The sequence below is a fragment of the Ipomoea nil genome, unplaced genomic scaffold (assembly GCF_001879475.1).
Source record: "Ipomoea nil cultivar Tokyo-kokei standard unplaced genomic scaffold, Asagao_1.1 scaffold0519, whole genome shotgun sequence".
Lineage (NCBI taxonomy): Eukaryota > Viridiplantae > Streptophyta > Magnoliopsida > Solanales > Convolvulaceae > Ipomoea > Ipomoea nil.
Genome location: NW_017616947.1, coordinates 141,088 through 213,176, shown reverse-complemented (window position 1 = coordinate 213,176; position 72,089 = coordinate 141,088). Strand labels below are relative to the sequence as shown.

Below are 72,089 nucleotides of genomic sequence, written 5' to 3'. Positions count from 1 at the left end.
CAACTAAATTATGGAACGGAGCGTGTCACTGTGGGGGTCTCGGATTCCCTACCACTCCTCGTTAGAAACAGTGGCTCCCGCGCAAGGTTAGCATGTTGATGCTTTAATGATTCGAATGTCGGTTGACATGTGTGAGTATGCGGGATACTCGGAAAAGAATCACCTATGTGAGAGAGAAGTGAGGGTCGCTTCAAAGGAGAATTGATGGGCACAATTCTTCACAAACTCTTGCAGAACCAGGACGGTGACCCACGACCAAAATGGGCACACTCATGAGAACAGAGCATGGTTGGGAGGTTCCTGTGTGAGATATGTCATCGTCTACACAAACGGCAGTCGGTTCAAAGACATCGCGTTCTACCGTACAGCCAGTAGAGTAAACATATCTTTACAAGGGAAGGTTCAAAGGGTATAGTGATCCCTACCTATCCTATGCAGGGATCGACCGTTGAACACAGTTTGTTTCCGATTTCAAAATACCCTGAAAATCAATTTTTCATTCATGTGGGGGATTGTTGGAAAAAAATAGCTTAAAATGGCATATTAAGTGGCTATTTTGTGGTACAATTATCAGTGGGGTCCACTTCCGATTTGGGTCGGGTCAAAGTGGATTCGGGTTCTTCGTAGTGAGACGAAGAGATTGATATATTGTACGCTCAAAACGGATAATGGGTGAATGAGATATTGATTCTCAAAGTAGACCCATTTGAGTTGGAAAATGAAGGGAAAAAGTGAGCTTTTGTCCCACATTGGTTGGGGAAGAAGATTTGCCCCACTATTTATACAAGAGCTCTTTTAAAGCTTATTGAATTGTATAGCATAGAGACTCTCTCTTACGCGCAGGGGGGTGCAAATCAAATCCTAGAATGAGATTGAAAAGGCTTGGATCAAGCCTGATCTCGTGTGCGTCGGCACCTGCGGGTATGACATCATTTTCCGACACAGCCACGGAGGAACATGAAACTTTATGATGATTTCGTGGGGTCTGGATAGTGCAAGTTTCGGCCAAGTGGCCGAAACTTTGAAGTGGTCACTTGGCCGAAACTTGGAGATGGCCTAAGTGGGCCGAAACTTTGATTTGTAAAGTAATCAAAGTTTCGGTCATGGCCAAACTTTGATTTACAAAGTTTCGGCTGGCCGAAACTGTGCATGCAGCACAGTTTCGCTGCATGCACAAACCAGGTAGTATATTCCCATTTTGTGACTGTTGGGATTTAATTTCAGCTGTTATGGAATTAATGGCATTGTTAATTTTTTGAATTAACACCCATATTAATGGTAGATGTTACAAGAAGTTTTAAGGTGCCCTTAAATGCCATATTAAAGGCTATTGACTCCTCATTCCCTATATAAGAAGGGGTAGAGTGCAGCAGAATTTTTCTAAGGAAAAAGTAACAAGAACACACAAGAAAATATCTTTTTTCAAGCCTCAAACTACTTCTGCTTCTACTCCATTCTTGAAGCTGCGTTTTGCCCGTGGTCTTGTTCGCCGGGTTCGTTCGTTTGGGTGCTCAAACGTCGAACCGTTGTACGTTTTATCCTGGGAGACCTAGGCCACAACGCTCCTAGAACTTTTGGGAGGTGGCAAATAAGGTTTTAAGGAAAGAAAGGCACTCGCCTAACTCGTAAATCTCTTTCTTCCTTCTCCTTCTTTTCTTGTTTGGATTATGCTTTTAAGCTAAAATCCGTTCTCTCTTTTTTATTGTTAATTTGGAATTATAATCTAAGGATTATATCTTCTTTTGGTTAATATATATTGGTATATCTTTTTCGTAGATATACATTTATATATAACCATTGGGTCCGTCTTATATATATTTGTGTGTATATATATATTTCGGATACATATATCCAATAATATTTTATATATATTTCGTGTGTATATATATAAATATTATTTTACGGATATTAAATCGATTGTGGTTCATTATCACCAACAAATCTTTATTCATCTTCTCGGTGGATACGAGAGATAAATAATCCAATTACACACACTGGGTAAAATGGATCTGTCTAGTAGTCAGAAACAAGGTTGACCCAAATAGGCAATTTGCTTTGAAACAAATTTGACCCAAATAGACAGCCTTCTCTGATACCAATTGTTGGTCCCAAAAGAGGTAAAGTGTCTAGAGAGAGGGGGGGGGGGGGGGGGGGGGGTTAATAGACTTTCAATCTTTTTAGCACAATACAACAATTGCTAAGGCAACAGAGAAACCAAGACTCTTAACTAGATTGTTAGAGTTCGGTGCACAGCGGAAATAATAAACGATACGGTGTCTGTGTATATTGTGTCAAGATTATTCTCGTGAAAAGCAAGCAAGAGCAGTAAGTAAAGAAAGCAGTAAAGAACACAAGGCAATTTATAGTGGTTCGGAGGTGGTGTAATCCTCCTACTCCACTTGCTCTTATCGTCCAAGAGCAATTCACTATATCCACCACTTCTTAGTTCCAAGATACAATGAATTCCGTGATCTAGTGCTTTGATCACCAAGCCCACTCTAATCACGCCCAGTGCCACCAACGCTACTGCTTCGGGTTTCACATTGCCGCGCTACTTTCCCATGATTTCACGACTCCGCGTTACATTCCCCCTGTCTTCTCCGCTCCGGTAGAAACGCTCCTTCCGTGATCTAGTGCTTTGATCACAAAGCCCGCACTAATCACGCCCAATGTCTTCCGACACTGCTGCTTCGGATCTCACAACTCCGTGTGACAATCTAGGATTTCACAACTCCGTGTTACTTTCCTCCTTCCCTTATTTTGCTCCAAAACAAGTTTTGCCTTGCTTCCAACTTTGAGACTCTGTAGTTGATCTTCAATGATGCGCATAGTCTCTTGTAGTTGATGAAGATTCTAACACTCTTGGATATTTCTTTTGTAAGCTCTGTATCACTCTGAGTGTTTATCTCACAAAGAATATATCAATTTAAGCTCTTGAGATAGAAAGCTCTTTTGAATTTCGTATGCTCTGTTTAGCTCTGTTCTTTTTGCTTCTTTCTTCTACTTTCCACTGCTTCAATCTTCATCCTTTTATAGCTGGTAATGAGAATCCGTCCGTTGGAAAGAAACGTTCTCATCTTTGAATTTCATCTAGCTGTATAGCCTTTTCAGAGGATAAGATAACGTTGCAGATATGTTAGAGATTCTCTGCAAGTTAAGCTTGAGGTTTTAGCAAAAATGGCGTCCCAAAAATCTTCATCTGGTGTAGATCACGCCTCTTGGGATTTCTATCTTCAAAATATAATCTCCAATTTAATCCCTCACTAGTTTAGACTAGTATTTTTGCTTCTGCAACTTCTTCTTGTATTTCCTCTGTACTTCACGTGTCTGGGTTTGTTTACTGCTTTCATTGATTTGGACTTGCAACTTCATCCCTTGCTATTTATATCTCAAATAGAATTGAAGCCCTTTGTAAATAGAATTGAAGCCCTTTGCAAATATCATCCCATCAAATACTTCATCCCTTGCTATTTATATCTCAAATAGAAATTGAAGCCCTTTGCAAATCTCATCCCATCAAATTGAAACTTCTGCCCCTGCCTCAAGGGTGAGATACGGGATGAACTTCGAATTGAAATCTTCATCCCTTCAATTGGGATGCAAATCTCATCCCCATTGACAATTTTGAGATACTTCATCCCTTTGGGATGCAAATATCATCCCCATTGACTTTGCAAATTACTTCCCTTCGGCCAAACCATCGCCCATACTTCATCTGATGGATTTAAACTTGGCTTCCTTAAAATATGTGAGATGTGAGATTCAAACCTGTGACCTTGTGTAAAATATTTCAAGCTTTTACCAACTCGTCCGTACAACCATTTAGTTATCATTTTGTTTCGCTTGGTGTACTCCTTTCTTTCTATAGATGCTTGATCTTCAAGATAGCTTCATGCAAACTTCAAGTCACGTTCTTCTTCGGGATTTCTTGAGGGATTTCTTCTTGAATTTCTTTGTGAGATTTCTTCTTGAATGTCTTTGAGATATTTCTTCTTCGGATGAAAGTCTTCATAACTTGTGTACACATCTTCATACGCATACATCTTCCTCTTCTGTTTGCCATTTTGACTAGGCAAATTCTTGATTTTAGGCTTTATATCTTCTTCATCCATTTCCTCAACTAATGAATTTATTTTTCCCTTTCTTGGTCTATGACTCGACTAGTTTAACCAAAACAAAATTGGGGTTCTACGATTTACAATATGGCATATCAAAATCTATTACAATTTATTCCTAACATAAAGTTATGTGGTATCTCTCAATTCTTCCAAGATTTAAGCTTATGTTTGCAAATCTAAGCGACACAAAAAACTTAACATGGCATGCGGATCAAAAAATTTCTGATGGCAAGCTTCGACACCCGACTGATTCAACTCAATGGAAAACCTTTGATAATGCTTTTCCTGAATTTGGCAATGAATCGAGAAATCTTAGACTTGGACTTTGTACTGATGGTATAAACCCTCACGGGAACCTAAGTAGTAAGCATAGCTCGTGACCAGTTATGTTTGTGATTTATAATCTACCTCCTTTGTTGTGTATGAAGCGCAAATATATATTATTGTCCTTGATGATTTCTGGCCCAAAATAGCCCGGTAATGATATAGATGTCTTTTTGGCACCTTTGATTGAGGACTTTTAAAAAAAAATGTGGGATGAAGGTGTGTAAGTGTTTGATGCATACCGGAAAGAGAATTTTAAGTTTCATGCTATGCTTTTTTGCACAATCAATGACTTTCCGGCTTATGGAAACCTGGCTGGGTATAGTGTCAAAGGACATAAGGCATGCCCTATAAGTGAAGATAATAGATGTTATTATCAACTTGTCCATGGGAGAAAGACAGTATACTTGGGTCACCGGAGGTTTCTTGATAGAGTTCACCCTTACAAGAGATTCAAAAAGGTTTTCAATGGGCAACAAGACTATACATATGCTCCACAACCGCTGACTGGGATTGAAGTTTATGAACGTGTAAAAGGTATAAATGTTACTTTTGGTAAAACTCAAAAGCTTAAATCTCAAAGAGGTAAGAGGTCAAGGTCTAATTTTGAGATACCTCCAAATGAAAAGAGTCAATGGAAAAAGAAATCTATATTTTTTTATCTTCCATATTGGAAGGCATTAGATGTGAGACATAGTATTGATGTGATGCATGTGGAGAAAAATGTATGTGATAGTCTTGTTGGAACTCTTTTAGATATAAAAGGTAAGACTAAAGATGGACACAATGCTAGATTAGACTTGATTGAAATGAACATACGAGCTACATTAGCTCCACGCCAAGGGGATAAAAAGTCATATTTGCCTCCTGCTGCTCATACTTTATCAAGAAATGAGAAAATAAGTTTTTGTGAGTGTTTACATGGAGTCAAGGTACCACAATGGTACTCATCAAATATCAGAACACTTGTGAATATGCAAGATTTAAAATTGGTGGGATTGAAATCTCATGATTATCATGCCTTAATGCAGCAACTATTGCCAGTGGCTGTTAGAGGTATATTGCCAAAAAAGTTGAGATATACTATTATAAGGTTTTGTTTCTTTTTCAATGCTATTTGTGGAAAAGTGATCGATCCAGACAAACAAGATGAAATGCAAAATGACATTATTGTTACATTGTGTCAGCTGGAGATGTATTTTCCACCTTCATTTTTTGATATCATGGTTTATTTGGTTGTACATCTGGTGAGAGAGATCAGACAGTGTGGTCCTGCTTATTTGAGGTGGATGTACCCATTTGAACGGTACGTGAAAGTCTAAAAATGTTATGTGAGGAACCTATATAGACCAGAAGCATCTATTGTTGAAAGCTATATTACTGAGGAGGTAACTGAATTTTGTACTCAATACTTGGCGGGGGTAGAAGCTATTGGTATTTCTAAGTATCGACATGAAGGAAGAATTGCTGGGAAAGGTACTCGAGGACTCAAAGCAAACACTATATGCCTTATGAAGATATTGAGCAAGCACATTTGTACATCTTGCATAATATAAGTGAAGTCGAGTCATATTTAGATGAGCACAAGGCATTGATTAAAGAGCAAAATCTAAGAAGGACAGCCATGTGGATTGTGAGCGAACATAATCGTACTTTTATCAGTTGGTTCAAGAATAAAGTTCTGAGTGTTGATAACTATTCTGAAATAGTACGACGGTTAGCTCATGCTCCTTGTATGCAAGTCAGATGTTATACTAGATATGATATAAATGGATTTTCTTTTTATACAAAAAAATAAGATGAAAAGAGCACTATGAAAAACAGTGGAGTTTCTTTAGTTGAAATTCAGTGCACTTCAATAGTTCGAAAGATAAAAATCCGGTGATTACAGAGTTGTCATATTATGGTGTGATTGAAGAAGTATGGGAGGTTGATTATGTTCAGTTTAGAGTGCCGATGTTTCGATGTAAATGGGTAGATAGTAATTAAACACAGGGTTAAAACTGATGAGTTAGGGTTTACACTTGTCGATTTGAACAGAGAAGGTCACAAAAATGAGCAATTAATAATGACATCTCAAGCAAAACAAGTATTTTATGTTACTGATCCTTGTGATAAAAAATGGTCAGTTGTTCTTCTTGGAAAGAGACAAATTACTGGTGATGGGAATGAAGATGTTAGTTATGAGATTGAGGAAATACTACATTTTTCTTCAAGTTTATTGCTAGTTATTATAGATAATGAGATAGATGAAGTGTATGCATCACGGGATGATCATCATGAAGGACTATGGGAGAATTGATTATTACTTGTAATGCTTTAACTTCTTATTGTGTTTACTATATCTAAATATTTACATTTATATTCATGTATATTATTCTTTTGTCATTCACTAATAATTTCTTTTCTAAACAGGCATATGGATTCATCAATTGATCCCACTATTGATAGTACCACCCAAGGTACTAATACCAAAGCTAAGAAGAGGGGTACGTGCCACCGTTATGACAAAATTAATTTCGGGGCGTGGTGGCACAAACAAGAAGATTGTGGTTCAATTTGATGGAATGGATCCTGTTGGAGAAGGGAGCGCCCAATTCAAAAGTTATGTTGCGCTAATAGCATGAAACAAAGTTCCTATCACATATCGAAGATGGCCTGATATCCCAGAACATAGTAAAGCGTTGATGTGGGATGATATCGTGGTATGCAACTTATTTATAAAACTTTTGAATTAATTGTATATGTTTCTAATAAATAATCTTGTCTTGTAGTGCGTTTATGATATTCCCAATGTACCGAAATTGAAGGAGTCTTTGATCAAATATGCGGGTGAACGGTGGAGAGACTTTAAAACTAGATTGAATAGAGACTTTATATTCCGTAATGATGACCCAAACAAGACTCCGTGTCAAGAATACACATACATTGATCCAAACACATGGAAAAAGTACGTAGAGCTTCGTAAAACTGCAGAATTTGAGGTATATATTATTATTTTTCTATCAATTATTTATTAACTCAAATATATTAAAGATATATTATTACTTAATGTTTTCTTTTTGTGTAGGCATCAAGAAAGAAACATCAAGAGATACAAAGTAAGAATGTCCATCCACATAATTTGGCCCGAGGAGGCTATAAGAGATTGAAGAAGATTATGATGGATGAAAAACTAAAAGAACAACAAGAACATGCAAGTTCAAATACATCGTCAATAGTTTCTCCTCGATCTCCTCCATCTCCTCCAGCTAGACATGAAAAGTAGAAGGGGCAAGAATGGACAAATAAGGAAATATTCACAATGAAGCGACTAGAACAATCGTGGAAAATATTGTAAGTAGTATGTTATAATTTTCTACATTATTAAGATAGTAATCATTATTAAATATTGTTTCTATATGTTAGGATTCTTTTGCATTGCAAGCTTCTCAAGGAGAATTTGTTAGTATGGTAGACAAGATATATTGTCTAATGCCATAGGTACAGATGAACATTGCAGACGTGTTAGAGCCATGGGTAGAGGACATGGCTTAAAAAGCTACTTTGGTCATGCAAAACGTCGTCAAAGCCAGATGCCTACACCAGAAGTTAAAGATATGATTAAGGCTACAGTTGCTGAGGTGTTTGTAACACCCCGTGTTACGACCCCTAAACAAAACTAATTAATTTATTACTTACCCTAAAAAGGGAATTAAAATCCATTAATTAGCTAAAAAGGGGTCAATCATAGTCCATGGACCCTTATCACTAAAACCAACCCCTTAGTCCTATAACGAATAGAATTGGCAAGCCCATACCATTTATACCCTAATTAGGACTCTTAGATGTATAAATAGGGGCATAGGAGGCACCTAGAACCCACACCACAATAACTTTCACCACACAAGCATTTCCAAGAATCCCATAGTAGAAATCAAGAAAGAAGAAATCTTAAAGAAAGACCCTTCATAGCCAAGGAATTTAAGTAAGGCTAAGAGGTAACCCATGTCTCAACAAAACCTATTTCCTTGCTATAATCTCCTTCTTTGGCTCCTTCTATATGCTTGTGTCTAGATGAAATCCTTTATGATAATTGTGATATAATCTTGATGATTGATGGGATGATTTTATGTGTGATCTTGATGATCTTGGTGATGATAAGAGGTTCTTGATGTTTGTGTGATGATCCTTGATAAATCTTGACGTTTCTTGATGTTAAAGATAAACTATGACTTTGATGATTTGAATGGGATTAGAGCCCTAGGTTGAATTGGGAGTTTGTATTGTGATGTTCTTGATATATATTTGCGGTGGAATTCGCATGTTCGGGTGTTGTTTATGTTTAGAAGTCATGATAGGATTTGTTCTATGTGATTCTTGCTTTTGATCAATTATTTGTCTACGTGGAGTCGCTATTTGCGTTTAAAAGTGTCTAAGCATGGTTTCGGGTTCCACGTAGGATCCCGAGACGTTTATTTTGATAAAGAGTCAGTGGGGGATAGGTGGGGGTAGGGGGACCCGCTGCCCAAAGAATACGCCGTCGACAGCGGGCAGGCGACTACCCGCCGGGCACCCTCTGCCCGGAGGAGCATCGCCGGCGGGTGGCCCTCCACCCACCGGCTGCGGTCAGTGATTCACTTCTTGGGCTGCGGTCCACATGGGCCTCGTGTGCTATGGTACACTGACTGGACGCGTCAGGCGATGTGTAGGGCCACTAGCCCGAGGAAGGCCATAGTCCACCGAATGAGTAATCAGGCGGTGTGTAGGGCTATGGTCGGCTGCGATCCACCGAGTGTATGTGCTAGCGGTGTGTAGGGTCGTAGTCCCCGAAGATCATCGCCCACCGAATGAGTCCCTCAGGCGGTGTGTAGGGCTTTGATCGGTTACGACCCACCGACTGAGCTCGTCAAGTGGTGTGTATGGTCGCAGTCCCCAAAAGATGATCACAGTCCACCGACTGAGCGCGTTAGCGGTGTGTGGGGCTGTGATCCGCCGTTGAAACTATCGACGGTCTATACGGTTGGTTGCGATCAACCCCTTCATACTGCGATATGAGGTAGGGTGCTGCGAGGCCATGTTAGTACTATATGTACTAACCCTCATGTTCGGGGCATGCGATTGGTCCCGTGGAGCCACCAAAGTGTGCTTGTGTGACTTGAATGATGATTGAATGATGATGTGAATGATTTGAAGGTAAACTGTGACCTTAGATACATGTTCTTTATGATATTGTCTCTATATAACTGTTTATCAGTGTTTAATGTGCTTATCCCTACCTGTCGAGTCTATTCCTGGTTTTAAAGCTAGAGTCATTTAAGTATATATCTTCCTGCTTCAAAATGGTTTTCATATATCTATATATATATCTACCTATATTGTATTTCATCGCGTTGGAGTGGGTTACCAGCATCATTCGCTGAACAGATATATTTGGCTTTCAGGCATAGATGATTAGCTTTCGGAGCGCGCTAGAAGAACTTGGATTAGATAGATAGGTTTTCATTTCGGCCTGCGTGCCATGATGATGTATTGAGGATATTTAGTTAGTTTAGCCTGTGCATCTGAGTTCTCCAGCTCAGATGTGGCATAGCACCCCGCACTCTTATGTTTAGCAATACTGTAACACCCTAGATTTTCAAGACATTTAAAACTTATAATAAAGGTAGAATCTTATTAAATCCCAAGTTATAAATACAAGCGTTCGGGGTGCTATGCCACACCTGGGCTAGAGAACCCAAGTGCACAGGCTAACTAACTAATATCCTCAAAGCGTAAATACGTAAACGTGGCACGCAGGCCAAAAGGGAAACTATCTACTTCTAAGTTCTAGCGCACTCCAGTGACTTAATCTTCTGTGCCTGAAAGCCAAATATATCTGTTCAGCGAGAGATGCTGGTAACCCACTCCAACGCGTTGAAATACAATACATATAGAGATATATATAGATATACGAAAAACCATTTTGAGCATGAAGATATATCCTACGAACTCTAGCTTTAAAACCGGGAATGACTCGACAGATAAGGCCAGACACAAGCAACAGTTATAACGAGCATATGCAGTTCACAACAGATAAGGCAGATAAGGCAAAGCATAAACAATGGTCATAACCCAACATGAACAATTCCCAATATAAATCCCATAGTCACATCCCCCAAGGCACTCATAGTCACAACTCGTCCATATCACACACATAACGCACATTGTTGGCGCCACGGGACCGATCGCATGCCCATACATGACGGTCAGCGCATATAGCTCTAACACAGCCCCGCAGCACCATGCCCCGTATCGCAACAAGGGGAGGTCGATCGCAACCGACCGATGAACCGCAGCTCATCATAATGTTTGATCGCAACCAAACAGTGGACCGTAGCCCAAGAGAGTGTCATCTGACCGCAGCCAGGATAAAGGACGAACCGCAGCTCGTATAGAAACGTTTGATCGCAACCAAACGGTGGACCGCAGCCCAAGAGAATGTCATCTGACCGCAGCCAGGAATACCAATCTGACCGCAGCCAGCTTCTGAACCGCAGCTCAGGATAACCAATCCGATCGCAACCGAATTGGGGTAGCACGCACACATAACACATAGCAAGCACATGCAACCCACGTTACACATTGGGAAGGGGGATAAAGCATATAACAAACCTATGCGTGATCCATCACATACTAAGAATAGTCCTAAGGGGGCGTTTGGTTCAGGTTATATAACATAACCAAGGGAATGTAACATTCCAAAGTTCACATAACAGTGTTTGGTTCATATTATCTTAGGGAATGTAACATTCCCAAGGAATGTCACATTCCTTCCACATAGGATTTTGAAGGGAATGTGATTCCCTTCAAAATCTTAGGTAATGTAAGATAACCTTAGTTATGTTAGTTTATTATATATATATATATATATATATATATATATATATATATATATATATATATATATATATATATATATATTTGTAATTATATATTTTTTAATTTTTATTATGTTATGTTAGCATATAAAATAATTTTGTTTCTCAAGTTCAAAATTTTAGAGTTAATATTTTAAAATCATGTAATTATATATGATACCGTTATCTTATTTATTTATTTTAATTTTTAAATTTATTAAAATATATGAAAATATGTTAAGGATATTATAGTGTGTATAAAAGATAACCCTAAACCAAACATGATTATATTACATACCCCAATTTTAACCAAACACAGGAATCTAACATTCCCAGTAATCTAACATTCCCAGTAATCTAACATTCCCAGCAATCTAACATTCCCTAAGGTAATCTGACATTCCGTGAACCAAACGGCCCCTAAGGGGTTCATACTTCCTTCACCTAGGTCAACGGGATACCAATTCATCTAGCATGCGATATAACAGACTCATAAACCTACGAACGGTACCCGAAACATCAAACTAGACACAGGCACGACAAACGGGGTCCGTTGGGACACCACGGGGATCGGGGAAACATCAAACGGGGAGGCCGAGGTCCCGGGTGGGGTAAGATTCCAGCGGGTAGCCGGTGGGTGGGGGTCCACCCGCCGGCTGCCCACCGGCTGTCACTGTTCCGGGCAGCGGGTGCCCGGCGGGCAGCTGCCCGCCCGCCGGCTGCCCGATGCCGGAGCTGCCCGAGAATGCCGCGGGTAGGTGGCGGGTCCCCTACCCCCCACTGACTCTTTTCATCACTTTTCGTCCCAGGAACCGTTGTGGAACCCGAAACCATGCTTAGACACTTTACAACGCAATTAACAACAACAAGTAGACAATTAACGGATCAAATACGGGAAACGAACGGCACATGGCCTATCATGCTTTTCTAAACATAATCAACACCCGAACATGCGATTTCCCACCCGATAATCCAAGAATAAGATCATACGATACAACCTAGGGTTCTAATCACTTTTATATCAACAAGAATACGGTTCGTCTTCTAATTGCAAGATTCGGTAGGAACAACACATAATCATCAAGGATACCAATTAATCATCAAGAACATCATAATCATCAAGAACATCATAATCATCAAGAACAACACATAATCATCAAAATCCCAATTAATCATCAAGAACATCATAATTATCAAGAACTTCCCAATATCAAGATTATCAAGATTCCTCATGGAATCATTATATCAATCATTAATAATAATCGTCACCAATCATTAATACACAATAATATGGGGAAACCCTAAGGGGGAATCATAACTATGAAAATAGGTTTTGTTGAGACATGGGTTACCTCTTAGCCTTAATTAATTCCTTGGCTATAAAGGGTCTTTCTTTAAGCTTTCTTGCTTTCTTGATCTCTTCTAAGGGGATTCTTGGAGCACTTTGGGGTGGTGGAACGTTTATTGTGGTGGGGGGTTCTAGGTGCCTCTTAAGTCCCCTATTTATATATTTAGGAGTCTTGGTTAGGAACTAATATTATAGGCTTGCTAATTCTATTCCTTTTGGAACTAAGGATTGGGTTTAGGGATAAGGGTCCATGGTCCATAGTGGACCATATTAATTAATTAAAGGGAATCCTAATCGTAGTCTGAATAGTAAAAGGCCTACTTCCTTTATTCCTAATAGATAACTAGGTCTAGGATTCCTAATTAGAATCTGAATAGTAAAGGGTTTACTTTCTTTATTCCTAATAGGCTTAGGACTCTAATTTAGGCAAGGGTCCACGGTTCATGGTGGACCTTTATTAATTAATTAAAGGAAACCTAACCGAATTAAATCATATTTAATTATTATTAATGGGATTAATTTAATAATTAATCCGGGATTGAAGGCCGTAACACGGGGTGTTACAAATACTCCGTTTTGGGATTTAATGAGAATCTACCTTTATTATATATGTTTTAAAAGTTTCGAAATTTTGGTAGAATCTAAAACTTATAATAAAGGTAGAATCTTATTAAATCCCAAGATATAAATACAAGCGTTCGGGGTGCTATGCCACACCTGGGCTAGAGAACCGAAGTGCACAGGCTAACTAACTAATATCCTCAAAGCGTAAATACGTAAACGTGGCACGCAGGCCAAAAGGGAAACTATCTACTTCTAAGTTGTAGCGCACTCCAGTGACTTAATCTTCTGTGCCTGAAAGCCAAATATATCTGTTCAGCGAGAGATGCTGGTAACCCACTCCAACGCGTTGAAATACAATACATATAGAGATATATATAGATATACGAAAACCATTTTGAGCATGAAGATATATCCTACGAACTCTAGCTTTAAAACCGGGAATGACTCGACAGATAAGGCCAGGCACAAGCAACAGTTATAACGAGCATATGCAGTTCACAACATATAAGGCAGATAAAGCAAAGCATAAACAATGATCATAACCCAACATGAACAATTCCCAATATAAATCCCATAGTCACATCTCCCAAGACACTCGTAATCACAACTCGTCCATGTCACAGCACATAACATACTTTGTTGGCGCCACAGGACCAATCGCATGCCCATACATGAGGGTCAGCGCATATAGCTCTGACACGGCCCCGCAGCACCCTGCCCCGTATCGCAACACGGAGGGGTCGATCGCAACCGACCGTGAACCGCAGCTCATCATAGTGTTTGATCGCAACCAAACAGTGGACCGCAGCCCAAGAGAATGTCATCTGACCGCAGCCAGGAAAAAGGACGAACCGCAGCTCGTATAGAAATGTTTGATCGCAACCAAACGGTGGACCGCAGCCCAAGAGTATCAATCTGACCGCAGCCAGCTTCTGAACCGCAGCTCAGGATAACCAATCCGATCGCAACCGAATTGGGGTAACACACACACATAACACGTAGCAAGCACATGCAGCCCACATTACACATTGGGAAGGGGGAGAAAGCGCATAACAAAACCTATGCGTGATCCATCACATACTAAGAATAGTCCTAAGGGGTTCATACTCCTTCCACCTAGGTCAACGGGATACCAATTCAACTAGCATGCAATATAATAGACTCATAAACCTACGAACGGTACCCGAAACATCAAACTAGACATAGGCACGATAAACGGAGTTCGTTGGGACACCACGGGGAACGGGGGAACATCAAACGGGGAAGCCGGGGTCCCAAAGTGGGATAATTTCCAGCGGGTAGCCGGTGGGTGGGGGGGCCACCCGCCGGCTGCCCGCCGGACTTTACTGTTCCGGGCAGCGGGTCGCCGGCGGGCAGCTGCCCGCCCGCCGGCTGCCCGCTGCCGGGAAGGTGTTCTCGGCCGTGGGTAGGTGGCGGGTCACCTACCCCCCACTGACTCTTATCACACAATACGCCCCGGGAACCGTTGTGGAACCCGAAACCATGCTTAGACACTTTACAACGTAATTAACGATAACACGTAGACAATTGACGGATCAAATACGAGAAACGAACGGCACATAACCTATCATGCTTTTCTAAACATAATCAACACCCAAACATGCGATTTCCCCACCCCACAATCCAAGAATCATAACATACGATACAACCTAGGGTTCTAATCACTTTTATGTCAACAAGAATACGATTCGCCTTCTAATTGCAAGATCCGGTAAGGATAACACATAAGCATCAAGAACATCACACAATTATCAAGAACAATACATAATCATCAAGAATTCCATATAATCATCCAGAACACCATAATTATCGAGAATCTCCCAATATCAAGATTATCAAGATCCCTCATGGGATCATCACGTCAAGCATCAATAATAATCAACAGATCTCGCCATTCACAATAATATGGGGGAAACCCTAAGGGGGAATCATAGCTATGAAAATAGGTTTTGTTGAGACATGGGTTACCTCTTAGCCTTAATTAATTCCTTGGCTATGAAGGATCTTTCTTTAAGCTTTCTTGATTTCTTGATTTCTCCTAAGGGGATTCTTGGAATTCTTTGGGTGGTGAGAGATTATTGTGGTGGGGATTCTAGGTGCCTCCTAAGTTCCCTATTTATATATTTAAGACTCCTAGTTAGGGCCTTAATGGTATGGGTTTACTAATTCTATTCCTTATAGGGCTAGGGCTTGTTTTAGGGATAAGGGTCCATCGTCCATAGTGGACCATATTAATTAAAGAGGATCCTAATCATAATCTGAATAGTAAAAGGCCTACTTCCTTTATTCCTAACAGGCTTAAGATTCTTATTCGGGCAAGGGTCCATGGTTCATGGTGGACCTTACTAATTAATTAAAGGTAAACCTAACATAATTAAATCATATTTAATTATTATTAACGGGATTAATTAAATAATTAATCCGGGATTGAAGGCCGTAACACGGGGTGTTACAGTTACAGTGTTAGCCAATCAAGAGATGAAAGTCGCCGAGGCATTAGCAATTCAAAGAGAGCAAATAGAAGTTCCATGCAAGCAACCATCCAAGAGATGAGGAATGAAAGTAGTAGTATGAAGACTCCAACGGCTCAACCTGTACAATCAAGGCCAGAGGAAGACATGTGTGTCACTGTCGAGCCAAAGAAGTTGGTTGAGTTATATACCCAAGCTGATGAGGTATGTATTTTCTAAATTTTTAGATTTTAAAATAGTATTTAATTTAATTTCTAAAAATAGTAATTGTTACTTATATTGAACAGTTAAAAAGAAAGTCCAAAATGACTTATGATTCCGGTGTGCAATAACCTTCTGTTGATTGGACTATAGCTGATCCGACTTCTTTGAGTCCTCTATGTCTAAAGGCATATAAAATTGTTTGCAAACTTGATCAGAATGTTGTGATAAAGATGTGTCGTGGTATTGTGGGAGATGTTGAATATACTTTACAACTTGAGCCGTTGGAGATTATGCGTGGAGACATTAGATATTTCCATATTGCAGTTCTGTATAAGGTAATAATTATAAGTTCTTTACTATTATTTGTTTATATAGTATTTTTCATTTCATCTATTATATTACTTATTGGTTGTATTTTTTAATAGGGGTCTTTATGCAATATGGACAGAAACAATCCTTACTGGCTCTATTACAAACACAAATTAAAGAACCAATAACGCCTCCACTGAAGCTCAAACTCACAATCTTCCAAATAGAAGTCCAACCAGAGTACCATTAGACCACATAGTCTTGATAATGTCATAAGGTATTTATGTATACTAATCTCTTATAATTTTAGGTGTATGAAATCAACAAAGATGTTGAGAAGCAATACATCAACTCGTTCACCAAAATGGATTAATATTTTGGTAAGTATTTTATACATTTGTAAAACTACATATATATTTTTTTATTATTAAATAAAATTTAAATGTAATTTAATTCGATCAAATGTAGTGTGCCCAACAAGTTGGAAGTACGGTATGTGGATATTATGTTATGAAATACATCCTTGAAATTCTTTCAAAAGAAGCATGCGCGGGAATGGATAAAGCATCTAGTTTAATATAATACCTTTCTCATTCTAATTTTAAAAATGCTAGGTTACTAATTATTTATTAATTATCAACTTTGTAGATTGTTGAGAGAGTTGGTGGATCGAGCTACACTCAACAAGAAATTGATCAAGTTAGAGACGTATGTGCCGACTTCTTAGTTGATGTATGGTTAAATATGTGAATTAAACTAATTGATCTTAGGTTGATAATTTTAACTTGTATTATTAATTAGTATCAAATTGTGAGATTTAATACTTTTATTACTTGTGCAATTATAAATATTATATTCTACATATTTTGTTGTGGTTGTGATGCAATAATTGAGCAGGTTTTGGATGTGGTTGTGAGTAATTTGAGCAGGTTTTGGGTATAAATGGATAAATAAAGTATATTAAAAAAAACGTACAACGTCGGCTATTTAGTAATTGTGTATATATATTAAAAATAAAAAATAAAAACATTACAACGTCGACTACTTGGTATTAGCCGATGTTGTATAATATTTAAGAAAAAACAAAACAAAACTTTACAACGTCGGCTATTTAGTAATAGCCGACGTTGTAATGTATATTTAAAAAATTAAAATTACCTACAACGTCGGCTATTTAATTTATAAATAGCCGACGTTGTAGGTATTTAATAATTAAATTAAAAATATATATAACGTCGGCTATTTAAATAGCCGATGTTATATATATTATATACAACGTCGCCCAGAACAACGTCGGTATTTAGCCAACGTTAATGGGTCGAAATAGTGGACGTTAAAAGCCTGTTGTGTAGTAGTGCGTTTCACAAACTACAAATCGTGCTAAGTCTGCTATGTGTTATTTTCGATGTGCATCAACTTTGAACTAAAGTGTATGTTGACTAATTTGTTATTAAGATTTGAACATAACTTGTCTCGATAGTTTTGAGAAATTAACTCTTGAAGTCAAAAACTGTCAAGTCCAAATATAGGAATATATGAACGAAATGAATGATGGCAAGAGAATGTAGAAAATTATGGGGTTGGAGAAACAAAAAATTATGAGAGAAATAGCCTGCAAGTTGATGGAGTGGTGAGATTATATAGTAAGACCAATTTTGAGCCACGCATTTTTTTTTGTCAACATGCAAACCCTAACTAACACTGGTTAGGTAAGGTTTTTATAGCTTCAAGAATCATTATTAACTAATCATATATGCATGCAAAAAATCCCAATAGCGCCATATGCTTCCAAAGGTAATAATTAAGAGCGCAAAATAGTAAACATATTACAAATCCAACTTTTAATTTTTTATTACATCATACATTTCGTATTGTCTGTATACTTTATAACAAACATAAGAATCAAACTCATACAATGATTGTTATTTCTAAAAGTAACATAGTGCAAACCACAAGATTATGTTACATGCTGATTAGGAGGTGGAATGGATACATGCAATTCCACATATGATATTTTTAATAGGATTTGAATTTAGTGACTTTTGGATGTCCACAGATGTTTACGATATTCAGTCAATGCCCACAATGGGAAGTAGCTTCTATATAGAGGATAGTGCAGCATGCAATTCCTCATACAGACTCCAGTAATGTCATGCTTATATTTTTATAATATTAGGGAAGCATTTGAAAATCATAAAAATATTTAAATAAAAATAGACAAAAAAAAAAATGAAGTAGCCTTTTTGAATTGTTGATGTAAAAATTATTGATCCTCCAGTGTATCACTTTCACAATTATTGATTTAAAAACTTTTTTTAGTGAGTATAGGAAATTTGCAATTATAAGTCATTAAAGTCATGTTAATAAGTCAAGAAATCAAAACGGTCACCTTGTAAAAATTTGAAGGGTCGTCATTAATACTTATATTAACAATTGCAGAATTGAAATTGCTATTTTCTTTAAATATTAGGACAAAAAAAATTATTTTTTTAACATTTGAATTACAAATAAGTAGGGAGGTAAATAGTTGAATTAAAATAGTTGACTTACTTGTTGAGGAAAATCTCCATCTTCCATTTGTGCATTGATTAATAACTTAGCTGCTTTGTGTAAAGGAGTTGGATCCCTCTCAGCCTAGTTAACAAGGAAATACATAGGACAAAAATCACCCCTAATTACATAAGTTGTTCTTTGTACATACATGCATCTAAGGGTACTATTAGCTAGATTTCACTAAACAGTACTGACCTGTCCAGTATGCATGAGTCCTAGCATTGCCCATGATGTTTGTACAAAATTTGTACGATTTCCTTCCAACGGTATGTATTTCTGCTCCATAATATTATCAACGGTAGAACAAAGAGAATTTGACAAAATTAAAATAAAGCATTGTATTTACTCTACGTTGGCTATATATATATATATATATATATATATATATATATATATATATATATATATGTTAATGTTCCAGTGAGACAACATCTTCCCGTGAGACTGTGAGACACAACATGAATGCACACCTTCTATTACAGGAATACACACACACTAGATTGTCATGTTGGCCAAATTGTATACACTTTAGTCTTTGTACATTCCTATAGTAAACTGTGTGCATCTTGTGTGGCACAGTCTCACGGGAAGATGTTGTCTCATTTGATTATTTATCTATATACACGTACCATGCTTGGACAAGATTCAAGGGATTCCCCCCAGCCACCTTCTTGGTTCTGTTTTGATAGGTAGAAGTGAACAGCTTTGCGAATGGCTTCACTATTCTCATAACTCCTTCCTGCAGCTGCCAGCCCTAATAGGGCAAAGCAAGTGCCATAGAGGAAGCAAATTCCCCAGTACCCATACCATGACCCATCTGCTTCTTGTTGATTTTCAAGGTATTCTGCTGCCTTTGCAATAGAAATTTCGATTTCTTTTGGTCTATAAGTTGGATATTCACATCTGAAGGCTGCAAGAGCGCTGATTATCATTCCAGTAGGTTCTACATGCCTAATCCACAATAATATCCAGTTGTTAGTATGAAGCTGATTAGTCAGTTTATTTATATGGTGTGTTAGAATAATTGTACGTGATCTTAGCTTACTCTCTCTCTACTACAATATCTGCAAAGAATTCACAGGGATTCAACAGTTCCATATATGGTTGCCGAACTGGAGGCTCCCAGACAGAAAAACCACCACTTTCGGGACTCTTGAATATAAGACCAGGAAATATAATGTTAATTAGTAATCGGTAATGTTGGCTATTATATGGCTCTTAGGGAAGCTAAGTGGGAAGTCTTACCTGAAGATAAAGTATAAAATCTACAGCTTCATACAGGCGCTGAGCATCAACCTTTTCTCCTACAATTTCTGGAGGCATTTTCCCAAGGAATAGCAGACACTACAACAAAGTTCACAAAGGTGATTTTTTTGTTTGTTTGTTTAACAGAATCATTTTTCCGGTGAGATCGTTTCACGAGTCCTTTTCCGTGACACTGGTTGGTCTAGATGAAAAATATAATTCTTATATTCAAAATTGTAATACTAATAAGTAATAAAGTATTTCTTATTTATAAAGGAAAGCATACTACTGTTGAAGAAAACTATAATACTTTTACATTATTTTTTGAAAGTATTACATTTTCCCTTATAAATAAGACAATTTATTATTGATTAATATTACATTTTCAATTATAAGTATTATATTTTCATCATGACTCAATCCGTCTCACGGACAAGTATTCGTGAGACGGTCTCACACAAATTTTTGTGTTGAATGAATAAAAGTATACTACCTTAAGAGCTTCTGCTGTGGCGTCGGAGAGACCCCAACTCTGGTCTTGATCAGAGAATGTCCATGATCCTTTTGCTAAACCACGATACATGCTTTTGAAGTCTCCTTTTGGATTTTCTTTTATCTGTATATTATTATTAATAGTGTTAAAGGCAGTTGAATTGTATAGCTAAAACTTACTATATTTTGATCAAATTTGTTACCATACCTGTGATTCTTTGATATAGAAATGAGCCTTTTTCAAACAGTCTCCATATTCTTCTACCATGCCACTGGCAATTATAGCTTGGGTGGCGAAAGTGGCATCCCAATTTTGACTTCCAAAACTATGCATCGTCATTCCATCTTCTGCAATCCATAGATAATCAGGAAGTCTAGCAAGATGGTATTTGAACTCATCGCAATTTGGATCTTCTGCCCACCAGCATATCATTTGCAAACTCTGTACCAAAAAAATAAAGTTTAATAATTTCAATTCATTCATATTTAATTTTATTGGTCATCTTGAGCAGATCTCAAAAACTATTTTCAAAATTTAATTTGTATCATAGCTAAAATTTTAAAATGTACAAAAGTATGGATCTTATCTCAAATTATTCACAGAAAGATTTTGAGGAATGGAGGACAAGACACAAATAAATCTCTTAGTAATACATTCACGAGTGTGGGGATGCCATTGAAAATATGATCTAGAGTGGGAATGTAGGATGACTTTGGCTCCTCATAATGGGTTTGGGTTGTCTTACAGACCCAAACTAGCTTACCTTTGAGGACCCAAACTTGTTTTAGTGCGTAAATCTCTTTTGCATTGATGTAGGAATGCAAAGAGACAACCAAATGTGAAGAAGTGTGGTATATTGATAGTGGTTGCTCCAGACACATGACCAGAAAGATAGCATTCCTAAATGATTACAAAAGAGTAGATGGACCAAGAGTCGTTTTTAGAGGAAATGAGAAGTTTGGCAAGACCAAAGGCTTTGGATCAATTAGAAGAAATGGTATGGAAATGAAAGATATATTATATGTCAAAGGGCTCAAGTTCAATGTCCTTAGCACAATTGAATTTTGCGATAAAGGTTACACAGTTGAGTTTAGCCAAAAGGAATGCAATATCAATAACGTAGAATTTGGAAAAGTTTATCTTATTAGAATGAGACAGAAGAACGTATATGTTGTTGATTGGGATTCAACAAAAGCTTATGTGTGCTTTTTAAGTAAAGAATCTGAGAAATTGAGTTTGCTCTAGCATAAAATGATGAACCATCATAATATCAAGATGATCAATAAGTTAGCCCGGAATGACCTAGTCATTGGACTTCCCAACCATGTCTTTGACAAAAAAGGTTTGTGTGATGTATGTCAAAGGAGGAAGTAGGTTACATCATCATTCAAAGAGCCACACCCCTCTTAGACAAGACCGTTGAACATATTGCATATTGACATATTTGGACCAATTATCCTCCAAGCATCAGTGGCAAGAAGTATACTTATGTGATAATAGATGACTATACAAGATATACTTGGGTAATCTTTGTAAGTAAGAAGAGCAAGACTCTTAAGAAATTACCAAATTACTCTCAAGTTGCTCCAGAATAAAAAGAGTCTATCAATTGTGAAGATTTGTTTAGATAGAGAAATTGAGTTTTTAAATCAATCGATCAGAACATATTGTGAAACCAATGGCATTCTTCACCAATGTAACTATCAATGGATGGGACTCCTAAGCAAAATGGCATGGTATAACAGAAAAACTATACCATCAAAGAAGCGATCTGCACTATGATAGCAGAAGTGAAATTGGCTAAAAGATTTTGGGCAAAAATAGCTAATACAACTTGTTATACTCATAACCGATGCATGATTCACAAGCTTTACCAAAAGACTCCTTATGAGTTGTGGACCAGAAGGAAATCAAACATTTCATATTTTCGTATATTTGGTTGTAAGTGTTATGTTCACCACAATGAGAGGTCTCAAGCTCGTGTATTTGATGAAAGAGTAGATGAAGCTATATTCCTTGGATATTCTAGATGAGCAAAGCTTTAAGAGTTCTTAATAAGAGAATTATGACCACTAGGAATCCATTCATGTTGTATTTGATGAGCTTGTGATCAATACTGGTGATGCAAGTGATCAAATCACTAAGGATGTTCAAATGCAAAGTATAAGTGATAGACCATATGTACTCTTACATTGAAATATCCTACCAGATGAAGACAATGACGTAGAAGAAGATCAATCTATCTAGAAGGAAGCAGATGTTCATCTATCGGAAGAACATATAGTTGCAAATCAACTAGTAGAGCATGTGATTGGTGATCAACCGGTAGAAGCACAATTGACACTTGTAGAAGCAAATCAATTGGATGACATTTCTAGGAACTTAAGTATTCCCCTAGAAATTGCACCAAATGTAAGATAGCTTAGAGATTATCGAACTAAGCAAGTTATTGGCAATGTACATGAAGAGATTCGCACTAGGTCATCATGGCAGAATGAATCCATGTTCTCTTGCTCCATTTTCTAGATTGAGCATCTATTGAAGAGGCACAAGCTGATGTTGATTGGATTTAGCCATGCAGGAGGAGCAAAATCAATTTGAAAGAAACTGAATTTTAGAATTGGTTTCAAGGCCAAAGCATCAAAACTCCATGGGAACAAAGTGGGTTTTCTACAACAACATGAATGAAGATGTAGTTATTGTTCAAAATAAAGTCCGTCTTGTTGCAAAAGGGTATTATCAACTAGAAGGCATATATTTTAATGGGACATTCACCCATGTAGCAAGACTCGAAGCTATAAGGATGTTCTTAGCTTATGCAGCTCACATGAACTCCATCGTATACCAGATGGATGTAAATAGTGCGTTCCTAAATAGATTGCTAGAGGAAGAAGTCTATGTGGAGTAACCACCCAGATTTATCATCAATGGAGCAGAAGATAAGGTGTATAGGCTCAACAAGGCTCTTTAAGGTTTAAAGTAGACACCAAGAGCATGGTATGACACTTTGTCAAATTTCTTGGTCAACAAATTGAAGGATAAGACTTTTCTTAGGATTGAGGATGATGGTCACATCTTATTAGTTCAGATTTATCTAGATGAGATCATCTTTGGATCATCTAATCCCGTTCTTTGTGGAAAGTTCTTAGCCCTCATGCAAAGTAAATTTAAGATGAGCATGATGGGTGAACTTAATTATTTCATTCGTCTACAAGTCAAGCAATTGAAGGAAGGAATATTCATAAATCAAGCCAAGTATCCCAGGGATCTTATCAAGAAGTTTGGAATGGAAGGTAAATCATCAGTCAAGTTTTCTATGAATACGTCAACAAAGATTGGGTTAGATCAAGATGACAAGAATGTAGATTAAACTATGTATAGAGGAATTATTAGATCTCTATTGTATTTTACGGCAAGTAGACATGACATCACCTCTGCAATTGGAGTATGTGCAAGATTCCAGACCAATCCAAAAGAGCACCATCTTCAAGTAGCTAAGAAAATATTAAGATAACTCAAAGGCACCTAAATTTTTGGATTACGGTACACTAAGGAGGTTTTGATATAATTGCTTATTTTGATGCAGATTTCGCAGGTTGCAAAATAGACCGGAAAATCACATCTAGAACATGCTATAAGGATAGGGTCAGTTGGTTTGTACACATCGTTCCCACTAGCGTGGCTCGGCTATAGGTCTTTGTAAGATGAGAGGTGAATGCACATTTTGGATTGCATGCTTGATGATTGGTGTGAGAGTGTACCCTCCTCATTTTAATTTTATCTTTTAGGACTTTTTGCTTCCTTAGTATATTCCTTGAGTTGCATTAGTAGGGGTACATGACTAGCATATTTATTGCATGATATGAGGGACTTCACTCCCTCCGTTAGATTATACACTTATCTTGATTGATCGTTGGATGAATTAAGTTATCTTTGATCTTAGCTTAAAGGTGTCTTTGACACTTATATGATCATGCATGGTGACTAGAGCTTGCTTGAGGACAAGCAAGAGTTGGAAACTTGTGATAAGTGTCAAAAACACCTAGTTTTAGGGTATCCTTAGGGTGTGTTTTGAGCCAATTATGATCCTTTGTGTACCACTTTTAGGCCATTTAAGCTAATATTATGCATTGTGCTATAAATTTCCACCACATTTTGTATTTTATGATTGTATAGGTTAATTTGGACGGAAACGAGGCAAAGTGGCATAGGATGAATCAAACCGAGACAACCCGAAGGTTAGCACAAGGGAGTAAGGCGACCAGAAGCCACCAACGAAGGACCAACGTGCGTTGCTGGGGAGTTGGGCAGCGTACGCACCCCGTACGTGCATACATGCCGCGTACATAAGCCAAAAGACAGAATTCAAATTCCCGAAAGATCAACACGAGGAGCAACGCTCGTTGGGAGGAAGTTGGGGAGCGTACGTGGTCAGGTACGTGCGTACGTGCCTCGTATGCAGGCCAGGTCTAATTGCGTTTAACAACCAGTTGCGGGAAATCAATTAGAAGGACCACTTTACATTTTCTAGAGCTTTCTCTCTGCCTTTGCAGAGCTTGTAGGTTAGGTTAACTTAGATCTTCTATTTTCTTCATTGTTTAAGCTCAATTGATGTAAGTATTGCTAAAGGAGAAGATCTAATTAGGTATACTTGCTATTTCCTTTTTCAATTCAGCTTTTCTATTTCAATTACTTGTTCTTATTTCAATTGCTTATTTGTGATCTAGATTGCATGATGTATAGCTAAATTATTGTAGGAGTTGGATGATTGCTTAGGTTTGATTGCATCTAGGTATTGGATTGATGAATGTGTTGTGTTTATTTGATTCAATTGCCTTAGTTGTGGATGATTCCTTAGATGATGGTTCTCTCATCATTTGTGGCCACAATGATGAGAGGAGTTAGGGAGTGGGGAAAATGGCAAGAGATTGCATTTCCTTTAGTCCTACTTGTCCCAATCTCCGCCCTATGATCTGAGAGGGCTAGGCTCGAGAGAAGAAGGTAGACCGCCCACCTTATGCTTGATTAAATGCCTCCACCGACGTAGGAAAGGACAATCTAGGTTCTACGCAACCTAGTGTAAGTGCCATTAATTCTTCCTAGGTAGAGTCTTGCATTCCTTCCTAGTTCATCTACCTTAGGCTACTAGATGCATGAACCCTAGGTATATCTATCCAATTCCCGTTCCTTATTTTGATTGTTTAATTTTATTTTCAGTTTACGTTCCTTCCATTCATTGTTCATTGTATATGCTTCCCTTCATATTTCTACGTTGCACCTAATCACCTTGTCAATGCCTTGTGACAACTAATTGTCTTGCATTCTAATCACTTTGATTTGTCATCCTTGAATTCGACATTCGGGGGTGTCACAACCTTCGTGTACACTTCACCATCTTCATATTCCATCCTACTATCGAAAAACAACCTTATCAGTTAACAATCTCAAAGAGTCCTTGGATTTCAAGATTCAGTACTAGCCTTCTTCTTATTACTAAAATTCAGAACTTTGTATTCCTCCTAGCAATTTTCGTCTAAAGCCACATTGCATCTATGGGAGGAATTTCTATATTAGTTTGTCCTTCACTACTTAAACCAATCCTTTTGGAATCAGTACGTCAGGGCAATTACATTGTTGCTTCATTCGAATTCACACCCACCCTTATTTCTTCTTCGGTTATTTCTGTTATCCCATAAAACTCTATCTCTACCTCCTAAGAATTTGATTCCAACAGCTTGTTCAGGCACTCGTATAGTCTAATATCCTCCAAGCACTGAACTATCTCTCTTATCACTTCCTTATTTTAGCATTAGTCACGAAGGCTATGAAGTCTATAAGTTTTCCATGGTTAACCTTATTTAGCATATCAGGGGTCACTACGAATGATGATGCTGATATTTCTATATTTGAAGGTTTTGAGAAGGTATAATGAGAGGTTGAGTTTGAGAGAATTGAAGAAGTAAGCTATCTGAGGCTGCTCAAATCACTCGAGTTACAAAAGTACAGTGTTAAGTTGAAAATGCTTGAGAGAGAGGTGTACATATGAGAAGATATCTTGGGAAAATAACATTATTTTAATTATTTAAAGATATATATTTTATGTTAGCTTAATATTATTATTATTATTATTATTATTATTATTGTTGTTGTTGTTGTTGTTGTTGTTGTTGTTACTGTTGCTGTAATTATATTATATATTTTTTATTACGTTATGTTAGCATATAAAATAATTTTGTTTTCAAGTTCAAGATTTTAGTTAATATTTCAAAATCATGTAATTATATATGATACCGTTATCTTATTTATTTAATTTAATTATTAAATTTATTAAAATATATGAAAATATGTTAAGGATACTATATATATATATATATATATATATATATATATATATATATATAAAAGATAACTCTAAACCAAACATGATTATATTACATACCTCAATTTTAACCAAACACAGGAATCTAACATTCCCAGTAATCTAACATTCCGTGAACCAAACGGCCCCTAATTGGTTATCATGAAAATGGAAGTTGAAGTGTTGAAAAAGAGAGAGAATAACTAACATAAGCCCTTTTGTATTCAGTTTTGCTGGTTAACCTTAATGCATGAAAGATGTGCATTAAATGATTTTCAAATTCCCACTTAAAATAATACCCGTGTCTCCATCTCATTAATCTTCATGAGAATATATGTCCTTCCACTTATCAATAAGCATAAATACCCAATCATAGATGGTTAAAGAAATAAATGCTTTGATATTATGACTTCTGCCAATTAGGAATATCAATAGATTGACTACTCTATCTGATAGCTTCTTTCAAAATTCAATCTATCCTTCTGATAGCTATAAAACTTACTTCTAATAGATCATTCTGATATTCAATTTTTCCTTCCGATAACAATCTATAGGAACGCACTATTAGTGTAGAAGAAGAAGACATCTTCTTCTTGAAAGAAGTATATTTCGAAAGAAAGTGTAGTCAAGAGTGCAAAAATTTAGAGGTATACCAAAATAACTTTAGAAATGGTAGTGCAACAATTTGAAGACTAAAATGACGACTCAGGAGTGGTTCTCTAAACAGAAGGGAGAAATGGCTTAATAGGATGAACTACTTAAGAAGGTGGAAAAAGCGAATAGGAATTGAAGTAGGAAAATGATAGGAGAAGGAGTCAGAGAGCCAGGGAATAGTTAGAGAGAAGTCCTTACAAAAGGCTCAGGAGGTAAAAGGTTAGAAGATGCTGACGTTTAGGGGGAAGAAATAAGCATCCGGAGTGCTAAGAGAAATTGAAGTTGATTGAAGCTATTTTGATTTTGATATCTAGTAATTGTTATATTTTGTAATTTTCAAAACTCTCATGTACCCAAAAATTGATTAATAAAATTATCTTTGTTGGTGGTGAGAGTGTAATCAATAAAATCTCTTTATATTTTGACATCATTAAAAAAGGGAAATTGTTAGGAATAAATTTTAATAGATGTTAATGATGTAAAAGACACTAAATAAGTACATTAGACATTTAGACCCATTATTCTTCATTGTAAATCTAGATAGGCTTTGAAAATCATCTAATCGAAATGAAGTAGGTTCGAAAGTAAGCAACTTGAATGATATGCTTTAGAAGGAAACTACAAGTAGGAAGGGCTACAGAAGAAGAAGACCAGAAGGAAGGAATAGCTCAAAAGTGATATTCATGGAAGAGAAAAGGGCATTCAATGATATTATTCAAGTTCATATCAACTTTATTGAATATTTTTTAAGGAAGATTATCCTTAGAAAAAATTAATACGAGGAAGAACAAAATGAGTCATTGGAGAATTCAACTTTTCTGATACCTAAGAGTCTACATACGAGACACATTGGTGATAAGCATGAGTAGCTCTTTTTGACTTCAATTTGTAGTGATCATACACACTGATAGGGAAACAATCTTTACCGTATGGATATCAAGATACAAGAGTTCAAATCTATGGCAACGGATTTTAGGGGATTTTGGCAGCTTTTGGATGACTACCACTTGGTATGTGACAACGGGTAACTTTGAATTTCAAAATAATGCTCATCCTTCATCATCTATAAAACGAGGATCTCAACCTTAGAAGAAAAGAAAAGTGATATGTAAATTACTGAGAAATTGTGATCAACTCTTCATGCTACTGTTGAAGTGCAACGTTCTTCAATCAAGCTTCTAAACTGAAGAAAAGAATCAGTTTGATTCATGCAAGTCTATCCCTCAAACTACAACCATATTTCAATTGAAGAAAGTTGCAGGATCAAACTAACAAGGGGACTTGGTGCGTGACCCTTTACTAGTTCTAATAAGGTAGTGAAAGATAAGGCGACTTGGCGATTAACCCTTATCTCAAGGACTCTCTAGTAGAAGGTGAAGACTTCTTGCCACTTTGTATATATGTATAAATTACGTATACACAGTAAAATCTTCATTGGAGTCAAAGGAGAAGAGTGGGGTATAATTTTTTTTCTAAATCACTATAAAAGTCTTTGTCCCTCGTTGCATTCATTTTCTACTACTACTGTGCAACTAACTCCATACTTACACACTAACACTTCGAAACTTCAAACTTAGGTACACATTTTATAAGGCAAGCTCAAACACTTCCGTTGCTAGGAAAATCAATTTCCTATCTTTGATTTATAAATTTAAGCTCACTTAGAGCTGACTTTAAAAGATTTTTATAATTATTTGAAAGCTTATTCAACCCCCATCCCCTCAACCTTTTAGACTTTTTGCATATATATATATATATATATATATATATATATATATATATATATATATATATATATATATATATATATAAAGGACTGTGCGGACCAATATTGGACACACAACTTAATACACAGTGGCGCACAAGAACACAGGTAAACATCAAGTTTCGAACGCAGACTCTATTAATTAATAATCTATACACGCGACATACAAATTATGACACACGACTATATATATGTGTGTGTAGAATTACAAAAATAGTAAATAAAATTTAATTAAATATGGATAATATTATCTTAAAATTCATTAGATTAATATTAAAATCTATAAAAATAGTTGCTAATATTAAAACTAATATCTATTTATTCAAAATCCAATATACATAAAATAACAATTCTAAGATTAGATATGGATAATATTATTTGATTTTTCTAGACTAATATGAAAAACTACAAAATAAATATTTAGTCACGCATATTGAAATTAATAGCAAATTTTAGATAACCTAAATAAAATATTAATTTTTAAAATTAGAATGTATAATATTATATTTTTTTTTTAGATTAATATAGAAAACTACAAATTTAATAAATAATATAATTGATGACATTTAAATTTGACATAATTGTAATAAATTATAAATCAATATCAATAAGTTTAAATCAATTTTTAATTAAATGATTCTACTTAATTAGCAAGTTTATTTTTTTGTTAGACTATGGGGTGTCCTGACCCTAACAGTAAGAGCCACCATTTTTTTTTTTGAATAAGTAAGAGCCACCTTTAAGCATGGCCTGCCCGATTAAGGGGCAAAATACTAGCCAAATTGAATTTTCATACGAGAAGAGGTTTGAACTCCCAACCTCTCTAAAGGAATGAGAGTTAACATCTACTCACGCCAACCAAACTAGTTTAATTAGCAAATAATTTGATTTAATGTATTATATTTTAACCTTTTCTATGCAAGCCATTGTAATATATCTGGTCTCTTTTGCTCCATAGCGCATATGCTCGATTGTTTTTCTCATAGCCCTTTGTCTAATTTTCTCGAAAGGCCAAAGCCTCATGAATGGCTCAGTGCAGTATTGAAGAGTATTCCACAACAGATCTTGTATGAAACTACGGGGGTAGTAGACGTCTTCCTGCATTGGTAGTTGTTTGTATACAAGTCAATTTTAATTTTATCTATAGTTCAAAAGGGTACTTGACATATTTGATATTTATACATGTCTAAACTAACCTTACAACAATCCATGCGAGCACTGTTCCAATCAATTTGATCATAAGGTTTGACATGAATTTCACTTCTTATGCAAAGAACAAGATCAGTTAATGGTCCATGATATCTTCTTGCATACAAGTATGACATCGGCATGTACGTTCCCCGACAATAACACCACATTTTTGCTATAATATAATGAGAGTGATCATTATAGATTTTAAATAATATACTTCTTTTATTATAATAAGTAATTAAGCACTTTAATAATTACCTGGATGAAAAATAAATTTGGAAGGGAAAAGTCAAAACTCTGGTGGGAGTGGATTACATCCATCCCACTAATACACTCCAAGCACCTATATATGCCAAAAATTATTTAAATTTTAACAATTGAAAAATGATTATTATATTATTTAAACTCGAAACTCAAAACTTATCTATTGGGTGGAGACTAATAAAGGTCAAGTCTAGCATCCGGTGGCTGTGGGAGGCAATTTATATTATGGACTTGTGTCTACATAAGATTATGGACCTTGGATAGAAATGACGAGGTACATAATTCATACTTATAAGGTACATGATGTGGTTAATACACAAGTGTATACGAATGGGTAGTGATATTTGATGTCTGATTCGTATTCTCCCACATGTGGGTCTGCCTGTTGGTTTAAGTCGCTGAGCTCATGAAATGTGACAGTGGGTCAGAGAGTGCAGAGCTGACAATAATGGTTAGGTGGAAATGCCAAAAATCCCCTCCCGCCCCCCTTTACAAAGTACTAAACATGCCTTATATAGAGGGAAAAAAAGGGAACTCGTGTTAGGGGTTTGGCATGTGAACCACGTGTCGCGCATGCGTGGAGATGGTCGAAGGCCATGCAGATTTACCTACGTGTGAAGAGGTTCCTACACGCTCCATTCCAATGCGATTGGACATGTTGTTGACAATTGTGATTTTCCTCTAATTTAAAAGTGGTTGTAAGCTTAAGGATTCCGAGCCGAGTTTCGGGGACGGTACCGAGTCAAGGTGTATGCGTGTAGAATATTACATTGGAGACAGTGATAACGGGTTTCGGATCTGGTCGGGGCGAACGCCTCGTGGCAGGAAGTATACGAACCAATCATCTATATGGTCAGATAGTCGAGGTATATTACCCAATAAGTAACGCCCTAGTCCGTACCCAGACGCTAGGCTACTTAAGAGATGCTTGGACTAAAAAAATTTAACAAAAATAACTACTTAAGAGACCTTTGCTGGGCCGGGATTGCATGCGACGCAGGACTATGGTAAATCTCATGGATCACCGTCCAAGTTATTTCGACTGACACGTGGCGCGCCTTCGCCGATCGCCTGGGGATCCGTCCCAAAATTTAAATCCTCTGTCTATAAATACGACACTGTTATGGACCAAATTCAGGTTTTTCTTTTACGCTATCACGGGAACCTCCCTCGCCTATGCACTGAAGCAATTCAACAACCTCCGACGAGACTAACGCTTCTGGTCGTCTTTCTCGGTAAGAACTCATTCATGAATATATTCTCTTAATTCATTCATATTTTTATTCTCTTAGCATTTTGCCTTTACGGTTAGCTTCCCGTTCTAACTTCTAAATGTCCTCTCCTTCCGAAGGAGGAGACATGTTAGACTCTAACAATCAAAATGCCTCGGTGCAAGACTATGACGATACAATTAAGGCCGGATCTTTCTTCGTGTCATCTTACAACTCGACGATACATGAGGTTGAGGAATTTTCTAAGGTCCGAGCTCCCACTCTAGATGCCTTTACAGGTTGCAACTTAGGCTAACGAGAGATTGGGAAGTTCTGGATAGTCCGAGCATGAAGAAGCGGGGCATTCTACACGGTTAACCTCTTTCGGGGCTCATGTCGCTTCTAGCCCTTCTACTTCCGAAACAGCCACAAATCACGTGGTCCAACTACTGGCTAGTAGCCAGTCACCTCATATCCGAGCCCCCACCCTAGCAAGTGGGCGGCATAAGTTTTTAAGTACTGAGGCCGTAGAGATGTATTGCCATCTATTAACCCATACCAATCTCTAAGAATTATCCAGCCTTCTAGGCGGTCGGGCTACGTATCATGCTCGTCGTAGCATATGTAATATCATAGAACAACATCAGGGGAATGGATCGGGATCCACTTAGACTCCATAAAAACCACCGTCACCCTTCTGTTCACCCCATTCCACCTGGGCAGGTTTACTCAAACGCTCACCGTATCATAGCCTGCTTCTCCCAAATTTGCGCTCGGCACAACATCCCGTGAATGCTCGAGCTATTCCACTTCTTATTTTCAGTTCGGGCTCTACAACCGAAATACGAAGGCGGGTTTCTTATGGTCTAGTCGAAAGGGTCGACATGCAATATTTTCAACCTGCCTGACAATAGTAAAGGGTGGAAGAATCGATTTTTCACTCTCCAATACTATCGAGTTTTTCGGGCTCCCAATGAATATGCAACAACTAACCTCTAAGAGTCTTAATACAATCTTGACAAGAAGTATATACCCAAGACGAAGGAGGTTTCCATCGTAGTTCCCGCGAGAGTGGCTAAACCGGCCTTAGGAGGTCTTAACACTTAAATCCGAGCTTCCATGTCAAACGTAGTAGGGTTTACATTTTTGTATCTCTAATTTTTTGTATTCGATTTTGTAGAAATGGGTTTGGATGAGTCGTTCGAGGCTGCAACCACCTGAGTCCCCAGCCCTAAGGTTGCCTTAGGTAGGAAGAAGACGATGATAACAACGACCCCAACTACCATCCTTTCAGGCAACCGCTGACGACAGTGGTACAGACATGTTCAGGTGTGGACGTCCTCGTAACCCGGGCTTAGCAAGATGGGAAGATAAAGCCACTTGCACAGACGACGAGGGCAGATCAATGCGGATGAAGGGGTCGATTTCTCCTTACCACACTCCGATCATAGATGCCCTCCTATCTGGGTAAGCACCCGCGTCCCTCTTGGACAAAATCTATTCTTTCATGCCAGCCCTCGAAGACACCTCCGAGTGGCCGACCAACCGAGTCGGTGAACAAGGAGCCCGATAGATCATACATGTAATCCCTCTCTCGGCACTTTTACTCTTCACTTTTTTTTCGATGACTTACATGCATCGATCGTTGCAATTGGTCGGCACTCTAGCTAATTTCTTATGCCATGCCAAGGGTGCCGAACATGAACACTAGAAGGACTTGGAGAATGTTAACAAGGCCCTTGCCCAGAGAGATTTGAAGATCCGCGATTTGGATGGAAAGGTCACGGAGCTCGAGAAGAAGGTTGGGACAGTCGTCTCGGACTATAAGGCTTCTCCAGCCTTTCTCAACGATGCAATGATGACACCTGGGGTGCTAGCTACCTGCATCCTCAGGGATCGAGACATTTTTGAACCATTTTTCAGGTCATTGCTCAAGACCGAACTGGGAGAGGAACTGGTGCGAGCCTATGGTAAGGGGACGTTCTTGTGTGAGAATTGTAAAATGAAAACTAACATCCAAGAAGCTCTGACCGAGGCGCTAGACACTGACGACCTGGCGACGATCTTAAGCGTTCTACCTAAGGACGTCGTCATCCTCAGTCCAGCCCCTCACACTCAGCCCGTGCCAACAAAATCCATTATGCGTCGCACTGAGGAGGCTAGTCAGGGGACTCTTCAAGGCTAAGGTCATATTTCTGGGAGTCTGACCCCGATTGTGTTGGGTAAATTATTTTAAACTTAATTTTGGGGAGCTCAGCCCCTCTTGTGCCGAACACGCTGACTTATACTCTTTCGAACTCTTTAAATTTTAATCTCGGTCGCTGAATTATAATCACTCTAATATATTTTTTTCCCTCTTTTCAATCCAAAGTACGTGTTGTCAAATTTTGCAACACCCCAAGTTCCGAGATTTATCCAATCCTGTTATTGGAATGTCTTCCCGACTAAAATACCGTGGTTACATGATCGGGTCTTAGGTTTGTTAACCCATCCGGCTCGAGCAAGTAAGGGTCTACTAGCCTAAAATTTATAAGTGGCACATGTTCCCTTCTTCTAACTCCTGAGCCCGGGAGCCTGTGTTTGGGGTTTACGATCTAGTGATCGAGATTTTATGTGATCTATTGATCAATTTTATGCGATCTAGTGATCAATTTATGTATTCGAGGCTCACGATCCACTCGGGCTCTTCTTACGCCGAACAAGTTACTTGGACATTACCTAATGTAAAAGTTACAACAACACACTACATACACAACTCATAAATACCACTTCGGCCGATTGGGCTTTAAAAAGTCTGGCCACTACTACACCGACCAGCACACCTTACAAACTGGAAATTTGATTTTACTTATCAAACGTCGCAAAGTGCTCATAATTTCCTACCATACCCCGGTCATTCATATTCGAAATGGGTTACCATCAGGGTGACATTTGGACCTTATTTGCGTGGTTGCGATGTGCACAACTGAGTTCGAGACACAAAATCACTAATCCACTAAGCCCCCCACTCCCTGTGGTGCTAAGATCAAGAACACAGGGGAGTAGATAAAATAATCCAATAATTTCTCTAGCTTAATTCGCTCGTTCTCTTCTAACTTTAGGATTGAGGTTCATTTTATTATCGTAATTTTATCGACGAATTTTACGAATCAGGTGATCAGATTTTTAACATGATCTAGGGATAAATTGTTACTGATCAAGTGATTGGGTTTTAATCGATCTAGAGAACATTTTTGACATCGATCTAGGGATCGGAATTATTGCAGTTTAGAGACCATTTTGTACTGACATTGAGGTCGGAATTGTCATCGATATAGAGATTGGAAACTTGATACGGTCTAGAGACCCTTTTGATCAGCATAAAGGTTAGGCTTGACACGTCTTCTACTGACTCGAAGGTCAGGTTTTACATCAATCTAGGGAGCATTTTGTACCAATGTGGAGGTCGGATCTTGCGGGTAAGGCTGTCTTGTGCCGACACGGAGGCCAAATCTTGCACCGATCTAGAGATCAGATTTCTGCAGTCCAGGGACCATATTGTGTCGACACGGATGTCGAATTTCGCACCAATCTAGAGATTAGATTTGCTGTGGTCTAGGTAACGTATTGTGCCGACATGGATGCCGAATTTTGCACCAATATAAAGGTTAAATTTTCTATGGTTTAGGGACAGTTTTGTGCCAACAGGGAGGTCGGATCTTGCACCAATCTAGAGAAATTGGCTTTGATGCGATCTAGGGACCTCTTGTGCCGACACGAAGGTTGGATTTTTCACAAATCTAGTTATCGGATTTGTTGCGGTCTGGGACCGTTTTGTGCCGACACGGAGGTCAGATTTTACATCGATTAGGGATTAGACATGTTACGATCTAGAAATTGTTCTTCAGATTTATTCTTCGATCAAGAGATCGGGCATATGACGACCTAAATTACATTACAATAGAACATAACTGATTTCGTCACTACATGCATTACATCAAGGCCATTACAAAGTTTACTATATTCGAGCTAAACTAAATCGACAAGTGGCCGATTGGTCGGCTAGTCAGTGTAGAGATCGGTGTCACTTCTCAACTAGTTCGGACGATGGTTTCCAGCGCGAGGGGCCCAACGACATGTTTGACTTGATATATTACCGAACTCCACCTCCGCTAGCGACCTGATGCGTAGTATATTTGCAAACAAATAATTCTCGAGTACGAGTTATCGATCCACAGGGAAGTGGTTGTATCAAGCACTAGTTACTAACTTATTCATTAGAGCTAATCCTAACAATTACTTAGATGATTGATTGGCATAAAATAAATAAAAAATAAAACAGAGGTTCAGGATTTTGAAAACAATTAGAGAGAAGTTGAGATTCATGGGATTCAAGTATTTAATCACCTAGTGCCAATTATCGTTTGCAATATTTAGTTTGGAATTTAGATTTGTGTGGGAATGCAAAGTGGAATCGAATTACTCCCGTAATCTCTATTCCTAGTGAATTTCCACTCCCATGGCTTAAACACCCAATAAGATCAAAGATCAGCATTCAATTATTCCTAATTACTACCATCTCCCGATTGGCAACAATCTAGAATAAACTTCCCCTAATAAGTTCCCCTTTCCCAAGGACCAACCATTAGGTGCAATCGTGTGTGCCCTAATTTATGCCCCAACTCCCATTGGTGACACAAACATGGCTATGAAGCTAGTAACTATGGCCATTAATTACAAGCATCAAACAATATTATCACGATTGCAACACAAGTATTAAACCCAAATAATAATATATTAAAGAAACTGAGAGCTCAGGCACATAGGTTCATAAACACTTTTACCCAAGAATCTCTAAAGAATTTAGCCAAGCATGACTAAATTATACATAGCAAATATAAATAAAGAATTACAAATCATCAAAAGAGTACAAGAATTAACCAGACGATTTTCCCAAATCTCCCTAGTCTTCTTCTTGCTTTCCAAGACAACTTGTGGCTCTTGATTTCTCTCCTTCTTGTCTCCAAGAATCTCTGAATTCTCTCGGTGTCCGGTCTCCCCCATTAGGGTTGAGGAAGGAGGGATTTTATAGTGGGTACAAAGTTGAGATGAAATAGGAATCTTGTACCAAATTGGACTCAAATTCTAATTCCTATATTTAAATAAAGAAATTGTCGTCTTTAATGATATTTAGAATTTGGAAGATTCCTTGAATTGCTAACTTTTAATATGGAGATATGAGCCTTGAAATCCGCGCAATTGATATTAGGAAAAGAGATCTCGCGCTTGTATTGAATTTCGCCCAGCTGCGCCACTTTAAGCGTCTGTTTTTATCCCAGAAATAGACGCCTATTCTCTCGACGCGTCGAGAATTTTCTCCACGCGTCGAGACTTCCTGTGCGCGAATTAGTTAGCTACTGGAAAATTTCGACGCGTCGAGTCTACTGGGCCCCGAACTCGTCCAAAATTGCTCAAAACTCATCCTTGAACTTCCCTTGCTCATATCTTTGACCTAAAATGGTTCAAAAACACTAACAAACACCGTAAAACATTCAAAACAAGTGTGAACCATAATTAAATGATAATAGCAAGGAAAATATGTATTAAATAAGCAAAATTAAAGAACTTAAATACTGAGATGATTCAAAATAACTATAATAACAAGCAAAGATGTGATAACATCACGACCCCGAGTCATTGTCACTACAATCAATTCCATCTAAACCCAACCAAGATTGGACTGGTTGGGGGGTTTGGTCGGGTGACCGACTATGATCTTGTTGCCCTATAGCTGCCCCTGGCATCAGTGCTGGTGGTGTTCTCGAGACGTTAGGGATGCCCACGTATACGGGATATAGAAGCTGGGGCTGATGTAAGATGAGCACCTGCGGATGCAGGCCGATGATTGAGTGATAAGGCGGTGAAGTCATCCACCGTAGTGAGGTGAATTCCCATCCGAGAACCGGACCGATCTGAAGAAGTTTTATGGTTTGGTTACAGGCGGATGGGCACATACTGTCCGAATTAACATATTGAAGTTAACTTGACCTAGGTCGACCAACCCAATCTAATGCGTCCTATTTGAAGGTTGACGAGGTCGCAATGGGGAGCGTTGGTCGAACAATTCGTGGTCCTCTTTGCCAACAGATCGGAGATATGCTGAGGATACATGGTCGGGTACGCAGAACTGATCTCGCGGCTAATAGTAGTGGTATTTGGGGTCCGATTTGTATTCTCCTGTAGGTGGGTCTGCTTGTTTTTTTAAGTGGCTGAGATCAGGAAATGTGACAATAGGTCAGATAGTCCCGAAGTGACAATGGTTAGGTGGAAATGCCATAAGTCCATCCCCCCCCCCCCTTTACAAGGTACTAAACGTGCCTTATATGGAGGGGGAAAAAAAAAGCGAACACATGACGGAGGCTCGACATGAAACCATGTGTCGCGCATGCGTAGAGGCGGTCGGAAGCCATGCAGATTTGCCTACATGTGAAGAGGTTCCGAACACGCTGTTTTCCAATGCGGTCGAAAATGATGTTGACATATGTGCTTGTCCTCAATTTAAAAGGGGTTGTATCTTGGGGACTTCAAGTCGAGCTTCAGGGTCAGTATCGAGTTAAGATGGATGTGTGCAGAAGATTACATTATTGCAGACAATGATGACGGATTTCTACTCGGGTTGGGGAGAACGTGAATGAAGTCGGATGAGATTAGGAAATGTGCCTCGTGGCAGGTAGTATACGAACCGGGCATCTATATGGTAAGATAGCCGACGTATATATCCTATTAGTATAGAATTTCATAACACAAGATACACAAAATCAAAACACATGATACGTACACATGTTATTCATTTATTTATTTATTTTTCAAGTCTAATTTGGGTACATAATTTTTGTTCATAGGCACAGAATTTCACAACACAAGACACAAAAATTCAAAATATAATATACAATTATTAATTTATTTCATGTGCAGAATTAATATTCTTAAGATACAATTATTAATTTATTTCATGTGCAAAATTAATACTCTTAAGATACAAAATTTCATAACACAAGACATAGAAACTCGCAATATAAGACACATACACATGCATCACGGTCCACAGTGCACTGTGAATCCTGGTCTATGGTATAAGGATTGGCATGGAGATCGTTGGGCGGAGTTCGGTAAAAGGCTTAAAGGTTAAGTCCAGCACTCATCGTCTCAAAATTGTGACGGTATAAGGAAATAATTAAGTCACGCCCTCGGTACTAACGCGCTATAATTTTTAGTATAGTGGTAAACTTAACGTTTGATCCTAACAAGCTAAGTGGTATATATTAGAGCCAAGCCTCCTAAGACTGATTTGTGATGTGAGAAGGAATTGTTGAGCGGAGGCCAGAAAAGGGTTAAATGGCAAAAACTAACATTATCATATCCTAACATTATCTAAAACGTAACTTACAGAAAGATAAAGCTTTCCCCATGAGGCAATTCCAGTGGCACCTCCATGATGAAGAATCCACTTTCGACCTCTAGCAATGGCACTATCACCATCATCAGCCTCTTCTCCAAGCAAACGCAAGGACACATAGCTAAGTGCTGATCCCATCATGGTACTGTGTCCATCTACGTATAATCCCCACCCACCATCTTCGTTCTATCAAATCAAAACAACCAACGTATGAAAAATTCACATAATATAAGGAACTGGTCCATTGGTAATTACTTGCTACAGTACTACTTTCATATATATAGAATCATATCTTTGGAACATGAGATTAATATAGGGTTTGATACGTACTTGATGATTGTAGATATATCGAACTAATTCTTTTTTGTGCTCGGACGTTAAACTTGTATCAATTGCTCCACTAATGTACAACGCAATCAGCTGCAAATCATTTTAAAGAATTATTTTGTTTTATGAAGACATCCCTACCCTAAAGTAAAGCAAAAAATTTTGCTTGTGAGACCATTAAAGGAAACCTTGTTCGTGTGACGGATCGAGTTAATATGAAAATGTAACGCTCATATAAAAAATATAATAGTAATCACTGTTGAAGAAAAATTTTAATTATTACGGAGTATTACATTTTTTATTATAATATCTTAACACAATTTATCTCACGAATAAAAATTATTGAGATAATACAGTGTCACAGGAGAGTGACTCCTAAAGTAATCATTATAGCAAAATATATAGGACACCCGGAGGAGTGCACACTACTGGAAATTCTAAAATTTCCGACCACCTGAAAGTGATCTTAAATCAAGTTGAAAGTCTTGTTCCGACCACTTTCGGTATCCGGAAAAATTCTTGTTGCTATTTCCGACCACTTTTTGCTTTGAACTTAATTTAAGATCACTTTCAAGTGGCCAGAAATTCAATAATTTCCAGTAGTGGCATAATACTGTCTCACGAATTCTTGTCTATAAAATAGTCGAGTCAAGATGTTAATCTAAAAATATTAAATTTATTTCCATTAATTAAACAGACACTTTATTTCTATTTAGTATTATCCGGAGTATTTCAATATTGGCCTTGCTTATCTCAGAAATAAAAATCATTCAGACTGTCAAGTCATTGTCACTCCCAAAGTAATCATTATAACAAAAAATATAGGATACCAAGGGAGGAGTGTAAAACATAGGGCCAGCATGCACAGTTGGCCAGTGCCCATCTTTAGCTTGAAGTGCACAGTTCAATCGGACAGCTTTTCTGACAGCGGTTGTGACAGCATCGTAATTCACTTCTTCTTCCTCTCCTAGTCTTGTCGGAGGAATACTCAACACATCAATCCCACTTTCTTTGATCATCTGTACATAAACATTAATCAACTAATCATCAAATTAAAAATTAAAAATTAAAACAATGAAATCAGGATGGATTATATTATATTGTTACTGCATGTGAGTATGTGACCTACCTGCATTCTCATCAACAAATCACCACTGACATGGAAACCATTCTGCCGGTTTTCTCTGAACTCTTGGCGGACTTTTTCAATCGCTTCTCGTTCTTCCGGTGTACCGGCATTAGAGTCATACTCCCATATTTGTCTACCGACGTAGTTGTTGGTACTGTATATGTACGGCCCCCCACCTTCAGCAATCTTAAGCTTCCACATCTTCTTCCTAGTAGGATTGTGATTTAACAAAAGAGGAAAACGAAAACTAGAGAGAGATGTGATAGGAACTCTATATATATATATAGAGAGAGTGTTAATGAATGATTTGGTTCCTCAATTAGCGAACTATCAATGTAGTGCCTCAATTGCTTATGCATAGATTTGGTTCTCGAAAATAATTATTTTTAGTCGATTTAGTCTCTCAGGCCGTCTTCCGTCGATGGCCAAAGGGACTAAATCGACTAAAAATAATTGTTTTCGGGGACCAAATCGACGGACGGAGGGACTAAATCGACTAAAACTAATTATTTTCAGGGACCAAATCGATGAATAAGCAATTGAGTGACTACATTGATAGTTCGCTAATAATTGAGGGACCAAATCGTTGATTAACTATATATATATATATATATATATATATATATATATATATATATATATAGAATCCGGATCAGGTGAGGATCTAATCTTAGGTGAGGACGTGAGGACTAATCTTGTGCGTTTGTTTTTTTATTTGGATGGTCCAGATTTGAGTTCTTGAGATGACATGAATTGATCTTTTTTGTTAAAGTGGGATAATAGTGTCTTTTTTTATTATTTTTTTAAGTGTGAACGCATGTATAATCCTTGGCCAAATTGGTTTCCTATTTTCTTGGATCATCACCGTTGCAATTTGGAGCCGCGATTTCTTCATCATTGATTGAGTGTTCGCCCATGCAAACTAATCAGTATTTTTTATTTTTTTTTGCTTGTTCTTTTGAGTATAATATTGTCTATATTTGGATTGTCGTGTATATGTGTAAATGCCTCGGTAGTACGATTGTGCATTCGTGTGTGCTGATTGTGCAACCTAGTGTTGTAAGTTGTGCACTATAGGCTAGGGAGTTGTGCATTATAGCACATAGTTCAATGCATCGTAGAACATTGGATGTTCACCGTATGATTTTTTGACGGGGTTTGAATGCACAACAATGAAGTTATTGATGCACAACACTCAGTATAGGAATGCACAACATTTTGTATAGGAATGCACATCTTTTAATAAGACTGATTTACCCTAAATTTATATATTTTAATATTTTAAAGGGATTTATTTTATTAATCCGTGTGATTTTTTTTCTTTTAATCTCAATCATACATCATTCTGATTTAATGCTCTAGATTAGTCCTCACGTCCTCACCTAAGATTAGGTCCTCACCTGATCCGGACCCTATATATATATATATATATATATATATATATATATATATATATATATATATATATATATATATATATATATATATATAGAGAGTTAATTACTAAAATGATTCCTTCACTATAGCGAAATTATCAATTTGGTTCTCGACTATTTTTTTGACCAATTAAGTTCCTCAACTTTAAAAATCTTAGTCAATTTGGTCCTCCGTTAGTTTTGTCGTTAGACTTCCGTTAACTTGGGAACAAATTGATAATTTTGCTATACTCAAGGGACCATTTCAGCAATTAACTTTAAGGGTGGCAATTTGGTTCGATTTTTTCGAATCGAACCATACCAAAACCTTGAAGTAATTAACCGTACTAAACTATTCGGTTAAAAACTGAAAGGAAATACCTTTTGATTTTATTTAAAATATAATAATAATAATAATAATAATAATAATAATAATAATAATAATAAATAAGTAAATCCAAGCCCTTTGATGTCTCCTTTATGTTCAACTGAACCGTATTATTATTATTATTATTATTATTATTATTATTATTATTATTATTATTATTATTATTATAAATAAAATCAAATGGTATTTCCAATCAATTTTTAACCGAATCATTCGGTACGGTTACTTACTTTAATGTTTGTCTTTCGATGTAGTTTCAAGTCTTCGATCTCCCTCGGAGGTACGGTTTAATTCGGAAAAACCGAACCGAATTGTCCACACATAAATTAATTACTTAAATGGTCACTTGACTATAGAAAATTACCAATTTGGTCCCAAGTTAACGGAAGTCTAATGGCAAAACTAACGAAGGACCAAATTGGTAATTTCACTATAATCAATGGACCATTTTAGTAATTAACTCTCTCTCTCTCTCTCTCTCTCATATATATATATATATATATATATATATATATATATATATATATATATATATATAAAGTGCACATAACGTTATCATTAAGTGCACCAATGTGAAAATATAAATTACTTGCACTATTAAGTGTAAATGGTTGCACTTTTAAATAATTTTACTTGCACACTTACATATATTACTTGTATTTTTATCACATTTTATTTGCACTCAAAGTTTGAGTTTATTATAAAAATTTCAGAGCATTTTTTAAAAAATTATATCTCATTTATTGATATTTTAGATGGACGGCTCAGATTAATTTCTATTTTTTTCCTTGGATGCCCGTTCTAATTATTAGAGTATTTAGACTTATATAAAATGGATCAAATGAGAATGAGCAAGCAGGATAGAACCAATCTCCTTGCTGACAAAATTGAACAGTCAATTTAACAATTGAAAACAAGACTTTTGACTATTTCAAAACTTGCGCTTAAAGATGAATAGAAGGCCAGGCAGTGATGGTGAGTAAATTAAATGCGAATGCATGTAAGTGCTTTTCATAGCATTATGTTGGACCTCATCAAATTATATGATTTGACACGCACTGCTACTTGTAAGAGTACAATAATTGATGTACATGCTTAGCTCAATGGTTCAATAGACAACATTTGGGAGAATAGATTAATGTTTGAACTTCGCCGGTAACAGTGTGAGATTATGTGTAAAGTGGACAGATTTCTTGTGCGCACCAGAATTTGGTCGTATCTGCTGAGTCATTATGTTACCGTGATTTACATTATCCCAAATGCTTTGTGGAGAACCATTGGAATTGAGAATTCAACTTTTTAGTAGAAGAAGAAGAGTACGATAATAATTGGTTTAAATTAAAATTAAAATAAACCTCATGAAGACCTTTCGCAATTACAATAATGCTTTAATTTATTACCACAATAATACCACTCTAACCACTTAGAGCATCCATAATAGATTTTTTTTTTTGTTGGTTTTTGTCGGCTCAAATATCTTCTTGTGAGTTTTTTCTAGATGTGGAACATGGATTATGACTTGGTTCTTCTCTCTAAAAATAAGAGATAATGTCTAAAATTTAAAAAAAAAAAAAAGAAAAGAAATTAAACATAGTCACTGTCGCCCCAACGGGCGCGTGGGAACGTCAGAGTGGCTGCCAGCTGGCGACCACTCTGAATTTTAAACACTTTATTTATTTATTTATTTATTTTAAATATTGTCAGAATTTATTTTCCTTTTTCTTTTTATTTCACATTTTTTTCTCTTTCCTAATCATACTTACAAAAATTCTTCAAAACCGCAATGAAAATAAACTACTAAAGGATGCTCTTAGATCTCAATTCTAAACCAAAAGTAGCCTAATTGAATTAGTGTGGCAAATTTTTTTGTGTACCATGGTACATACAACTGTGTGTATATGATCATAAATAAAATGTACATTTTGAATATACTAAAGAAATATTATCTATGTATTGAATGTACATTATTTCATAGTATACAAAATAATGTACCTTCGACATTCAAATAATGTAGCTTCAAATTCATAGATAATGTGCCTTTAGTATAGTACTAAAAAATGTGCCTTTAGTATATTAAGCATTAGTTTAACCTCTTGTTTTGATTTACGAAAAAGTCCACAACCACTAACCGAAGAAGCGCAACCATTCAAAATTGAAGTAGATTTGAAATAATTTTCTATCAAATATTATAATCAAACTTTAACTAAGTCTATTAAAATTTATTACTTTCTTTAATATTAAAAATTATAACTTTAAATTTTACAAATTATTTAGTGTTATATATCTCGTATTATGCCAACATTTAATATGGTGATACCTCTGTTACCATTCCAAATGGGTGGTCACGAGATCAAATTCCGGTAGTGGAGACAATTGATTTTTTGTGCTGAAAATAAAAAAGTTTTAGAAAATATAGAACAAATACTACCTTGTAAAGATTAAAGAATCATGAGTGTTATAAAAAAATATAAAATCTCAAATTATTTTCTCTAATCTATTTCGATATAATCACTATATTAATGTTAGGCAAATACATTGCCCACTTATTTTTATTTTACTGCAACACGCATATCATTGCTAGTATATTAATAGAGTGATAGTTTTGTAATGCATATATCTTTGCAGGTCTTAGCTCGTTTGATAAACACAAAGACAAAGAATAGAGATGTACGAAAATAGCAGAAGAAGTTTCTTATTCAACAACTTTCATTTGTACATGAATACACAAATATATAGGATACAAAATACTCGATCTTTACAATAATCAACTGTTACAAGAATAAATCATAATAATGTCCATTAATAATATATTTGTAACAATTCCTCTTGGACATTATTTTGTCACAATCATGCATCGTTAAAAACTCGCTAGAAAAACCTAGTCAAGAAAAAAGTACATGATATTTGGATAATCATGTGTTGCATTAGTTGCCTCATTAAAAATCATACACTAAGAAAAATTCAATGGAAAAACGAACTTAGTTAAGGGAAAAAAAGTACAACTATAAACCTTCTAGGTTCAATCTTCAGGATTGCAAGAGTTGTCGGTCTTCTGGACCGATAATTCATGTGCACCGAGATGTCATTTCTCCCCCTGAAGACAACAACTTTCCTAACCTACGCATACCAATTTTATGAACATATTTCTCAAAGGTAGATGTAGATAAGGACTTTGTGAATAAATCTGCTAGATTTTCACATGATTAAATCTTTTGGACTTGTATTCCACCACTCTTCTGGAACTCATGTGGGCAATAGAATTTTGGTGCAATATATTTGGTCTGTATAGATCATGTATAGAAATCGTATGTGCATTGTATAAAAGATGATGATGAATTGATCCGAATAGAGTCAAAATAGCCAAAATAGCATAAGTAAAGCCTTTAATTGAGTTTGTAGAGAGTGTTTAGAGAGAACCACACACTTTTGAGAGAGAGGCGAGAAGAGAGTGCCCCCCTCTAAAGAAGGGCTAGGACGACCCTTTATATACTATACGCACAAGCATTGACGGGTTTGACTTTGACATTGACTCGAACCGTTTGACTCCGATCTGATTATAAAACGATAACACGAATGTATATGGAGATTCAAAATCGGAGAATATTCCCTATCAAGTAGTCCCTCAATCCATGTGTAGCACTCCCTTTTTTAAAACTCTAGAGTCCAAAATAAAGCATTCTAAATAGGATTAAACAAGGGAAGAATTAAATAAACTAGGATATAAAATCCAAATCAATAACTGAAGGGAATGTCACCGTCATAGTTACCCACTCTCGAGTAACTGCACAGGCTAAAAACTACTACCAACTGGAGTTACTGCTCAACATAATAACAAAAAGGGAAACAATCCCTAGTGTCTACGCTGTAACACCCTGTGTTACGGCATTCAAACCCGGGATTAATTGATTGAATTAATGCCGTTAATAATAATTAAAAAGGATTTAATTTGGATAGAGCCTCTAAATTAATGTGGTCCACCATGGATCGTGGATACTCGTCTAAACTAGGATCTAAAGCTTGTCAGGAATAAAGAAAGTGGGCCTTTACCGTTCAGATTCGAATTAGGATTTCGTTAATTCTATAAATAGGGTATTAGGAAGCATTTAGAATCCTCCTTCCCTCTCATATTTAAGGTCTTTAATATAGTAAATGCCTACTTTCTTTATTCCTAACATATTTAAGGTCTTTAATATAGACAAGGGTCCACGATCCATTATGGACCACATTAATTAATTAAGGGGATTCTAACTAAATTAAATTCTTTTTAACTATTCTTTAGCACGATTAATTACATAATTAATCAGGGCTTGAAGGTCGTAACACCGAGTGTTACACACAGATCACCTTGATTTGCTTGTTAAAGGCATGGATCAAGTTATAAGTGCTGCGATGCCATGTCAGAGCTATATGCGCTAACCCCTTGGTAGTAGTGCTAGAGGCACAGATCATGCGAATGGTACTGAGGAGCTATCTAATTTGTTGGTGGTTTTGTTGGTGGTATGTCGGTGGGGAGCCATGAAGTGCTCTGGAGGGATAAGGGAGACAATATAAGGGTGGCATGGAGGTATAGGTTGGAATTGATATAAGGATGGAGAGGAGTAAAGGTTGGAACTTGGTATATGGTTAGAACATGGACAAGTTGTTGTTGTTGATTGTTATGTTGTTCTATTGTTGTTATTGCTTATTACTATTGAGCCTTGCTATCGTCTTGTCTTGTGTTCTTAGGATGCATGCTAGTCTTTACACCACATTATTTTCAGGTACTGACAAGTAGCTTCAGCGCGCGCTAGTTGGATCTGTGGACTTAGATAGTTTTAGCTTTGATTAGATGGCCTGCGTGCCTTGGTTTGTATTTCGATATTATTTGTGGTTTATGCCTTGTTTAGTTAGTTTAGTCTGTGCATCTAAGTTCTCTAGCTTAGATGTGGCATAGCACCCCAACTCTTATGCTGAGTTTATGCTCTACTTAGGAATTAATGTCAGATTCGCCTTTATTTCGATGGTTCCATCCTTGAGGCATATAGAAGCAACACAATTACGGAAGGAAACCTAGAAGTCCACACCCTTACCCTGTGCTTTAACTTAAAATAACCCAAAGCTGAAAGAAGAACAAAGCACAAGAAGCATAACAGAAAACGATAAGAGAACTCACAATCTCACCGCGCGTCCTAAGGTTACTAAGACTTAGGTACTTAAACACTTAGGATTCGAGCTTAACTTCTTAATGTGACACCCCAAAAATCCACATTCAATCCATGGATTAATTGAGTAATTAATCCTATTTCAATTGAGGAATTAATTCCTAAAATCCTAATTTTTAATACTTGAGGACTAGTATTTGACTAGTCAACTTCAAAGTCATGTTGTACCTTGAGCTTTGAAGGGTGTTCCCTTGTTCCTTACACTTTCTAAATGTTAGTAAGGGAATTCTTGACCTTTCACCAAGTATTAGTATTGTAACCTAACCTAGAAGACATCTCCATTTCACCCCTTACACTTTTTAAAACATTAGCTCTACCTTTTCTCTAGAAAGGTGAGTGGCTTTTCCTCCAAGCTAAGTTTAGACCTTGCCAAGACTTCAAGATTTGCTTCCAAGATTCAACCTTTCACCTATTTGGGGATCTAGGAGGGTAAGATCTAAGTCCATCTTGTGTTTTTGGTTCCATCTTAGATGTCTTTTTCTTAAAAGTAGGATCTTTATGATCTTTTGGTTGTTCTTGAAGTGGGTTTGGAAAGTAAGCCTTGTGGGGAGCTTGTTGAAGTGTAAAGTGAAGTCTTTTAGTCTATAAGAGGTAACCCATGTGTAATTTTGCATATTCTCTTTTTAAGATAGATTAACAGAATTAATCAACTGTCAGAGAATACTGATTGATTCAGTTACGAAGTCAGTCAGTAATAATAAATAATGAAGAAGATGTAAGAGAGAGATAACAGCACAAAGCCAACAACACAGAATATTTACCCAGTTCGATACAATGTGTATCTACATCTGGGGGACGATCACATAGGCGTCCAATCCACTAAATCATAATCCAATGTACAAAGGTAGATATACAATAATCTTACCCAAGTGCCCCACACAAGGTACATACCCAGTCTACACAGGTTTAGTGGATTGTTGAAGATGGAGAGCCATGCATACAGAAGTCCAATGAAATCCCTTCACTTGGAGAGCGCACTCTGATACAGTCCACTTCAACGATGCTCTTTAATGTTGTTCCCACAATAGTGTGATCACAGTGTCCTTTCGTTTAAGCAGCAGTGATTCTTCTCAAGTTCATCATCTTAATCACCATGAACATATTGTATTGAGAAGATACATGACAATCAAAGATCTAAATTCATATAGCAGATGGAGAGTGTTTCTTCATATATTCGGCGTAACCCTAAATCTCTTCCAGTACGGGTACTTATAGATTCTTCAATAAACTCTCTCCATAAAAGACTTTGATTGTAGAAGGTAGGACTATAAAAGAGGAATGTAATCTCAGAAGATTAGGTCCATACCTTTCTTGAAAATATACGCTGATCTTCATTCCAAACTTGTCTGATAATACCGCGTAAGACTTTTAGAAATCAGCTTCCTAAATCAGATCTTCAGTGTCAGTCCTTCTATTGTTGCTTCTGATTGATCAGTCGTCTGTAGAGCTGGACGGACAAACTCTAAACCTATCTTAGTATGCCATAATAATATTGCCAATTATAGTATGGGGTTTTTGAACATTTAAAAACACTAACAAACTCCCCCTTTGGCTATTATTTGACAAAACAACTCGACTATATAGATAGACAAAACATAAAGATCTAAGATAGGTTATTATAAAGAAGCAACCCATGAGTCTGATCTGATTACATAGAACAAAAACAAAAACATAAGATCCAAAACAGTTTATGATCAAAAGCAAGAAATGGTGTCATAAAAAACAACGCCCAGCCAAGGCCAGAAGGTACTCAAACACAAAAACTCCCCCTGAGTTCATACTACTCCCCCTTTTTGCCAATGATAGCCAAAGGTCAAGCATTGGAGGGAGTGTCACTGTCAGACTTTGCAGGATCAGCAGCAGCAGCAGATTCTGATAGGCTTAAACGAAGTAGAACGGTTGCCAGCTCAGTACGGGCCCCTATCAGTTGCTTTGCAATAATGCTATGTACTGTCTCAATATCAGCGACCCTTTCTGTAACACCCCGTGTTACGGCCTTCAATCTCGGATTAATTATTTAATTAATCCCGTTAATAATAATTAAATATGATTTAATTCGGTTAGGTTTCCCTTTAATTAATTAATAAGGCCCACCATGAACCGTGGGCCCTTGCCTAAATTAGAGCATTAAGCCTATTAGGAATAAAGAAAGTAAACCTTTTACTATTCAGATTCTGATTAGGAATCCTAGACCTAGTTATCTATTAGGAATAAAGGAAGTAGGTGTTTTACTATTCAGATTATGATTAGGATTCTCTTTAATTAATTAATATGGTCCACTATGGACCATGGAACCCAATCCTTAGTCCCAAAAGGAATAGAATTAGCAAGCCTATAATATTAGTTCCTAATTAGGACTCCTAAATATATAAATAGGGGACTTAAGAGGCACCTAGAACCCCCCACCACAATAAACGACTCACCATCCCAAAAGAGCTCCAAGAATTCCCTTAGAAGAAATCAAGAAAGCAAGAAAGCTTAAAGAAAGACCCTTTATAGCCAAGGAATTAATTAAGGCTAAGAGGTAACCCATGTCTCAACAAAACCTATTTTCATAGTTATAATTCCCCCTTAGGGTTTCCCCATATTATTGTGTATTGGCAAGTTATGATGATCATTATTGGTAATTGATGTGATGATCCCATGGGGGATCTTGATAATCTTGATATCGGGAGATTCTTGATAATTATGGTGTTCTTGGTAATTATATGGAGTTCTTGATGATTATGCGTTGCTCTTGATAATTATGTGATGCTCTTGATGTTTATGTGTTATTCTTACCGAATCTTGCAATTAGAAGACGAACCGTATTCTTGTTGATATAAAAGTGATTAGAACCCTAGGTTGTATCGTATGATCTTATTCTTGGATTATCGGGTGGGGAAATCGCATGTTTGGGTGTTGATTATATTTAGAAAAGCATGATAGGTTATGTGTCGTTCGTTTCTCGTAATTGATCCGTTAATTGTCTACGTGTTGTCGTTAATTGCGTTGTAAAGTGTCTAAGCATGGTTTCGGGTTCCACAACGGTTCCCGGGGCGCAATTGATGAAAAAGAGTCAGTGGGGGTAGGGGACCCGCCACCTACCCGGTGCCGAGAATCACCGCCTGGCAGCGGGTGGCCGGCGGGCGGGCAGCTGCCCGCCGGCGACCCGCTGCCCGCCGGCGACCCGCTGCCCGGAACAGTAAAACCGGCGGGCAGCCGGCGGGTGGCCCCCACCCACCGGCTACCCGCTGGAAATTCATCCCACCCGGGATCCCGGCTTCCCCGTTTGATGTTCCCCGTTCCCCGTGGTGTCCTAACGGACTCCGTTTATCGTGCCTATGTCTAGTTTGATGTTTCGGGTACCGTTCGTAGGTTTATGAGTCTGTTATATTGCATGCTAGTTGAATTGGTATCCCGTTGACCTAGGTGGAAGAAGTATGAACCCCTTAGGACTATTCTTAATAAGTGATGGATCACGCATAGGTTTTGTTATACGTTTTTTCCCCCTTCCTAATGTGTAATGTGGGTTGCATGTGCTTGCTATGTGTTATGTGTGTGTTACCCCAATTCGGTTGCGATCGAATTGGTTACCCTGAGCTGCGGTTCAGAAGCTGGCTGCGGTCAGATTGATACTCTTGGGCTGCGGTCCACCGTTTGGTTGCGATCAAACGTTTCTATACGAGCTGCGGTTCGTCCTTTTTCCTGGCTGCGGTCAGATGACATTCTCTTGGGCTGCGGTCCACTGTTTGGTTGCGATCAAACACTATGATGAGCTGCGGTTCATCGGTCGGTTGCGATCGACCCCTCCGTGTTGCGATACGGGGCAGGGTGCTGCGGGGCCGTGTCAGAGCTATATGCGCTGACCCTCATGTATGGGCATGCGATTGGTCCTGTGGCGCCAACAAAGTGTGTTATGTGTTGTGACATGGACGAGTTGTGATTACGAGTGTCTTGGGGGATGTGACTATGGGGTTTATGTTGGGGATTGTTCATGTTGGGTTATGATCATTGTTTATGCTTTGCCTTATCTGCCTTATCTGTTGTGAACTGCATATTATAACTGTGCTTGTGTCTGGCCTCATCTGTCGAGTCATTCCCGGTTTTTAAAGCTAGAGTTCGTAGGATATATCTTCATGCTCAAAATGGTTTTCGTATATCTATATATATCTCTATATGTATTGTATTTCAACGCGTTGGAGTGGGTTACCAGCATCTCTCGCTGAACAGATATATTTGGCTTTCTGGAACAGAAGATTAAGTCACTGGAGTGCGCTAGAACTTAGAAGTAGATAGTTTCCCTTTTGGCCTGCGTGCCACGTTTACGTATTTACGCTTTGAGGATATTAGTTAGTTAGCCTGTGCACTTGGGTTCTCTAGCCCAGGTGTGGCATAGCACCCCGAACACTTGTATTTATAGCTTGGGATTTAATATGATTCTACCTTTATTATAAGTTTTAAATGTCTTGAAAATCTGGGGTGTTACACTTTCCTTCAACTGTATGGAAAGCTGAATATCCTTGGCACGAGGATAGTCATCAGACACAGCATCAGGTTCAGAATTGGATGGGGCAGACACAGGAACAACATCCCGAATGTGATCACCAGTCAGCAGGCATTTATCAACAGTATAGAGCAGTGTTGGGCTGATCACCTCACTGGGCATAGGTTCAAGACCCTGAGTGGTAAAAATGCCAAAAATCAGATTTGGGAAGGGTAGTCTTACCTTCTGTTCCCGTGGATGAATTAAGGTAAGAATGTGATAGTAAATCCATTTTCCCAGATCAATTGGCATCTTCTTTCCAATGCGAAATAAGAAGCCTGCCAGTAACTTGCCAACTGTGTGGAAATGGGCTGATGGGAGCCAATTGTGAAGGGCCAGCCGATGTAGAATCACATATCTGGATGTGAGATGCGAGCTCTGCAGATAGTCCTTATCTCTTGTAGGCCAAGATTTTGTCTGTCCACCAGTAAGAGTTCTGGCCACCAAGTTCCAGTCAGTGACAGGGTCTTCTTGCACATCAGTCAAACCATAGTATTCATTGATCATGTCCGGCCCAAAAACGTACCACCTTCCTCTAATGAAAATCTGCATCGGTCGTGGCCTAAATAGGACGTCAATCTCGTCATTGAGATTACAATAGAATTCATACGTGAGAAGCTTAGAGTATGGGCAGATGTTCGTGACAGTCTTCAACAAACCGACAAAGGTAAAATGTCACATACAGAATTCATCTGGTTCTAATCCACAGATCGTTGAACAATAAGATCCCTTCTAACCATGGTAGACCATTTGGTCTGAGCAGCAGGAGAAACAAACTGAGGCCTGTAAACAGATGGATCAGTTTCTTCGACAGGTTGAACCTCAGGAGTAATGCTCCGTCCTCTTGATCGTGTGGATGGCTTCCCTTTTTTGACAAATGGTGCAGGCATAGAAGTAACTTGAACAGCAAGCCCCTTTTGCTTAACAGACGATCGCAGAGTCTTGAACACTTGTTGAATAGGCGGATTTTCTTCCGGCTTAACACCCTCACTCGACTTCCTTTTCTTCTCAGGCTGATCCACATTAGCACTGTCATCACCAGTCTCAACAACAACCTTTACTGGAACGTTCTTCCTTTTAGACCTTCTTGTTTCTTTGGATGGGGATTGAACAGGAGTCACAGAATGACTGGAATCAGAAACATTGGCAGATGAGCTCCCAATAATATTCGAAATTTCTCGAATTTTGAAGGTCGTGGAGTCAGGATGAGCAGTGGCCTCAACAGTTGGAATAACAGATGGAAGTGTTTGAGATCCATACACTTCAGCCAGTATTTTATCATCTTCGCTGGAAGATTCGGAAGGGTGAATCACTTGATACGGTTGAGGGATTGAAGCAGATGGTAGATCAGCAAAATGTCGCACATGTTCCAAACTTTCGCCCAATGATGTGGCAGTGTAGACTAGGATACCACTGGTTTTCTCAGACTTGTGGGGGCTTGATAGATCAACAGGTTCAACATTAACAGGTAAGATAGGAGTGTCAACGACAGAACAAACTTCTTTAGGGTCATCAGCAATTTCAGCCGGAGGCAGAGCAATATTATCAGAAGCATAAACAACTAAACTCAGTTTATTTGGCTCATCAGAGGACTCTTCTTTATCATCAGACACAGGCAAGACATCAGTTTTCACACCAACAGACTCACTCACAGGCAGAGATGTAGAATCAACATTCACAGGGGCATTCTCGGAATCCAAAGCAGTTAAATTTTCAGAAATAACAGGCACACAAGATGGGGTAGCAGAAACATCAGGTTTATCTGGTGAAATTTCAATAGGAGTTTCAGAATTGTTTGACCTGTTTCGGAGGATCTCCTGTCTGTGTTTTACCTCTTTCTAACCAGCTTCGAGATACAGAGGGTGCGCCTCCGCTTGCCGTCGAGAGACCTCAACCAATTCTAGGGCACGATGTGCAAAGTATTGAAGGAATGCCCCGGCCCGATTTCCATCCAAGGGTTCTGGAATATATACTGGAGAAACTTCATCCCTGGTTTCAGAAACCATCATAAGCAGTTCAGTCGCATCATCTTCAGACCATTTTGCATAAAACTCTGGGTAATAGGTCATCACAGTTACTAAAATCTCGTCGCGAAGCAGAGGATCAAGTTTGAGCTTCTTCTTCATAGCAAACTGCAATAACGTCTGAATGTGCTTAAGGGCCACCTCTGGAGAATGTGTCTTGCTTCCAAGCTTGATGATGATATTTCTTACCGGGTCCGCCATTGGAGAAATTTTTGTGAGAGGAGAGAAATACAATACTGAGAGCAGGTATGCTGAGAGAGAAAGGGTTTGAGTGCTGAGATGCGTGAAGGCCTGTTCTCTTCTTGGCCCGGTATCAAATAGACTAAAGGGTGAAGAACCCTAATCAATGCGGCTTGTCAAATATCATGCAGATGCGATTGATTGACACAATGGTATAGCTTCTTTTTAGGAAGGAAACGGAACCCAAGGACATTTGAATTTTGAAAAAGATTAAAATCTTTTTGAGATATCATTAAGGCCAAAATAACACCACTTAACAAAAATAGAGAGGAGTCTTCAAAAAGTCAAATCGTAATACTGACCCGTGTACACCACTCCTTTCTGATTGACCAACTGCTTTATTTAATCAATTCTGCAAATTCCCAGAGCAAACCTGAGAATTTCAAAACGATTAGCGTCCAACGGCTTAGTTAGAATATCCGCCAGTTGTTTGTCAGTTTGAATGTATTCCAATTCAATTTCCTTGGATTCAACCAAGACTCTGATGTAATGATGCCTGATGTCAATATGCTTTGTTCTGGAATGTTGAACTAGATTCTTGGAGATATTAATAGCATTGACATTGTCACAATAGAGTGTCATTATCCCTTGAGTGAGACCATAATCTAGGAACATCTGTTTCATCCAAACCAACTGAGTACAACATCCTCCTGCAGCTATGTATTCTGGCTCTGCAGTGCTTAGTGAAATTGAATTTTGTTTCTTGCTCCGCCATGATACTAAGTTTTTACCAACAAAGAAACATCCTCCGGAAGTACTCTTTCGGTCATCAATATGTCCTGCCCAATCAGCATCACAGTAGGCAACCAGACTTAGTACACTATCCTTGGAGTACCAGAGACCATACTGCATCGTTCCTTTAACATATTTCAAAATGCATTTTGCAGCTATCAAGTGTGATTCCTTTGGGTCAGATTGATACCTTGCACAGATTCCAACACTGAACATTATGTCTGGTCGACTGGCTGTTAGATACAACAAACTCCCTATCAAGTTGCGATAAACTGTGTTATCCACTGATACACCAGTTTCATCTTTCGATACTTTTGTGGAGGTGGAGATTGGTGTCCTAGATGATTTACATGATTCCAAATCAAACTTTTTAACTAGATTCTTAGCATACTTCTCTTGTGAAATAAAGTATCCCTCAGGACTTTGCTTGACCTGTAGACCTAGGAAGTATGTCAGTTGACCAACCATGGATATTTCAAACTCTTCCTTCATCACCTTTACTAACTCGTCAGTGTATTTCTGTAAGGTTGATCCAAACACGATGTCATCAACATAGATTTGGGCTATGGTTACATGACTACCAGTAGTTTTTACAAACAGGGTTTTGTCAACACTTCCCCGTTTATACCCATGTTGAAGCAGATACTGTGTCAGTCGTTCATACCATGCCCGTGGGGCTTGCTTTGAGACCATAGAGAGCTTTTCGAAGCTTATAGACATATGAAGGATGATCTGGATCTTCGAAACCTTTAGGTTGGGCCACATAGATATCTTCATGGAGATAGCCATTCAGGAATGCTGTTTTGACATCCATCTGAAACAATGTGAATCCCAAAATGCATGCGACAGCCAACAAAATCCTGATTGACTTGAGTCTAGCTACAGGAGCAAAAGTCTCATCATAGTCAATTCCTTCAATCTGAGTATACCCTTGAGCCACTAACCGAGCTTTGTTCCTTGCTATATTCCCTGCTTCATCAGTTTTATTTTTAAAGATCCACTTGGTTCCAATTACGTTAACACCATCGGGTCTTGAAACTAGATCCCACACATGATTCATCTCAAACTGATGTAGCTCCTCCTGCATTGCCTTGATCCATTGATCATCCTGTAAGGCTTCTTTAACATTTCTGGGTTCTATCTTTGAGGTATAACATGCAGACCCAGATACATCTGTCAAATTATTTCTTATTCTGCTCCTGGTCTTCATCCCATCTGATGGATCTCCAATAATGTTATCTGATGGATGGTTTTTCTGAGTTCTGGTGGGTTTGTCTTTACCTGTATCATTTATGAGGTTTGTCTTTTGATCCGAACTTTCTTGATCTTCATCTGACGATTCTTGTGGTTTGGGCTGACTGTTGCTATTAGTGGCAATTGTATCACTGAGATGAAGTTCTGTCACTGAATCTGTCACTGTTGTGTCTACTGACTCTTCTGGACTGTCATCTATAACCACATTTATTGACTCCATCACAGATTGAGTCCTCTTGTTGTAGACTCTGTAGGCACGACTGTTTGGAGATTATCCAAGGAAGATGCTCATCACTCTTTGGTTCGAACTTCCCTCTTTGTTCTCTATCAGCTAGCACATAAAACTTTGTCCCAAACACATGAAAGTACTGCAGATTTGGCTTCTTGCCCTTCCAGATCTCATATGGAGTTTTGGTTGTTCCTGGTCTAAGATAGACCCTATTTATGGTGTGACAGGCTGTGTGTACTGCTTCGGCCCAGAAGCGCTGCGGCAGATGCGAGGCATGTAGCATAACTCTAGCCATTTCTTGTAAAGTTCGATTCTTTCTTTCCATTACTCCATTCTGTTGAGCAGTTCTAGGGGCTGAGAACTCATGTGATATACCGTGCTCAGAGCAGAAGTCTGAATATAGTGAGTTCTCAAATTCCTTTCCATGATCGCTCCTCAATCTCTAAACTTTTATTATAGACTCATTCTTTTCCTTCTGAACTCTTATACACAGAGTTTTAAAAGCCTTGAAAGCTTCTGTCTTTTCTCTCAGAAAGTATACCGAGTTGTATCGAGAGAAATCATCTACACACACAAATATGTATTTCTTTCCCCCAATGCTTTCAATTTGTGTTGACCCCATGAGGTCTATGTGGACAAGATCTAGGCACTTCTCAGTGGTGATGCCTCTTACTGCTTTGTGTAGAGTTCTGATTTGTTTCCCAATAGCACATGCACCACAGATTTTTTCCGGATCTATTCTGATTTTAGGTACACCCTTCACTGCTTCCAGTTTTATCAACTTATCCATATCTCTGAAGTTTACGTGACCCAGTCGTCTATGCCAGAGTTTTGATTCATCAGATTTGGATAAGTGACAAGTAGTTCCATTTGCCAAGACGTAACAATTGTCTGAGGACCGAGTTCCTTCCATGACTAGTTGATTTGCTTTGTCACTAACTCTGCAGCAGTTACGATCGGAGCACACATTCCAATTTTGATCACACAACTGACTGATGCTAATAAGATTCGCTTTCAACCCACTGACAAGCAGGACTTCTTCTAATTGAGGTAAACCTGGTACATTTAGGACACCTTTCCCAACTATTTTCCCTTTTTGTCCATCTCCATATGTTACAGCTCCACTGCTAGGTTGAACAGCCATTAGACACTTAACATTTCCTGTCATATGTCTGGAACACCCACTGTCAAAATACCATCTAGCGTCAGTTGTAGATGCGGTCAGAACAATGGTGGGGTAGCAGATAACTTCTGACTTCCTGACCCAAACCTGTCGAGTGAATGGTGTAATGGTCTTATTCTGATATTTTTCCTTCCTTTGATCTCGGTAGAAAAAATAGCACTCAGGCCGAGTATGACCTTTCGTTTTACAGTAATGACAAACAGGGGTGTAATATTTAACTTTGACAATCTTATTTTTGAACCTTGAATAATGATATTGATGAGTTAATCTGCCCAGGCCAGTATTAGTAGTCTGATCGTACCTCTTTCCCTTGTTCTGCACTGACTGAGATGACTATCCTTGTTCATAGTTGTGATCATAGACATACCCTCTTTGATGAACTTAGGTGCGTTATTCGAAGATTCACATCGTTCAAATCCCAGACCCTTTTTGTCATTAGGGTTTCTGCCAGAGTCTAGAATCTTATCTAGGGTAGATGTGGTGTCCATCATTTGGATATTTTTCTTCAGACTCTCCAATTCCTTGATCAGTTTTCCTTCTCTGGACCTTATCTGAGTGATGAGATCTTCTTTTATGACTAGATCTGTATTCAGTTTCTTTAGAAGATCATCTCTTTGCTTCAGCTCTTCATTCAGATTCTTATTCACTTTCAAAAGTTGTTCCCAGCTAGTAACAAGTTTTGCAAATTCTGTTTCAAGATGAGTATGTCTCTCTTCAAAATCATCAGTTGATATGTATGATTTTTCCTCTGATTGATCTCCGTCTAACTGAAGGTTTGTAGCAGTAAAGAAGGCTACAAAGTTTCCCACATTATCATCTGACTGATCATTTGAAGTTTCCTCCTCATCATCGCTTAAAGTAGCTACCGACATAGCCTTTTTCCTTTTGAGATACGTTGCACATTCAGCCTGTATGTGTCCATATCCTTCACATTCCCTACACTGTACTGACCGGTTGAGGGATTTAACTGTGTCTGTGGAACTATTTCTGTTTTGTCTGGTTCGACCAGTCTGAGATTGATTGTTCTGTGAGAAAGGTGATGTTTCAGCCTTTTGATATGAGGAGTTGTTGCCTTTGTATTGTGTCCTGGTAGACTGACCTTGTCCCTTTCTGTTGAAACCTTTTAAGATTTTCTTGAAATTTTTGGTTAGAAGAGCCAAGGTTTCATCATCTATGTCGTCTGTGTCAGATTCTCGATCAGCCTCAGCCACAAAGGCCACTGACTTTCATTTTCTGTTACTTCCAAGATCATCATCAGCAAGAACTTCTAGTTCATATGTGTGTAAGCTTCCCATAAGTTCTCCGACAGTCTTCTTTTCCCAACCTGTGTGTTCCTGAATAGCAGTTACTTTCATTCGAAAGCGTTTAGGTAAAGATCGAAGGATCTTTTTTACCACTCTTTCATCAGTGAAGGGTTCTCCAAGGATTGAGGCTCGGTTCATAAGATTCTGAACTCTACTGTGGAAGGTCGAAATGGTTTCTTCTTCAGTCATTCTGAGTGCCTCGAATTCTGACAAAACCATTTGTAGCTTTGACTGTTTGACATCACTAGTTCCTTCAAATCTGGTTTCAAGAATTTCCCAAACACGTTTAGCCTCTTTTACTCCTGTGACAAGAGTAAATACAGATTCATGCAAAGATCCTACAATTGAATTTAATGCCTTGTTGTTTAGATCCGAGTCATTCATTTCATCGTCTGTCCAGGTCTCCATGGGCTTATCTTCAGTAACTCCTTGTGCATTCTGAGTAGTGGGACGACTCCACCCAGTTAGGAAAGTACGATAAACCCTGGTACCTTGTGCTTGAAATATCTCCATGCAAGCCTTCCAGAAGGAGTAGTTATGACCATCTAGTTCTGGTGGTTTCATACTTGCATCCATCCTGAATACAAACAACCAGCCAACGAACACACAGAAAGAACTTGCGAAAAAACAGAGAGAATGCAAAACTAAAAATAACCCGTCGGATCAAGTCACTATGTAGACTTAAAAGCTCTGATACCACATGTAATTTTGCATATTCTCTTTTTTAGATAGATTAACAGAATTAATCAACTGTCAGAGATTACTAATTGATTCAGTTACGAAGTCAGTCAGTAATAATAAATAATGAAGAAGATGTAAGAGAGAGATAACAGCACAAAGCCAATGACACAGAATATTTACCCAGTTCGATACAGTGTGTATCTACGTCTGGGGAACGATCACATAGGCGTCCAATCCACTAAATCATAATCCAATGTACAAAGGTAGATATACAATAATCTTACCCAAGTGCCCCACACAAGGTACATACCCAGTCTACACAGGTTTAGTGGATTGTTGAAGATGGAGAGCCATGCATACAGAAGTCCAATGAAATCCCTTCACTTGGAGAGCGCACTCTGATACAGTCCACTTCAACGATGCTCTTTAATGTTGTTCCCACAACAGTGTGATCACAGTGTCCTTTCGTTTAAGCAGCAGTGATTCTTCTCAAGTTCATCATCTTAATCACCATGAACATATTGTATTGAGAAGATACATGACAATCAAAGATCTAAATTCATATAGCAGATGGAGAGTGTTTCTTCATATATTCGCTGTAACCCTAAATCTCTTCGAGTACGGGTACTTATAGATTCTTCAATAAACTCTCTCCATAAAAGACTTTGATTGTAGAAGGTAGGACTATAAAAGAGGAATGTAATATCAGAAGATTAGGTCCATACCTTTCTTGAAAATATACGCTGATTTTCTTTCCAAACTTGTCTGATAATACTGTGTAAGACTTTTAGAAATCAGCTTCCTAAATCAGATCTTCAGTGTCAGTCCTTCTGTTGTTGCTTCTGATTGATCAGTCGTCTGTAGATCTGGATGGACAAACTCTAAACCTATCTTAGTATGCCATAATAATATTGCCAATTATAGTATGGGGTTTTTGAACATTTAAAAACACTAACACCATGCTCTACAAAACCTATTTTGCTTACCTATATGTGATTTCTTGGATTCTACATGTGTTTTGCTATGAAATGTGAGTGTTTATGCATTTGTCTTGTGAAAATGCATATCTAGAGCTTGTGTTTAGGATTCTTGTGTGCCATTGCTTGGCATTTCCTTTGATTCAAGTCATTTTGTTGTATTGGATGAGATTTGGCATGTTTTGGACTTGCATTTGAGTTTGGAGTTGAAAATCCCCGAAGGGATTATTTTTGGACACAGGGATGTACCCGCGGGTGGAACGACGGGCAGAGCGCTACCCGCCGCCCACCCGCAGGTACATTGGCCTCATGGGTGTGTACCCGCGGGCGGAACCACGGGTAGGGGCCTACCCGTGGGTCTACCCGCGGGGAACACAGTGGTGTTGTGATGGGATTTGTTCCCCATGATTCTTTTGACTCGGTATTTGGTCTTTTGACTTCTAGATGTTCTTTTGTGGAACTATTTGAGTGTCTTCTTGATGTTTCGTATGTCTAGAACTATGTGGTAGGTATCCATGTAGGACTTTGGTGTCTTGAATCGTGCTAAGTGTTCAACATTGTGTTTCGTTGAACCGTGATGTGTCTTGTGTGTTCCTCAGAACTACCTTTGGTTTATCCGTTTGATAAGCATGTTAGTTTGGTGTCTAAATGCTAGCATGTGTGTTGTTTGTACCTTCCAATTGGTTGATGATAACTTGTGTTATTCATCATTGTTGTTGTTGGGTTGTGACCCATTCCTTGATTGAGTGTGTTTCATACCTTCGTTGTCATCCGTTGATTGATTCCTGTTGAGGTGTGGAGTGTGTGGCTTTCCCTGGATTGCACGATTAGTGGTATGGGACACTAGTCACCAAGGTATTGCAGCGGTCCTCATGGTGGCCGTGACGTGATTATGGAGTTGTGACCTATGTGTCGGGTTCACGTATTTTCTTGGGAAAGGTGTGTGTCGCCGAGGCGTGTGTCGCCATGTGTGTGAATGGTACCTTGTGCATTATGAAATTGGTGGTTTTGTTGGTGGTTTGTTGGTGGGGGACGACGGTCCCAGGAGGGAAAAAGGTTGGACTAAGAAGTACAGGGGGTCCTGGAGGTAATGGTTGGAAAGAAGAAACAAGGTTGGGGGTAGCCATAAGGTTGGAACAGGGCATAAGGCAGGCATACCAACTCATGATGGGTGATGTCACGAGGGCTATTGTAGCCGGTGTTGTGTGTTCTTCTCTTGTGACGTGTGTAGTCACAAAGGCATGTGTGGCCTTGGCATGTGTTGCCGGTTGTGTAAGTCTTATTATTTTGCATTGTATTTGTTGGGTTTTGATCTATTGAGTGATGATAGGTCATGCCTTGACTCTTTGGTGAGTGGTGTTGTTCTTGTGGTCTTGGGATGTGTTCCCGGGTTATTTGTTGAGAGCGTTGAGTCTTATGTTGGCTTTGACTCTTGGTTTTACACTTATATATATGTATTCCGTTTCGAAAATGGTTTTACAGCTTATACCTTACTTATGTATGTTATTTCACAAGTATTGGTGGGTTACCAGCATTATTCGCTGACCGGGTGTCGTCCCATGTTTATCTTTGTGTTCTTACAGGTGATGTCTAGTCGAGCGCAATGTCTAGTGCCCGATAGTGTAGTACCTTTTCCTTGTTGTACAGCCTGTGAGCCGATTTGGTTTTTAGACTTATGAGTTTTTGGATAGATGTAAACCATGCAGATTTGGCCATAGCGTTTATTGTGTTAATAAGCGTGGCATAACACCCCCGTCTGGATTTTATGTTATCCAGTTATCCTTTTTCTTCCGCTGTGCTAGTGTTTTGTGATGTTATCTGCATGCGTTAAGGCTTTTATTATAGCTTGTTTGGGGGGGGGGGGGGGGGGGGTGTTACACTTAAGGTCTCACATCCAAAAGCACTAACCTAGGTTCCAACCTAGGTTCTTACGGTCCAACTCTTAGCATCCTAGGCTCAAACCTAGGCTCTGATACCAACTGTAACACCCCCGATTTTACCAAAATTTAAAAGCTTACTTAAAGGAAAAAAGAAAACTAAACATACATTAAGATAAAGCGGAAGCAAAGTCTAAATACGGGGATGTTATGCCACACCTATCTCAAACATAGGTGCACAGGCTAGTCTAAACCACAAGTTCAACAACAGCTTAAGGCACACAGGCCACAAGTCTAAACAAGTCTAAACAAAGGAAAACAGGAAGAGCTACACTATCTAGGTCCACTAGCGCACTCTCCAAGCTACTCATAACCTGTAAAAACATAGGGATAGCACCCGTTAGCGAGAGATGCTAGTAACCCACCAATACACGTTAAGTAACATAATATATAGATATATTCAAAACCATTTGAGACAAAGGAATACGATGTATATCATTTTAAAACCAAGAGAGGGAACATCAATAGGTTCATCAACACTCTCAACAAAGACCAAAGACAACCATACTCAGCAAGTCAACAAGGACAACAAGCAACATACTCAACACTATATGCAACCTACCATACTCAAGGTAGAGTTCATCATAGACATGCTCATAAGACATAAGGCGAGATTCATACTCACAATATGTTCAAAGCCCACATAGGACATAGTCAAAGCGAAGCATTCATCATAGAGTCATCTCAACGACCCGAATCATAGTGGACCAGTGTGGAGGGCTCCAAATCATCAATCACATATCACAGAGTCATCGCAACGACTAGGACCGCAGCCCAATGGAAGCAGATCTAGCAACTTTAAGTGTATACACCCCCTATTGAGATTCCAAGCTCAACGGGTTAGCTACTATCTCTGGCAACTAGAATGAGTTTCCCAAGTTGCCCACAAATCATATGTATCCAAACGGCGATCCGGAGCTTTAAACCCACTATCGGATCAGTTCACACATAAGTCCCCACACTGTCCACTTTACCAGCGCAATCATCTCATCACATCAAATCCAACATCTCAACAAGAGTCAATACACACGGAAGATACAACAAAGCATAGATTTCACACATGGTGTGTAAAACAACGGATAAGCTCAACAATAGCTTATCCACGGAATAATCAATAAAGTACAACATTTGTACAAGATCACATCATAGAATTCAATCAAGAGGTTTCAATGGAAGACATGAAACGATACTCAACAACAACAATGGACTTCAATCCAATAACAACATGATTGGCAACACAAGTTGCCAATCCTCCATAGGAAGGACAAACAACACATACTAGCATCAATGACATCATATGTAGCATGCTCATCAAACGGATAAACCAAACCGGTTCCAACGAACCTCCAAGACTCACATTAATCCAACGAATCACAAAGTTGGACCATTAGCACGATTCAAGACACCAAATCCTAACATGGATACTTATGACGTCGTTCTAGACATACGAAACATCAAGAAAACACCCAAAAGCTCAACAATCCAACAAAAAGAGGTCAACACATCACATACCAAAGGATGGAACCACGGAAAAACAACACCCGACAAGCCACCATCAATGTACCTCGTGGGTGGGTACTTGCTCGCGGCTCTACCCGCCAGGTACATCCTTCCACCCGCGGGTGGGGCAGCGGGTAGACATCTACCCGCGTTGAACATCCCGATCCCACAATAATTCCCTTCGGGGAATTTCATCTCCAATGTCAAGTTCAAGTCCAAAACACCCCAAATCTCACATACAATAAGGAAATGACTTGAACCCAAGAATAGATCAAAAGATAACATTCAAGTAACCTAGATACAAGCTCTAAACATGCATTACCACAAGATCATGCATCAAATCTCACATTTACACCAAGAATCATCAATAGAAGTCAAGAATCATCAATAGCAAGTAGAAAATATGTAACACCCCTAAAATTTAAAACTTTGAATACTTATGAAATAAAGGCAATACTATCATTAAAACCCGAAACAGACCATAACTAAACATAAGTGTTTGGGGTGATATGCCACATCTGAGCTGGAGAACTCAGATGCACATTCTATACTATCTAAACATCCTCAAAACAGTGTCAATACATCATCATGACACGTAGGCCGATAAGGAAACTAACTAACTAAGCTTCGAGTCCTCTTACGCGCTCCGGAGCTACTCATCTGAGCCTGAAAGCCAAATATATCTGTTCAACGAATAATGCTGGTAACCTACTCCAACGCGTTAAAATACAATATAGGTAGATATATATATATATACATATATATATATATATATATATATATATATATATATATATATATATATATATATATATATATATATATATATATATATAAAGAAAACCATTTTGAAGCAGGAAGATATATATACTTATGAGACTCTAATTTAAAACCGAGAATAGACTCAACACGTAAGGGTAAACACATTCATCAGTTATAATCATGCATATAAAGATACTAGCATACACCCTAAGGTCACAAGCTTATCAAGCATATCAGTATCCAATCATTATCTCAACACGTAAACACACTTTGGTGGTGCCGCAGGACCAATCACATGCCCATACATGAGGGTCAGCGCATATAGCTCTAACACGGCCCCGAAGCACCCTGTCTTGTACTGTTGCACAAGGGGATTGATCGCAACCAATCGATGAACCACAGCTCATATAGTAACATTTGATCGCAACCAAACGGTGGACCGTAGCACGAGTAGTATGTGTATATCTGATCGCAACCAAATTGATGAACCGCAGCTCATTTATAACGTTTGATTGCAACCAAACGGTGGACCGCAGCCCTATATATATATTTATATACCTGAGCGATCGCAACCGGCCTGGTTAACAGCCGATGGTTCTCAACCCATCCAACTGCCCGTATAGCCAATTGATCGCAACTAATTGGGGTATCATGCACACATAACACATAACCAAGCACATGCAACCCACATTAGCACGTAGAGAGGGGGAAAACATGTATATAAATCTTATGCGTGGTCAACCACCTTACTAGGAATATGCCAACGGGGTTCATACATCTTTCACATAGGCCAACGGGATACTAGTTCGACTAGCATGCAATACATATGACTCTATCATCCTATGAACGGTACCCGGAACATCAAACTAGACTCAGGCATGACAAACGGGGTCCAATGGGATACCACGCGGCACGGGGAAACATCAAACGGGGAAACCCACCAACTTCTACATGGAATTCTAGCGGGTGGCCGGCGGGTGGAGGACCACCTGCCGGCGGCGCAACACTGGGCAGCGGGTGCCCGGCGGGCAGTCGCCTGCCCGCTGCCGGCGGCCTTATTGGGGTAACGGATAGGTGGCGGGTACCCCTGCCTCCACCTACTCCCCACTGACTCTTTTGTAATAGATTGGTCCCGGGATATTTCGTGGAACCCGAAACCATATCCAGACACATTTAAACACAAACGACGACACTACGTAATCAAGTAATAGATCAAGAATCACATTAAATACATCCTAACATGACTTCTAAACATAGTCAAGACCCAATACCCGAACATGCAAAATCCCGCCCAAACATATCAAGAATATCATAACACAAAATACACAATTTACCCTAGAGCTCTAATCATATTTAAAGCACAAGATCATAATTTTATCTTTAAAATCAAGAACATCAAGATTATCAAGATCAACACACAAATATCAAGACCCTCTCATAAATATCAAGATTATCAAGATCAACACATAAGATCATCTCATAAACATCAAGATTATCTCATAATCATCACAAAAGCCTTATCAAGACACAAGCATAGAATTACATATCAATGGAGCCAAAGAAGAAGATTATAGCAATGAAAATAGGTTTTGTTGAGACATGGGTTACCTCTTAGCCTTAATTTAGAATCCTTGGCTACTAATGTTCTTTCTCTAAGATCTCCTCTTCTTGATTTCTCCTACGTTTGGTGATAGGGGGGATTCTTGGGAATTCTTGTGTGGTGGAATCTATTGTGGTGTGAATTCTAGGTGCCTCCTATGTCCTTATATATATCTAAGAGTCCTAATTAGGGTCTGAATGGTAGGGATTTATTTATTCTATTCCTTATAGGACTAAGGGTTTGGTTTAGGGATAAGGGTCCATGGTCTATGGTGGACCCTTCATAATTAATTAAGGGAATTAAATTCTCTTTTAAGGGTAAGTAATTAAATAATTAGTTTGGGTTAGAGGCCGTAACATGGGGTGTTACACCCACCCCCCTTACAAGAGGCTTCTTCCCCGAAGCCTGTGCGTGGATCTATTCTTTCGCCCTTGGACGTCATGTATTTGGCCTCCTGAATTTAGGAAATGTGGCTCCGCGTGTCGTTTGCTGGGGCTAGAGTGGAGCTCGGTGAGGTGGTGTTTGGAAAGTTTGGGTCAACCTTGGTTTCCTGCTCCCGCGCTAGATGCCCCGCGCGCGCCCAACATGGCCTCGATTGCCGCCACTCTCCGATCTAATGAGTGTGTTGCGTGGATTAGGGATGAGAACCCTTCATCCATGATCCAGTTCTGCCGGGTGAGTTGCGCGAGGATGCGCTCATTGACGAACCTTTCGTCTTGGCCTTCCGAATTCCCTCTTTCTTGTGCGGGTGCAGGTGGGTTAGGCTCGCTATCTTCTTCCTGTTCTTCTTGTTCCCCACATTCTTGCATTGCCCGTCTCAGTCTCTTGTTGGAGATTCACAACTGGTCAACCAACTCTCGCCGTTCTTCCGTGGGCTTCTGGCAAACCTCCTCGAGGGTGATGTGCTATCCCTCTCCGATATGGTAGATGTCATTGCGACGGAGGTTCTGGGCATTGAAAACCATTTCGCTCACGAGTTTGGTTTCCGTGTGGCTTAGGTCCACCCCTTTTCTTTCCATGATCCAACTTAGGATCATCCCGTAGGGTAAGCTGAGCCGGTTGATAGACTTGAAGAATTCCATGTGTTTCAGCATAAGGGCAGGTAGGTTGAACTTGACCTTATGCTTAAGGAAATAGGCAAAGGTGCACTCTAAGCTCTCCACGTCCTTGCTTTTGTTGTTCGTGGGCAAAAAACTGTCAGTTACAATCATGATTAGTAACTTCTGTTCGGCGGTCAGCCATTTCCTGTTTGGCCGGGTGGCCGAAGTGAAGCCATCTTCCTTTCCTAGTAGGTACCCGAGGTAATCCTTGTACCCTGTGCCTTGGGTACCGATCCATGCCTTTCGGTCATAGTCTGACACACCCGTGGTGGTCAGTTTCAGGAGTTTGGCCAAGCGGCTCTCGGAGAGCACTATTTCTTTTCCCTGGACCTTAGAGGTGACTTCCAACTTGTCCCCCCGTTTGGTGGCTATCAAGTGTCAATAGAATTCCTTCACCAACTCAGGGTATGTATCTCCTTTGATTGTGAGATAGGTATCCAAAAGCCCTTGGAAATTAAGCATATCGACAAACTCCGGAGAGAATTGGTCAGGTTCGAGGGCTTTACCTCCGATGACCGTGTAGTCTGTGTTGTTCCATTCCGGGGTTCGGGTACCAATGGGCTTCTACGGCATTGCGAGTATTTTTGTAACACCCCTAAAATTTAAAACTTTGAATGCTTATGAAATAAAGGCAATACTATCATTAAATCTCGAAATAGAGCATAACTAAACATAAGTGTTTGGGGTGCTATGCCACATCTGAGCTGGAGAACTCAGAAGCACAGGCTATACTATCTAAATATCCTCAAAACAGTGTCGATACATCATCATGGCACGCAGGCCGATAAGGAAACTAACTAACTAAGCTTCAGGTCCACTAGCGCGCTCCGGAGCTACTCATCTGTGCCTGAAAGCCAAATATATCTGTTCAGTGAATGATGCTGGTAACCCACTCCAACGCTTTAAGTACAATATAGGTAGATATATATAAGGAAAAATCATTTTGAAGTCGGAATACATATATACTTATGAAACTCTAATTTAAAACCGAGAGTAGACTCAATCAAGCAATGGGAGAAAAATTCAACATAATTAATCACACACATAAAGATTCTAGCATGCACCCTAAGGTCACAAGACTATTTCTCATCATTCATATCAGTATTCAATCATTATCTCAACACATAAACACACTTTGGTGGTGCCGCAGGACCCTTCACGTGCCCATACATGAAGTACCAGCGCATATAGCTCTGGCATGGCCCCGAAGCACCCTGCCTGTACCGCGGCACAAGGAGATTGATCACAGCCAATCGATGAACCGCAGCTCATATAGTAACGTTTGATTGCAACCAAACGGTGGTGGACCACAGCCCGAATAGTGTGTGTAACACCTCGTGTTACGACCCCTAACCCTAACTAAATATTTAATCACTTACCCTAAAAAGGGAATTAAAAAACCATTAATCAACTAAGAAAGGTCCACCATAGTCCATGAGACCACATCCCTATAACCAACTCCTTAGTCCTATAAGGAATAGAATTAGCAAGCCCAAAGTATTTAGACCCCAATTAGGACTCTTGGGAATATATATATATATATATATATATATATATATATATATATATATATATATATATATATATATATATATATATATATATATATATATATATATATATATATATATAGGGTCATAGGAGGCACCTAGATCTTACACCACAATAATCTCTCACCACACAAGAAGTTCCAAGAATCCCCTTAGGAGAAATCAAGAAGGAAGAAAGCTTAAAGAAAGACCCTTCATAACCAAGGAAATTAATTAAGGCTAAGAGGTAGCCCATGTCTCAACAAAACCTATTTTCTTCGCTATAATCTCCTTCCTTGGCCTCCCTCTATATTCTCGTGTCTTGATGAATTCTTCTAGGATATTTGTGTTATGTTCTTGATGATTGATAAGATGATTTATACGCTTTCTTGATAATCTTGATGTTGAAAAGAAGTTCTTGATTTTGATGTGATGATTCTTGACGAATCTTGATATCTCTTGATGTTAAAGATAAAATATGTTCTTGATGATTTGGGTGGGATTAGAGCCCTAGGTTGGATAGGGAATTTGTATTGTGATGTTCTTGATTTATATTTGGGTTGGAATTCGCATGTTCGGGTGTTGTTTATATTTAGAAGTCGTAATAGGATAAGTCATACGTGATTCTCGCTTTTGAACCGTTAATTGCTTACGTGGTGTTGTTATTTGCGTTTAAAAGTGTCTAAGCATGGTTTCGGGTTCCACAAAGGTTCCCAGGACGAATATATGAGAAAAGAGTCAGTGGGGGTAGGGGAACCCGCCACCTACCCGCTGCCCAAAAGGACACTGCCCTGCAGCGGGCAGCCACAGGGCAGTCGCCTCCCCGCCGGTAACCCGCTGCCCGGAACAGTGCCCTCCGGCGGGCAGCCGGCGGGTGACCCCCACCCACCGGCTACCCGCTAGTCCATACCCCACCCCGGGCCTTTGGCTTCCCCGTTTGATGTTCCCCGCTCCCCATGCTGTCCCAACGAACCCCGTTTGTCGTGCTTGAGTCTAGTTTGATGTTTTGGGTACCATTCGTAGGTTAGATAAGTCTTAGGAATTGCATGCTAGTTGAATTGGTAACCCGTTGACCTATGTGGGAGTTGTATGAACCCTTAGGACTATTCTTAGTAGGTGAATGATCACACATAAGTTTATTTATATGTATTTCCCCTCCCAATGTGCTATTACGTGCTCCTATGTGTTATGTGTTGCATGATCCCCCATTTTGGTTATAGGCCAATTGTGTGATTCCCGGACTAAGGTTCGGAAGTCGGCTGAAGGCCGAATGGATTGTTCCCGGACTAAGGTTCGGAAGTCGGTTGAAGACCGAATGGATTGTTCCCGGACTAAAGGTTCGGAAGTGGCTAAAGGCCAAATGGATTGTTCCTGAGCTAAGGCTCAGAAGTGGCTAAGGCCAAATTGATTCACTCCTTGGACTACAGGTCCAATTATGGGCCTCGGTGCTATGACCCACCGGACCTGAACGCGCCAGGACGGTGTGTAGGGCCAATAAGCCGAGGAAGGCTGTAGTCCACCGACCTGAGTAATCAGGCGGTGTGTAGGGCTACGGCTAGCTGCGATCCACCGAATGATGGGACAGCGGTGTGTAGAGACATATTCTCCGAGGATCATCGCCCACCGTCCGAGTATAGCTCAGCGGTAAGCCGGGCTTGATCCGCTATGGTCCACCGACTGTGCGCATCGACGGTGTGTAGTGTAACACCCCGTGTTACGAGTCCTAAAACCAATTAGTTAGTTAATCAATAGCCCAAGAGAAAGAATAAATTATAGTGATTAATTAGGGAAAAAGGCCCACCATAGCCCGTGGGCCCTCCTATATAAACCCAACCCCTAAACCCAATCCTTAGTTCCAAAAGGAATAGAATTAGCAAACCTATAATATTAGTTCCTAATTAGGACTCCTAAATATATAAATAGGGGACTTAAGAGGCACCTAGAACCTCCCCACAAGATTAACGCCCCACCACCCTAAAAGAGCTCTAAGAATCCCCTTAGGAGAAATCAAGAAAGCAAGGAAGCTTAAAGAAAGATCCTTCATAGCCAAGGAATTAATTAAGGCTAAGAGGTAACCCATGTCTCAACAAAACCTATTTTCATAGCTATGATCCCCCCTTAGGGTTTCCCCCATATTATTGTGTATTGGCGAGATATGATGATGATTATTGATGTTTGACGTGATGATCCCATGAGGGATCTTGATAATCTTGATATTGGGAGATTCTTGATGATTATATGGAGTTCTTGATGATTATGTGTTGTTCTTGATAATTGTGTGATGCTCTTGATGTTTATGTGTTATTCTTACCGAATCTTGCAATTAGAAGATGAACCGTATTCTTGTTGATATAAAAGTGATTAGAACCCTAGGTTGTATCGTATGATCTTATTCTTGGATTATTGGGTGGGGAAATCGCATGTTTGGGTGATGATTATATTCAGAAAAGCATGATAGGTTATGTGCCGTTCGTTTCTTGTATTTGATTCGTTAATTGTCTACGTGTTGTCGTTAATTGCGTTGTAAAGTGTCTAAGCATGGTTTCGGGTTCCACAACGGTTCCCGGGTCGTAAAGTGTGTGAAAAGAGTCAGTGGGGGGTAGGGGACCCGCCACCTACCCACGGCCGTGAAACACCGCCCGGCAG

The 72,089-nt window shown here is 38.7% G+C and overlaps 1 protein-coding gene and 1 pseudogene across 1 annotated transcript; both read right to left on the bottom strand.

Moving 5' to 3' along the window:
- Positions 1-18,136: 18,136 nt before the first annotated feature.
- Positions 18,137-41,142, bottom strand: LOC109174016 (annotated as a pseudogene).
- An 8,537-nt stretch (positions 41,143-49,679) lies between these two features.
- Positions 49,680-54,616, bottom strand: LOC109174020. The gene is made up of 5 exons (XM_019323313.1): positions 54,365-54,616; positions 53,129-54,208; positions 52,575-53,039; positions 52,335-52,526; positions 49,680-49,796 (listed from the first exon to the last, which is right to left on the bottom strand). Exons 1-5 carry the CDS (start codon positions 54,614-54,616, stop codon positions 49,680-49,682), a joined length of 2,106 nt encoding a protein of 701 aa, XP_019178858.1.
- Between the last annotated feature and the right edge of the window lie 17,473 nt (positions 54,617-72,089).

What these genes read in the sequence shown, in the direction of transcription:
- LOC109174020 (XM_019323313.1), bottom strand. Translation starts at nt 54,616, where the DNA reads ATGGCGGACCCGGTAAGAAATATCATCATCAAGCTTGGAAGCAAGACA. An exon ending in TTCATCCACGGGAACAGAAG is followed by an intron (nt 52,527 to 52,574) that starts GTAAGACTACCC and finishes TTTACCACTCAG; the next exon opens with GGTCTTGAACCTATGCCCAG. An exon ending in CCATACAGTTGAAGGAAAGT is followed by an intron (nt 49,797 to 52,334) that starts GTAACACCCCAG and finishes ATTATTGCAAAG; the next exon opens with CAACTGATAGGGGCCCGTAC.